The sequence below is a fragment of the Heterodontus francisci genome, unplaced genomic scaffold (genome assembly GCF_036365525.1).
Source record: "Heterodontus francisci isolate sHetFra1 unplaced genomic scaffold, sHetFra1.hap1 HAP1_SCAFFOLD_1681, whole genome shotgun sequence".
NCBI classification, from domain to species: domain Eukaryota; kingdom Metazoa; phylum Chordata; class Chondrichthyes; order Heterodontiformes; family Heterodontidae; genus Heterodontus; species Heterodontus francisci.
The window spans coordinates 1-57,357 of NW_027141691.1; the positions used below are offsets into that span (position 1 = coordinate 1).

At 60.4% G+C, this 57,357-nt stretch overlaps 1 protein-coding gene and 1 pseudogene across 1 annotated transcript; one reads left to right on the top strand and one right to left on the bottom strand.

Moving 5' to 3' along the window:
- Positions 1–17,248: 17,248 nt before the first annotated feature.
- LOC137364388 (chymotrypsin-like elastase family member 2A) lies at positions 17,249–21,099 on the top strand. Its single transcript, XM_068027641.1, has 5 exons — positions 17,249–17,330; positions 17,737–17,935; positions 19,462–19,727; positions 20,202–20,344; positions 20,689–21,099. The coding sequence occupies exons 1-5, from the start codon at positions 17,249–17,251 to the stop codon at positions 20,920–20,922; spliced, it is 924 nt and encodes a 307-aa protein (XP_067883742.1). The 3' UTR covers positions 20,923–21,099.
- On the bottom strand, positions 19,847–54,318 carry LOC137364389 (cyclic AMP-dependent transcription factor ATF-1-like; annotated as a pseudogene).
- Between the last annotated feature and the right edge of the window lie 3,039 nt (positions 54,319–57,357).

Sequence of the window (57,357 nt, forward strand, 5' to 3'; positions counted from 1 at the left end):
TGCAGCCAAACACTTCCCCCTGGTGTGCATGGCAACCGGCATCTGCGCAAAACCTGGCTATAGTTATTCTTGCACGGTGGAGTTGCACCCTCTTTTTAAAAGAACGTCCGTCGCTTTCTGTCCTGGTGGTGGGATTAGATTAACGTTGGGAGGCCCTGTTGTGCGATGATTGCCGGGCATCGGTCGCCGATGTTGTACGAATAAAAGGGGTTTATTCTTCTAGTTGAATCTTCAGTGCAGCAAAAGCTGGCAGTCTGATGCTTTGAATCCTTAGTGTGCAGTTAACTCCTTTCAGCAATTCTTCTCAAATTCTGCCTGACTAAATAAATAACAATTAAAAAAAAAAAACGGCTGTCTTGTGTCTTGCGTGCCCTTTGCCGTCAGCGGCCGTTTTCTCGCCCGGGTCTCCGTTTGTGACTCGAGGCTAACGGGGGGGGGGGGGGGGGGGGGGGGGTTGCAGAGAAAGGGCGAACCAGTGCCTGCTAAAGCACTCGCTGACCAAGCGTCACTGACTTAAAACGTTAAAAGTAAGTCATTGGGCGCGAAGGATTTTTTCCACGTTCCGCCCTTGTGAAAAGACGCACTGTAAATACCGGCTCTGTATTTTGTTTTTCAGAAATTTATACACGAGCCTTCGTAGGTGGCAGGACGGGTTAACAACGCAGGTGATAAAGGCAGATGGGTTCTAGCACTTTTTAGAGAAGCAGAGCACAAAAGCCAGGAAGTTATGCTAAACCTTTATGAAACGCCGGTTTGGCCCCAGCTTGGAGTATTGGTGTCCCAATTCTGGGCGCCGCACTTTAGGAAGGACATGAAGGTTCTGGAGAGGGTAGAGAAAAGATTTACTGGAATGGTTCCAAGGAAGAGTGATCACAGAGGTGTGGGTGAGACTGCAGGGGTATGGGGAAAGAGCACGGTACGTTCAGTTTTCGGCCGACTTGTTTCACTTTTCCCAAATCCGTTGGCAGCGGGCGCATTCTCCTGCCCAATTACCACCCCATCACGGAGCATGGCTACCCGACGGGACCCAATGACGTGGGTCGGGGTCGGGTCGGATCGCTCTTCCGGGTCCGTCATTCGGGCTCGGGTCGGACACAGCGACAGCCAGGACGGTCAAGGTGGGAAACGCTCCGCACTAGTCTGCAGTGAGCTATTCCATCCAAAGTAGAGCACAACCTCTTTTAATATAATCAACTTTGTTCCGGTGGTTGGGTCGGGCACGGGAAAAAATGAAAGGAGTCGGGTCGGGTTTCATTTTTAGACCCGAGCAGGCCTTTACCCCATCATTCTACTCTCAGTCATCAGCAAAGTGCCGTCGACAGTGCTATCAAATGGTGCTTCCTTGCCGATAATCAGTTTGGGTTCCGCCAGGACCACTCCGCTCCAGGCCTCATTACAACTTTGATCAGAGAAAGGACGACCCAGAGCTGGATTCCAGAGGTGAGGTGAAAGTGACTGCCCTTGACATCAAGGCAGCATTTGACCGAGTGTGGCATCAAGGAGCCCCCAGTGAAACTGGAGTCAATGGGAATCGGGGGGTGGGGTGGGGGAACTGTCTACTGGCTGGCGTCATACTGAACACAAAGGAATATGGTTGTCGTTGTTGGAGGTGGCTGCAGGAGTTCCTCAGGGTAGTGTCCTAGGCCCTGGAAGTACAAGGGCAGCAGGCGCATGGGAGCACCGGTCCCGTACGAAGAAGCGTTTAAATGGAAGCTCAAGAGACAGCAACTCATCTTTCGTTGAGGCACTCGTCTCCATGGAGAGAGAAACGAGGTAACATTTCATGTCGAGGACTTTTCCTCTGGACTCGCCTTTTACCTCTTTACCTGCCCTTCCCTCCCCCCACCCCCCCCCCCCCCCCCTCCCTTTGACGTGCACCATCATCCCTTTTGTCATTTAATCTCTCCTGCCTTCCACCCTAGCAACCTTAAAGAATCAACCAACTTTATTGTGGTGAGATATTGACGTAAAAGTCAAGGGCAAGTCGGGTAATACAGAAGAGAGGTGTAATCAATACTTGCAAAAGTCACCCATTTCCCACCCTCCATAAACTTGAGCCCGCATCCTAACTCGCACAAGTCCCGTTCACCCATCACTGTGTTCGCTGACCTACGCCGGTTCCTGATTAAGCAATGCCTCAAATTTAAAATCCTCATTTTCAAATCCCTCCATTGGCTTCCTCGCTCCCCCCCCACCCCCCTCCCCCGCCCCCCCCCCCCATCACTGTAACCTCCTCCAGCCCCTACGACCCTCCGAGATCTCCGTGCTTCTCATATTCCAGCCTCCCGCACAACACCCGATTTCCATTGCTCCACCGTTGGCGGCAATGCCTTCAGCCGCCCGGACCCTAAGCTCGGGAATTCCCTCCCTAAACCTCTCCAACTCTCCCTAGTTTGTGCACTTAACCCCCTTTGTCATCGAGTTTTCACATTTAACCCCCTTTCTTGCCCAGTTTGCACATTTAGCCAACTTTGTTGTCGAGCTTGCACATTTAGCCCCCTTTGTTGGCTAGTTTGCACATTTAACCCCCCCTTCTTATCCAGTTTTCACATTTAACCCCCCTTCTTATCCAGTTTGCACATTTAGCACCCCCTTCCCCCCCCCCCCCCCCCTTTCTTGTCTGGTTGGCATCCCTTTCTTCAAATTCCCACTTTTCGTTGATTTAACCCACCACCACCCGCCCCTGATTGACCAGAAAGTTTCCTTTCCCTCCAATTAAAATCTCTGGTTTCCTTCCAATGAGTGGAAAGTTTTGAGCTTTTCCTCTAACCCACCCACTCCCCATGGCGCCTCCCTTTCCCGCCCAACCGCTCCCGCGGCCGTTGCTTTTCAAATCGAATTTGAATCTCCAACCGCCGTCCCGCCCCGGCCGCGAGCCAACGCGCATGCCCAGAGCGGCCAGGCGGACGCGGCAGGGCGAAGGGAGGTGCCGACCGCCTGGAACCGCGCAGGGCGCTGAGTGAAGGGGCACCGCCGGTGGCCGGATCCGCGCACGCGCAGTCTGAAGCGCGCCAAATGGGAGCTGGGATGTTGTCCATTCCTCTGAGGCAAACGGTTGGCCTCACCTCACCTCAACCCTACCTCACCTCATGGAGGGAAAAATGGGGGTCCTACAATGCCACTATTTACACATCCCTTTCTTTTCTAAACCTCTCTCTCTTCCCCACCTCACCAGGTGACCGCAGCACCCTGTACCATGGCCACTCAGAGGATGGTCAAATGACTAGCTGCGAAGGAAGGTCAAGTGAATGACCACCTCCTCCCCCCCGCTGCCACAAGGACGGTCAAGCAAGTGCCCCCCAATGAACGGTCAAGCCAGTGTTGACAAAGGATGGTCAGGTGAATGGCCGCAAAGGGTGGTCAAGGGGAGTGGCCGCAGAGGACAGTCAGGCGAGTGGCCCCAAAGGATGGTCAAGCGAGTGGCCCCCAAAAGGGCGAATGAGGAGGAGCCACAAAGGATGGACGAGGGAGTAGCCCACAATTACGGTCAAGCGAGTGGCCGCAGAGGACGGTTCCTTCAGCCGAGGCTCAGAGGCAGATCGACGCGTCGTGTACAAGGACCACCACTTTCCAGATTCCCAGCCTTGCCTGTTTTTTTAATTCCCGCATCTCAACGCACCGGACCACTCACCCCCTTGAGCCAAAACAAAAAAAGAGAGACCACGCGAGACCAACAAATTGATGCTTCACTTTTCTACCTCCATAAAGTTTACGCGATACGAATCTATCGGAGACCTGTAAGGACTCGGCCGTCACCCGCTGCAGGCTACATGGCCATGATGCACCTTGTAACTGGAATCATAAACGACGGCTAAGGCTCAGAAAGAGGCCATTCAGCCCGTCACGTCTCGTTGCAGGATCCCTGCAAGAGTGGCTCAACTGCTGCCGCTCCCTCGCCTTTTCTCTGCACTCACAGACACTGAAGTTCTGTCTGAAGTGCGGTCGCGACTGGGCGGAAACGGGACATCAAATGTGTGCACAGCAAGCTCCCGCAAACAGCAATGAGACAATGACCAGATAACCTACTTTTGGTGAAGCTGGTCGAGAGATAAATATTGGTCCATGGACACTGGGGAGAGCTCCAGCGCCCCCCACACCACCCGCCACCACCTGACCCGAGTTCGTCAAAATAGTGGCCGTGGATCTTTTACATCCACTTGGAGAGGGGAGAAGGGGCATCGGTTCAATGTCTCATCCAAAAGACGGCACTCTCCGACAGTGCAGCACTCCCTCAGTACTGACCCTCCGACAGTGCGGCGCTCCCTCAGTACTGACCCTCCGACAGTGCGGCGCTCCCTCAGTACTGACCCTCCGACAGCCCGGCATTCCTCAGTACTGACCCTCCGACAGCGCTTGCGCTCCCTCAGCACTGACCCTTCCGACAGTGCGGTGATCCCTCGACGCTGACCCTCCGACAGTGTGGCACTCCCTCAGTACTGACCCTCCGACAGTGCGGCGCTCCCTCGGTACTGACCCTCCGACAGTGCGGCGCTCCCTCGGTACTGACCCTCCGACAGCGCGGCGATCCCTCGGCGCTGACCCTCCGACAGCGTGGCGATCCCTCGGCGCTGGACCTCCGTCACCTAATCGGACTCCGCAGTCCTGCCAGTCGATCCCTCAGCGCTGACCCCTCCGACAGTGCGGCGCTCCCTCAGTTCTGACCCTCCGACAGTGCGGCGCTCCCTCAGTACTGACCCTCCGACAGTGCGGCAATCCCTCAGCGCTGACCCTCCGACAGTGCGGCACTCCCTCAGTACTAACCCTCCGACAGTGCGGCGCTCCCTCAGTTCTGACCCTCCGACAGTGCGGCACTCCCTCAGTACTAACCCTCCGACAGTGCGGCGCTCCCTCAGTTCTGACCCTCCGACAGCGCGGCGCTCCCTCAGTTCTGACCCTCCGACAGTGCGGCGCTCCCTCAGTTCTGACCCTCCGACAGTGCGGCAATCCACTCAGCGCTGACCCTCCGACAGTGCGGCGCTCCTCAGTTCTGACCCTCCGACAGTGCGGCGATCCGTCGACGCTGACCCTCTGACAGTGTGACACTCCCCTCAGTACTGACCCTCTGACAGTGTGACACTCCCTCAGTACTGACCCTCCGACAGCGCGGCACTCCCTCAGTTCTGACCCTCCGACAGTGTGGCGCTCCCTCGGTACTGACCCTCCGACAGCGCGGGCGCTCCCTCAGTTCTGACCCTCCGACAGCGCGGCGCTCCCTCAATTCTGACCCTCCGACAGCGCGGCGCTCCCTCAATTCTGACCCTCCGACAGCGCGGCGCTCCCTCAATTCTGACCCTCCGACAGCGCGGCGCTCCCTCAGTACTGACCCTCCGACAGCGCGGCGATCCCTCGACGCTGACCCTCCGACAGTGCGGCGCTCCCTCAGCGCTGACCCTCCGACAGCGCGGCGCTCCCTCAGAACTGACCCTCCGACAGCGCGGCGCTCCCTCAGCGCTGACCTCCAACAGCGCGGCGATCCTCGGCGCTGACCCTCCGACAGCGCGGCACTCCCTCAGTTCTGACCCTCCGACAGTGCGGCGATCCCTCGGCGCTGACCCTCCGACAGCGTGGCGATCCCTCGGCACTGACCCTCCGACAGTGCGGCGATCCCTCGGCGCTGACCCTCCGACAGCGTGGCGATCCCTCGGCACTGACCCTCGACAGCGCGGCACTCCCTCAGTTCTGACCCTCCGACAGTGAGGCGATCCCTCAGCACTGACCCTCCGACAGTGCGGCGCTCCCTCGGACGCTGACCCTCCGACAGCGCGGCACTCCCTCAGTTCTGACCCTCCGACAGTGAGGCGATCCCTCAGCACTGACCCTCCGACAGTGAGGCGATCCCTCAGCACTGACCCTCCGACAGTGCGGCGATCCCTCAGTTCTGACCCTCCGACAGCGCGGCACTCCCTCAGTTCTGACCCTCCGACAGTGAGGCGATCCCTCAGCACTGACCCTCCGACAGTGAGGCGATCCCTCGGCACTGACCCTCCGACAGCGCGGCGATCGCTCGACGCTGACCCTTCCGACAGCGGGGCACTCCCTCAGTACTGACCCTCCGACAGTGCGGCGCTCCCTCAGTACTGACCCTCCGACAGTGCGGCGCCTCCCTCAGTTCCGACCCTCCCAACAGTGCGCGATCCCTCGGCGCTGACCCTCCGACAGCGCGGCGCTCCCTCAGTACTGACCCTCCGACAGTGCGGCACTCCCTCAGTACTGACCCTCCGACAGTGCGGCGCTCCCTAAGTACTGACCCTCCGACAGTGCGGCGCTCCCTCAGTACTGACCCTCCGACAGTGCGGCGCTCCCTCAGTTCCGACCCTCCAACAGTGCGGCGATCCCTCGGCGCTGACCCTCCGACAGTGTGGCGCTCCGTCAGTACTGACCCTCCGACAGTGCAGGGCTCCCTCAGCACTGACCCTCCGACAGCGTGGCGATCCCTCAGTTCTGACCCTCCGACAGCGCGGTGCTCGCTCAGCACTGACCCTCCGACAGTGCGACGATCCCTCGGCGCTGACCCTCCGACAGTGCGGCACTCCTTCAGTTCTGACCTCCGGCAGGGCGGCGCTCCCTCAGTACTGACCCTCCGACAGTGCGGCGCTCCCTCAGTACTGACCCTCCGACAGCGCGGCACTCCTCAGTACTGACCCTCCGACAGTGCGGCACTCCCTCAGTACTGACCCTCCGACAGTGCGGCGCTCCCTCAGTACTGACCCTCCGACAGCGCGGGCGCTCCCTCAGTACTGACCCTCCGACAGTGCGGCGCTCCCTCAGTACTGACCCTACCGACAGTGCGGCGCTCCCTCAGTACTGACCCTCCGACAGTGCGGCGCTCCCTCAGTGCTGACCCTCTGACAGTGCGGCACTCCCTCAGTACTGACTCTCCGACAGTGCGGCGCTCCCTCAGTACTGACCCTCCGACAGCTTGGCGCTCCCTCAGTACTGACCCTCCGACAGTGCGGCGCTCCCTCAGTACTGACCCTCCGACAGCGCGGCGCTCCCTCAGTACTGACCCTCCGACAGTGCGGGCGCTCCCTCAGTACTGACCCTCCGACAGCGCGGCACTCCCTCAGTACTGACCCTCCGACAGTGCGGCACTCCCTCAGTACTGACCCTCCGACAGTGCGGCGCTCCTCAGTACTGACCCTCCGACAGCGCGGCGCTCCCTCAGTACTGACCCTCCGACAGTGCGGCGCTCCCTCAGTACTGACCCTCCGACAGTGAGGCGCTCCCTCAGTACTGACCCTCCGACAGCGCGGCGGTCCCTCAGTTCTGACCCTCCGACAGTGCGGCGATCCCTCGACGCTGACCCTCCGACAGCGCGGCGCTCCCTCAGTACTGACCCTCCAACAGCGCGGCGCTCCCTCGGCACTGACCATCCGACAGTGCGGCACTCCCTCAGTTCTGACCCTCCGACAGTGAGGCGCTCCCTTGGCACTGACCCTCCGACAGCGCGGCGATCCTCGACGCTGACCCTCCGACAGCGCGGCGATCCTCGACGCTGACCCTCCGACAGTGCGGCACTCCCTCAGTTCTGACCCTCCGGCAAGTGCGGCGCTCCCTTAGTACTGACCCTCCGACAGTGCGGCGCTCCCTCAGTACTGACCCTCCGACAATGCGGCGCTCCCTCAGTACTGACCCTCCGACAGTGCGGCGCTCCCTCAGTACTGACCCTCCGACAGTGCGGCGCTCCCTCAGTACTGACCCTCCGACAGTGCGGCGCTCCCTCAGTACTGACCCTCCGACAGTGCGGCACTCCCTCAGTTCTGACCCTCCGGCAGTGCGGCGCTCCCTCAGTACTGACCCTCCGACAATGCGGCGCTCCCTCAGTACTGACCCTCCGACAATGCGGCGCTCCCTCAGTACTGACCCTCCGACAGTGCGGCGCTCCCCTCAGTACTGACCCTCCGACAGTGCGGCGCTCCCTCAGTTCTGACCCTCCCAACAGTGCGGCGATCCTCGGCGCTGACCCTCCGACAGCGCGGCGCTCCCTCAGTACTGACCTCCGACAGCGCGGCGCTCCGTCAGTACTGACCCTCCGACAGCGCGGCGCTCCCTCAGTTCTGACCCTCCGACAGCGCGGCGGTCCCTCAGTTCTGACCCTCCAACAGTGCGGCGATCCCTCGGCGCTGACCCTCCGACAGCGCGGCGCTCCTCAGTACTGACCCTCCGACAGCGCGGCGCTCCGTCAGTACTGACCCTCCGTCAGCGCGGCGCTCCCTCAGTTCTGACCCTCCGACAGTGCGGCGCTCGCTCAGTACTGACCCTCCGACAGTGTTGTGCTCCCTCAGTACTGACCCTCCGACAGTGCGGCGATCCCTCGCGCTGACCCTCCGACAGCGTGGCGATCCCTCGGCACTGACCCTCCGACAGTGCGGCGCTCCCTCAGTACTGACCCTCCGACAGTGCGGCGCTCCCTCAGTACTGACCCTCCCGACAGTGCAGCGCTCCCTCAGTACTGACCCTCCGACAGTGCGGCGCTCCCTCAGTACTGACCCTCCGACAGCGTGGCGATCCCTCGGCACTGACCCTCCGACAGTGCGGCGCTCCCTCAGTACTGACCCTCCGACAGTGCGGCGCTCCCTCAGTACTGACCCTCCGACAGTGCGGCGCTCCCTCAGTACTGACCCTCCGACAGTGCGGCGCTCCCTCAGTACTGACCCTCCGACAGTGCGGCGCTCCCTCAGTACTGACCCTCCGACAGTGCGGCGCTCCCTCAGTACTGACCCTCCGACAGTGCGGCGCTCCCTCAGGACTGACTCTCCCGACAGTGCGGCGCTCCCTCAGGACTGACCCTCCGACAGCGCGGCGCTCACTCAGTACTGACTCTCCGACAGTGCGGCGATCCCTCGGCGCTGACCCTCCGACAGTGCGGCGCTCCCTCAGGACTGACCCTCCGACAGCGCGGCGATCCCTCAGTACCGACCCTCCGACAGCGCGGCGATCCCTCGACGCTGACCCTCCGACAGTGCGGCGCTCCCTCAGTACTGACCCTCCGACAGTGCGGCGATCCCTCAGCGCTGACCCTCCAACAGCGCGGCGATCCCTCGGCGCTGACCCTCCGACAGTGCGGCACTCCCTCAGTTCTGACCCTCCGACAGTGCGGCGCTCGCTCAGCACTGACCCTCCGACAGTGCGGCGATCCCTCGGCACTGATCCTCCGACAGCGCAGCACTCCCTCAGTACTGACCCTCCGACAGTGCGGCACTCCCTCAGTTCTGACCCTCCGGCAGTGCGGCGCTCCCTCAGTACTGACCCCTCCGACAGCGCGGCGCTCCCTCAGTACTGACCCTCCGACAGCGCGGCGCTCCCTCATTACTGACCCTCCGACAGCGCGGCGCTCCGTCAGTACTGACCCTCCGACAGCGCGGTGCTCCCTCAGTACTGACCCTCCGACAGTGCGCAGCACTCCCTCAGCACTGACCCTCCGACAGTGCGGCACTCCCTCAGTACTGACCCTCCGACAGTGCGGCGCTCCCTCAGTACTGACCCTCCGACAGTGCGACGCTCCCTCAGTACTGTCCCTCCGACAGCGGCTGGCGCTCCCTCAGTACTGACCCTCCGACAGCGCGGCGCTCCGTCAGTACTGACCCTCCGACAGCGCGGTGCTCCCTCAGTACTGACCCTCCGACAGTGCAGCACTCCCTCAGCACTGACCCTCCGACAGTGCGGCACTCCCTCAGTACTGACCCTCCGACAGTGCGGCGCTCCCTCAGTACTGACCCTCCGACAGCGCGGCACTCCCTCAGTTCTGACCCTCCGGCAGTGCGGCGCTCCCTCAGTACTGACCCTCCGACAGTGCGGCGCTCCCTCAGCGCTGACCCTCCGACAGCGCGGCACTCCCTCAGTTCTGACCCTCCGACAGTGCGGCGATCCCTCAGCGCTGACCCTCCGACAGCGCGGCACTCCCTCAGTTCTGACCCTCCGGCAGTGCGGCGCTCCCTCAGTACTGACCCTCCGACAGTGCGGCGCTCCCTCAGTACTGACCCTCCCGACAGTGCGGCGCTCCCTCAGTACTGACCCTCCGACAGTTGCGGCGCTCCCTCAGTTCCGACCCTCCAACAGTGCGGCGATCCTCGGCGCTGACCCTCCGACAGTGTGGCGCTCCGTCAGTACTGACCCTCCGACAGTGCAGGGCTCCCTCAGCACTGACCCTCCGACAGCGTGGCGATCCCTCAGTTCTGACCCTCCGACAGCGCGGTGCTCGCTCAGCACTGACCCTCCGACAGTGCGACGATCCCTCGGCGCTGACCCTCCGACAGTGCGGCACTCCTTCAGTTCTGACCCTCCGGCAGGGCGGCGCTCCCTCAGTACTGACCCTCCGACAGTGCGGCGCTCCCTCAGTACTGACCCTCCGACAGCGCGGCCACTCCCTCAGTACTGACCCTCCGACAGTGCGGCACTCCCTCAGTACTGACCCTCCGACAGTGCGGCGCTCCCTCAGTACTGACCCTCCGACAGCGCGGCGCTCCCTCAGTACTGACCCTCCGACAGTGCGGCGCTCCCTCAGTACTGACCCCTCCGACAGTGCGGCGCTCCCTCAGTACTGACCCTCCGACAGTGCGGCGCTCCCTCAGTGCTGACCCTCTGACAGTGCGGCACTCCCTCAGTACTGACTCTCCGGACAGTGCGGCGCTCCCTCAGTACTGACCCTCCGACAGCTTGGCGCTCCCTCAGTACTGACCCTCCGACAGTGCGGCGCTCCCTCAGTACTGACCCTCCGACAGCGCGGCGCTCTCTCAGTACTGACCCTCCGACAGTGCGGCGCTCCCTCAGTACTGACCCTCCGACAGCGCGGCACTCCCTCAGTACTGACCCTCCGACAGTGCGGCACTCCCTCAGTACTGACCCTCCGACAGTGCGGCGCTCCCTCAGTACTGACCCTCCGACAGCGCGGCGCTCCCTCAGTACTGACCCTCCGACAGTGCGGCGCTCCCTCAGTACTGACCCTCCGACAGTGAGGCGCTCCCTCAGTACTGACCCTCCGACAGCGCGGCGGTCCCTCAGTTCTGACCCTCCGACAGTGCGGCGATCCCTCGACGCTGACCCTCCGACAGCGCGGCGCTCCCTCAGTACTGACCCTCCAACAGCGCGGCGCTCCCTCGGCACTGACCATCCGACAGTGCGGCACTCCCTCAGTTCTGACCCTCCGACAGTGAGGCGCTCCCTTGGCACTGACCCTCCGACAGCGCGGCGATCCCTCGACGCTGACCCTCCGACAGCGCGGCGATCCCTCGACGCTGACCCTCCGACAGTGCGGCACTCCCTCAGTTCTGACCCTCCGGCAGTGCGGCGCTCCCTCAGTACTGACCCTCCGACAGTGCGGCGCTCCCTCAGTACTGACCCTCCGACAATGCGGCGCTCCCTCAGTACTGACCCTCCGACAGTGCGGCGCTCCCTCAGTACTGACCCTCCGACAGTGCGGCGCTCCCTCAGTACTGACCCTCCGACAGTGCGGCGCTCCCTCAGTACTGACCCTCCGACAGTGCGGCACTCCCCTCAGTTCTGACCCTCCGGCAGTGCGGCGCTCCCTCAGTACTGACCCTCCGACAGTGCGGCGCTCCCTCAGTACTGACCCTCCGACAATGCGGCGCTCCCTCAGTACTGACCCTCCGACAGTGCGGCGCTCCCTCAGTACTGACCCTCCGACAGTGCGGCGATCCCTCGGCGCTGACCCTCCGACAGCGTGGCGATCCCTCGGCACTGACCCTCCGACAGTGTTGTGCTCCCTCAGTACTGACCCTCCGTCAGCGCGGCGCTCCCTCAGTTCTGACCCTCCGACAGTGCGGCGCTCGCTCAGTACTGACCCTCCGACAGTGTTGTGCTCCCTCAGTACTGACCCTCCGACAGTGCGGCGATCCCTCGGCGCTGACCCTCCGACAGCGTGGCGATCCCTCGGCACTGACCCTCCGACAGTGTTGTGCTCCCTCAGTACTGACCCTCCGACAGTGCGGCCGATCCCTCAGTACTGACCCTCCGACAGTGCGGCGCTCCCTCAGTACTGACCCTCCGACAGTGCGGCGCTCCCCTCAGTACTGACCCTCCGACAGTGCGGCGCTCCTCAGTACTGACCCTCCGACAGTGCGGCGCTCCTCAGTACTGACCCTCCGACAGTGCGGCGCTCCCTCAGTACTGACCCTCCGACAGTGCGGCGCTCCCTCAGTACTGACCCTCCGACAGTGCGGCGCTCCCTCAGTACTGACCCTCCGACAGTGCGGCGCTCCCTCAGGACTGACTCTCCGACAGTGCGGCGCTCCCTCAGGACTGACCCTCCGACAGCGCGGCGCTCACTCAGTACTGACTCTCCGACAGTGCGGCGATCCCTCGGCGCTGACCCTCCGACAGTGCGGCGCTCCCTCAGGACTGACCCTCCGACAGCGCGGCGATCCCTCAGTACCGACCCTCCGACAGCGCGGCGATCCCTCGACGCTGACCCTCCGACAGTGCGGCGCTCCCTCAGTACTGACCCTCCGACAGTGCGGCGATCCCTCAGCGCTGACCCTCCAACAGCGCGGCGATCCCTCGGCGCTGACCCTCCGACAGTGCGGCACTCCCTCAGTTCTGACCCTCCGACAGTGCGGCGCTCGCTCAGCACTGACCCTCCGACAGTGCGGCGATCCCTCGGCACTGATCCTCCGACAGCGCAGCACTCCTCAGTACTGACCCTCCGACAGTGCGGCACTCCCTCAGTTCTGACCCTCCGGCAGTGCGGCGCTCCCTCAGTACTGACCCCTCCGACAGCGCGGCGCTCCCTCAGTACTGACCCTCCGACAGCGCGGCGCTCCCTCAGTACTGACCCTCCGACAGCGCGGCGCTCCGTCAGTACTGACCCTCCGACAGCGCGGTGCTCCCTCAGTACTGACCCTCCGACAGTGCAGCACTCCCTCAGCACTGACCCTCCGACAGTGCGGCACTCCCTCAGTACTGACCCTCCGACAGTGCGGCGCTCCCTCAGTACTGACCCTCCGACAGTGCGACGCTCCCTCAGTACTGTCCCTCCGACAGCGCGGCGCTCCCTCAGTACTGACCCTCCGACAGCGCGGCGCTCCGTCAGTACTGACCCTCCGACAGCGCGGTGCTCCCTCAGTACTGACCCTCCGACAGTGCAGCACTCCCTCAGCACTGACCCTCCGACAGTGCGGCACTCCCTCAGTACTGACCCTCCGACAGTGCGGCGCTCCCTCAGTACTGACCCTCCGACAGCGCGGCACTCCCTCAGTTCTGACCCTCCGGCAGTGCGGCGCTCCCTCAGTACTGACCCTCCGACAGTGCGGCGCTCCCTCAGCGCTGACCCTCCGACAGCGCGGCACTCCCTCAGTTCTGACCCTCCGACAGTGCGGCGATCCCTCAGCGCTGACCCTCCGACAGCGCGGCACTCCCTCAGTTCTGACCCTCCGGCAGTGCGGCGCTCCCTCAGTACTGACCCTCCGACAGTGCGGCGCTCCCTCAGTACTGACCCTCCGACAGTGCGGCGCTTCCCTCAGTACTGACCCTCCGACAGTGCGGCGCTCCCCCAGTACTGACTCTCCGACAGTGCAGCGCTCCCTCAGTACTGACCCTCCGACAGTGCGGCACTCCCTCAGCACTGACCCTCCGACAGTGCGGCGCTCCCTCAGTACTGACCCTCCGACAGTGCGGCGCTCCCTCAGTTCTGACCCTCCGACAATGCGGCGCTCTCTCAGTACTGACCCTCCGACAGTGCGCCGCTCCCTCAGTACTGACCCTCCGACAGTGCGGTGCTCCCTCAGTTCTGACCCTCCGGCAGTGCGGCGCTCCCTCAGTACTGACCCTCCGACAGTGCGGCGCTCCCTCAGCACTGACCCTCCGACAGTGCGGCGATCCCTCGGCGCTGACCCTCCGACAGCGTGGCGATCCCTCGGCACTGACCCTCTGACAGCGCGGCACTCCCTCAGTGCTGACCCTCCGACAGTGCGGCGCCCCCTCAGTTCTGACCCTCTGACAGTGTGGCGCTCCCTCAGCACTGACCCTCCGACAGTGTGGCGATCCCTCGGCGCTGACCCTCCGACAGCGTGGCGATCCCTCGGCACTGACCCTCTGACAGCGCGGCCCTCCCTCAGTTCTGACCCTCCGACAGTGCGGCGATCCCTCGGCACTGACCCTCCGACAGCGCGGCGATCCCTCGACGCTGACCCTCCGACAGCGCGGCACTCCCTCAGCACTGACCCTCCGACAGCGCGGCGATCCCTCGACGCTGACCCTCCAACAGTGCGGCGCTCCCTCAGTACTGACCCTCCGACAGCGCGGCGCTCCCTCAGCACTGACCCTCCGACAGTGCGGCGCTCCCTCAGCACTGACCCTCCGACAGTGCGGCACTCCCTCAGTACTGACCCTCCGACAGTGCGGCGATCCCTCAGTACTGACTCTCCGACAGTGCGGCACTCCCTCAGTACTGACCCTCCGACAGTGCGGCGCTCCCTCAGCACTGACCCTCCGACAGTGCGGCACTCCCTCAGTACTGACCCTCCGACAGTGCGGCGCTCCCTCAGCACTGACCCTCCGACAGTGCGGCACTCCCTCAGTACTGACCCTCCGACAGTGCGGCGCTCCCTCAGCACTGACCCTCCGACAGTGCGGCGCTCCCTCAGTACTGACCCTCCGACAGTGCGGCGATCTCTCAGTACTGACTCTCCGACAGTGCGGCACTCCCTCAGTACTGACCCTCCGACAGTGCGGCGCTCCCTCAGCACTGACCCTCCGACAGTGCGGCACTCCCTCAGTACTGACCCTCCGACAGTGCGGCGCTCCCTCAGTACTGACCCTCCGACAGTGCGGGCGATCCCTCAGTACTGACTCTCCGACAGTGTGGCACTCCCTCAGTACTGACCCTCCGACAGTGCGGCACTCCCTCAGTACTGACCCTCCGACAGTGCGGCACTCCCTCAGTACTGACCCTCCGACAGTGCGGCGATCCCTCAGTACTGACTCTCCGACAGTGCGGCGCTCCCTCAGTACTGACCCTCCGACAGTGCGGCGATCCCTCAGTACTGACTCTCCGACAGTGCGGCACTCCCTCAGTACTGACCCTCCGACAGTGCGGCACTCCCTCAGTACTGACCCTCCGACAGTGCGGCACTCCCTCAGTACTGACCCTCCGACAGTGCGGCGATCCCTCGGCGCTGACCCTGCGACAGCGTGGCGCTCCCTCAGCACTGACCCTCCGACAGTGCGGCACTCCCTCAGCACTGACCCTCCGACAGTGCGGCGCTCCCTCAGCACTGACCCTCCGACAGTGCGGCGATCCCTCAGTACTGACCCTCCGACAGTGCGGCGCTCCCTCAGTACTGACCCTCCGACAGTGCGGCGCTCCCTTGGCGCTGACCCTCCGACAGCGCGGCGATCCCTCAGTTCTGACCCTCCGACAGTGCGGCGCTCCCTCAGTTCTGACCCTCCGACAGTGCGGCGATCCCTCGGCACTGACCCTCCGACAGCGCGGCGATCCCTCGACGCTGACCCTCCGACAGCGCGGCACTCCCTCAGCACTGACCCTCCGACAGCGCGGCGATCCCTCGACGCTGACCCTCCGACAGTGCGGCGCTCCCTCAGTACTGACCCTCCGACAGCGCGGCGCTCCCTCAGCACTGACCCTCCGACAGTGCGGCGCTCCCTCTGCACTGACCCTCCGACAGTGCGGCACTCCCTCAGCACTGACCCTCCAACAGTGCGGCGCTCCCTCAGCACTGACCCTCCGACAGTGCGGCGCTCCCTCAGCACTGACCCTCCGACAGTGCGGCACTCCCTCAGCACTGACCCTCCGACAGTGCGGCGCTCCCTCAGCACTGACCCTCCGACAGTGCGGCGCTCCCTCAGCACTGACCCTCCGACAGCGCGGCGCTCCCTCAGCACTGACCCTCCGACAGTGCGGCACTCCCTCAGCACTGACCCTCCGACAGTGCGGCGATCCCTCAGTACTGACTCTCCGACAGTGCGGCGCTCCCTCAGTACTGACCCTCCGACAGTGCGGCGATCCCTCAGTACTGACTCTCCGACAGTGCGGCACTCCCTCAGTACTGACCCTCCGACAGTGCGGCGCTCCCTCAGCACTGACCCTCCGACAGTGCGGCACTCCCTCAGTACTGACCCTCCGACAGTGCGGCGATCCCTCAGTACTGACTCTCCGACAGTGCGGCGCTCCCTCAGTACTGACCCTCCGACAGTGCGGCGATCCCTCAGTACTGACTCTCCGACAGTGCGGCACTCCCTCAGTACTGACCCTCCGACAGTGCGGCACTCCCTCAGTACTGACCCTCCGACAGTGCGGCACTCCCTCAGTACTGACCCTCCGACAGTGCGGCGATCCCTCAGTACTGACTCTCCGACAGTGCGGCACTCCCTCAGTACTGACCCTCCGACAGTGCGGCACTCCCTCAGTACTGACCCTCCGACAGTGCGGCACTCCCTCAGTACTGACCCTCCGACAGTGCGGCGCTCCCTCAGTACTGACCCTCCGACAGTGCGGCGATCCCTCGGCGCTGACCCTGCGACAGCGTGGCGCTCCCTCAGTACTGACCCTCCGACAGTGCGGCACTCCCTCAGTACTGACCCTCCGACAGTGCGGCGATCCCTCGGCGCTGACCCTGCGACAGCGCGGCACTCCCTCAGCACTGACCCTCCGACAGCGTGGCGCTCCCTCAGCGCTGACCCTCCGACAGTGCGGCGCTCCCTCAGCACTGACTCTCCGACAGTGCGGCACTCCCTCAGTACTGACCCTCCGACAGTGCGGCGATCCCTCGGCGCTGACCCTGCGACAGCGCGGCACTCCCTCAGCACTGACCCTCCGACAGCGTGGCGCTCCCTCAGCACTGACCCTCCGACAGTGCGGCGTTCCCTCGGCGCTGACCCTCCGAAAACGAAAAACTGCTAACGCACAAGCCTGGTCGCGGCGGTGATCCGACCAGCTGGTGAGGTGCTGAGGGTGCGGGCCGAGGCCCCGAGACCGGCTGTGTGTGGCCAGCCCTGATCCCCCTGGCCTCAGGATGATATGATGGGATGATATCATCAGCTGCCCCTTGTGTCTAATAAAGATTCTTTGTGAGACACTGGGCAAAATGTGCCTGCGGTGGCCCAGGCCTTTGGGCTGCAGCCTCGCCGCCTGCTGACGGATCGGCACTTGGCTCGGACGGCCCTGGCGATGGCCCAGGGTTTCGCCTAGACTCTGTGCTGTGTGCGCCCGAGCTCCCCGGGGGACGCTGGGTGTAACGGAGGCGAGGGGAGGCGGGCGAGGGTCTCCAGAGTAATGGATCTGGGGAGGGTGCTGCTGCTCCTGCTGCTGTTAGCCTGCGGTAGCCTGGCACCGGTGCCTGCAAACAGGAATGCAGGTAACGCCCGGGGAAGGCGGCCATCCTGACCCCGCCGCCCGAATGGTGCACGCGCGCGGCCGGTGGGGGGGGGGCTCGCCCTGCCCCTGCGCCTTTAAGAGACTGGGGGGGGGGGGGGGGGGGGGGGGTGCGAAGAGGTTTGGGGATTGGAGGAGCGCGGAGATGTCAGGGAGGTTAGGGGTGGGGGTGGGAGGTGGGTGTTGGACGACAGGATGATCATTTTAAATTGCAGGCAGTCAGTGTCGGAGAGAGGCCGAGCAATGCAAGGCGCAACCTCGGGAAAGAAGGATAATACTATTGGCGGCGTGGGGGTGGGGGGCGGGGGAAGAACATAAAAGGCGAAGAGCCGAGGGACAAGGTTAAACGGTTCGCCCTTTCTCAAGCGATTCCTCTGGTGTCTCCTCAGAGTGTGGACTGCGGCCGCTGGTGGGTACTCCGGTCCCGTCTCGTGTGGTCGGTGGCCAGGATGCCTTGCCGGGTGCCTGGCCGTGGCAGGCCAGCGTTCAGTTCAAGCAGTACGGGCTGTACTGGCACGTGTGTGGTGGAATAATTGTCGACAGCCGCTGGGTCCTCACCGCTGCACATTGTTTCGTCGACAGTACGAGGTGTGTACCACGCCGAGGCGCCAGACACCCGACGTCCGGTCGTCGGGCGAAAGCTCCCAGCGCTGTACGAACAGGGAGCGCCGCGCTGTCGGAGGGTCAGTGCTGAGGGAACGCCGCGCTGTCGGAGGGTCAGTACTGAGGGAGCGCCGCACTGTCGGAGGGTCAGTACTGAGGGAGCGCCGCACTGTCGGAGGGTCAGTACTGAGGGAGCGCCGCGCTGTCGGAGGGTCAGTACTGAGGGAGCGCCGCACTGTCGGAGGGTCAGTACTGAGGGAGCGCCGCACTGTCGGAGGGTCAGTACTGAGGGAGTGCTGCACTGTCGGAGGGTCAGTGCTGAGGGAGCGCCGCACTGTCGGAGGGTCAGTACTGAGGGAGCGCCGCACTGTCGGAGGGTCAGTGCTGAGGGAGCACCGCACTGTCGGAGGGAGAGTACTGAGGGAGCGCCGCACTGTCGGAAGGTCAGTACTGAGGGAGTGCCGCACTGTCGGAAGGTCAGTACTGAGGGAGTGCCGCACTGTCGGAAGGTCAGTACTGAGGGAGTGCCGCACTGTCGGAGGGTCAGTACTGAGGGAGTGCCGCGCTGTCGGAGGGTCAGTACTGAGGGAGTGCCACGCTGTCGGAAGGTCAGTACTGAGGGAGTGCCCACGCTGTCGGAAGGTCAGTACTGAGGGAGTGCCGCACTGTCGGAAGGTCAGTACTGAGGGAGTGCCACGCTGTCGGAAGGTCAGTACTGAGGGAGCACCGCACTGTTGGAGGGAGAGTACTGAGGGAGTGCCGCGCTGTCGGATGGTCAGTACTGAGGGAGCGCCGCGCTGTCGGATGGTCAGTACTGAGGGAGCGCCGCGCTGTCGGATGGTCAGTACTGAGGGAGCGCCGCGCTGTCGGATGGTCAGTACTGAGGGGAGCGCCGCGCTGTCGGATGGTCAGTACTGAGGGAGCGCCGCGCTGTCGGATGGTCAGTACTGAGGGAGCACCGCGCTGTCGGATGGTCAGTACTGAGGGAGCGCCGCGCTGTCGGAGGGTCAGTACTGAGGGAGTGCCGCACTGTCGGATGGTCAGTACTGAGGGAGCACCGCGCTGTCGGATGGTCAGTACTGAGGGAGCACCGCGCTGTCGGATGGTCAGTACTGAGGGAGCGCCATCTTTCGGCTGAGACATTAAACCGAGGCGCCATCCTGCCCCCTGTTCATGAGATGGGCCAGTGGTGTAGGGTCAGTACTGAGCCAGTGGGGGCGGGGTGGGGCCTTGATTTCACCTGGTGCCCTGGGGCCGACATTTATCCCTCAACCAACCTCATGAATCAGCAGGCTATCCGGTCGCTCGCCCACCCCCCCCCTATTCTCTCTTCCTCCGACAGGCTGGTGACCCCACCCGACGGACCCCGTTCCCCCCCCCCTCCCCACCCCCACCAGCCTTGATAACAGAAAGTAAATTTGCTGATTTCAGCTCCCCTCTTCCCCCCCCCCCCACCCCCCCCGCGCCACAACCGTTAATTCTCAGTTTGACTTCCACCCCCCACGCCACAGGAAAGCGCAATTTTGGGCAGTCGTGACCGGCCTGCACCAGAGGTCCGCCTTCAGCGTTCACACCCGCGTGACGAACGTGGTCAGGATCATCAGTCACTACGCCTATGACCACCGGACCCTCAACAACGACATCGCCCTGCTGCTGCTGGAGGAAGAGATTGCGTACAGCGGCCACGTCCGGCCCATCTGCCTGCCGGCCCAGAGCTCCAAGCTGTCCAACGCCGACCTCTGCTTCATCAGCGGCTGGGGCGCCCTGGAAGCCAACGGTAGGCGACCTGGCGCGAGGGGAAGCCCGCGTTTCCGACATCGCCACGGCCCCTGCACGGCGTGGAGCGCTCCGCTGGCTGTAAACCCCTTTATTCCTCGGGCCCCCTTTATGTACATATTTACATTTTTAAGATAACTTTATTAAAAACAGATAAATAAAACAAAAAACTCAGATTAAAATGCCACTCTCGGCGCCGACGATGCACTCCAGTCCCTGCGGCACCCAGCTGTCGCGGAAGGCCTCAGGCGCACTGACGGAAACCGCGTGCTCCCTCTCCAGGGACACCACGGGCGCAGACGTAACCGCGGAAGAGGGGCAGGCAATTGGGGGGGATGGACCCCCCCCCCCGCTTCTCCCCCAGTCCCTTTGCGGACGATGCCCAGCAGCGCTGGACCAGGCCACGCCAGCTTTATGGAAAGCAAAGAGAGAGAAAAAGGAACGGGCGTTTCTGATTATTTATATTTCCCCTCAGGGCCAACAGCAGACGTCTTGCAGGAGGCAGAAGTGAAGCTGATCCCGACCACGGTCTGCAATCGGCAAGACTGGTACAACGGGATAATTACGGAGACCATGCAATGCGCCGGATACGAGGACGGAGCCATCGACGGCTGTCAGGTAGTGTGCGTGTAAGAAAGCGGTGCGGTACAGCTAGGGCAGGGGCAGCTACTCGACACACAGGCCGTGCGGTCCAACACCCTCCCCTCCATCGCCTCTGTTCTAAAGGAGAACAACCCCAGCGTCTCCAACCCAACGATCCCCTTTCCCACCAGCGGGTCAGCCAACGTTTGGGAGATGAACGGACGGGGCTCACCCGTGTATGGGGCAGCGTGGGTTGGTGTGCAGTTCCACTGTGCCCCTGCCCTGCAGAGAGGCAGGGGGTGGAGGGGGGGTGGGAGCGCTTGGTAGAACAGTAAGAGGATGCGAAATGCTGAATGCTTCTTTTCAAAAACCCCTTCCAGGGAGACAGCGGGGGACCTCTGCAGTGTTTCAGCTACCAGGACGAGCTGTTTTACCTGATAGGGGTGTCGAGCTTCGGGGCCTTCTGCGCGCTGCCCCACAAGGTGGGGGTGTACACCCGCGCGCAGAACTACCAAGACTGGATCAGCACAATCAAGGCCGTCAATGCAGGCAGTGCCCGGAGCCCGCTGTACTGCCTTCCCCTCGCCCTGGCGCTGGCGGCTGCTCACTGCTGACCGGTGGCTGTACGGCCAAGAGCGCCCGCCGAGGAAAACCAGCCTTAGGAGATGACATGGGCCGAGCGTTATCTTTACAGGCACTTACCTGCTCCATTCTGGTCCAGCCAGGCAGAACGCCACAGTCTGAGCCGGGGAAGCAGGCGGCCGGAGTGAGTGACCGACACGTACATGTATCTCTGGACCTTATTAAAAATTTAATACAAAGTACTGCCGCGTGCATCCAGGGCTAGACCAATGAAAAAGCAAAGTACGAAATCCCAAGAGTGGGGTCAGTCTCCCGCAGAGAAACGCTCCCACCGAACAGTAACATCCGATTCCATTGTTACAAAAACAAGTGGAAGGTCCCGTACAGCATTGTGGAGATATATATATATATATACACGTATATAAAAAAAGGAAACACGCACACAGGCAGGCACGCACGCGTCTAGAGGCGAGCTAGGAATGTATATCAAAGCCACAGTTTGTCCTCAGTGTCCACCTCAATTCCCAGCTCTGGGTCTCATCACAATCCCAAGCTTCATTCCACCCATGCTACCACCAAGACAGAAAGGACACTGGATCCGGGTAACTGGGGCAGCGGCAGCAGAGGTGGGTCGTCGACCGAGGGTGCACTCATCCAAAATACAAGAAAGGTAAAATGTTAGCAGGTCCTCCCAGTTGCAACGTGGAGGGACCTGCCGGTTAGGCACTGAAAGTTTCGACAAGACGTGACGGGTGGCGGCACGCTGGCAACGCCCGGCGCAAGCTGTCGCCCGGACGGGTGGCATCCGATTCCGAATCCATGCCCATTTCAAGCCGGCTGCCCGGGGACCGGCCCCGTCAGGGTGGGTTCACAACAGACCCTCGCGTTCGGGGCGGGTTCTTGCCGCCAGACTGAAGTCAGGATCCCAGTTTCTCTCTCTCGCGGCCATCAGTCAGTCACAGACTTCTAACGACCCCTCACTCACTCATTCCTCATGGTGTGATAAACTCATCAAATTAATGTAAAAAAAAGTTACAGAAGTTATATCCGCTGCTCCCACCCTCCCCCGCTGTCCAACAGCCATCGCATATTAAATTACAGGTCAAAATTCTTCGCCCCTCCACACCTCAGTCTAATAGTCCACAGGACTCATGTTTCAAAGAGTTTATGACAGTGTTAGACTGTTTTGTGACAGTACAGGTCCTTTAGGGTCTTCAGTTCCTCTATTAATGTCTTGTTCTGATTTTCCAGCACAGCGACCCGATTCTCCAGGCATTTGACATACTCTTTCTTCTTCCTACGACACTCCCTTGCCGCTTCCCTGAAAACAGACACAAAGATTTAGCTGTGATGGGACACACATCTATCAGGCCAGGCCCCTCGGTGTCCAACCTGCCAGGCTGAAGCTCTCTGAAGGTTTGGGAGATGTGGAGAGAGGATATTTTGCCATTTTGGTACAGGGCCATCACTGGACAGGTCTTTTACATCAATTTCTGTTGCAGGCGGTTCCTGGCGAGCTCAGCCCAATCGACAAGTGCTCTCCAGGAACGTGCCAATATTAACAGGGGGGGTCCCTGAGGAGTGAGTTAGTATTAACAGGGGGGTCTCCAGGGAGAGTGTCAGTATTAACAGGGGGGTCTCTGGGGAGTGGGTCAGTAGTAACAGGGGGGTCTCTGGGAAGTGGGTCAGTATTTACAGGGGGGTCCCCGGGGAGTGTGTCAGTATTTACAGGGAGTCCTCGGGGAGTGGGTCAGTATTTACAGGGGGGGTCCTCGGGGAGTGGGTCAGTATTTACAGGGGGGTCCCCGGGGAGTGTGTCAGTATTTACAGGGAGTCCTCGGGGAGTGGGTCAGTATTTACAGGGGAGTCTTCGGGGAGTGGGTCAGTATTTACAGGGGAGTCCCGGGGAGTGGGTCAGTATTAACAGACAGTCCCCGGGGAGTGGGTCAGTATTTACAGGGGAGTCCCGGGGAGTGGGTCAGTATTAACAGACAGTCCCCGGGGAGTGGGTCAGTATTCACAGGGGAGTCCCGGGGAGTGGGTCAGTATTTACAGGGGGGGGGTCCCCGGGGAGTGAGTCAGTATTTACAGGGGGGTCCCCGGGGAGTGGGTCAGTATTTACAGGGGGGGGGGGGGGGGGGTCCCCGGGGAGTGGGTCAGTATTCACAGGGGAGTCCCGGGGAGTGGGTCAGTATTTACAGGGGAGTCCCGGGGAGTGGGTCAGTATTTACAGGGGGGTCCCCGGGGAGTGGGTCAGTATTTACAGGGGGGGGGGGGGTCCCCGGGGAGTGGGTCAGTATTCACAGGGGAGTCCCGGGGAGTGGGTCAGTATTTACAGAGGGGGGGTCCCCGGGGAGTAAGTCAGTATTTACAGGGGGGTCCCCGGGGAGTGAGTCAGTATTTACAGGGGGGGTCCCCGGGGAGTGAGTCAGTATTTACATGGGGGTCCGCGGGGAGTGGGTCAGTATTTACAGGGGGGGTGGGGGGGGGTCCCCGGGGAGTGAGTCAGTATTTACAGGGGGGTCCCCGGGGAGTGGGTCAGTATTAACCGGGGGTCCCCAGGGAGTAGGTATTAAGGGGGGGGGGGTCCCCGGGGAGTGAGTCAGTATTTACAGGGGGGTCCCCGGGGAGTGAGTCAGTATTTACAGGGGGGTCCCCGGGGAGTGGGTCAGTATTTACAGGGGGGTCCCCGGGGAGTGGGTCAGTATTTACAGGGGGGGGGGGGTCCCCGGGGAGTGAGTCAGTATTTACAGGGGGGTCCCCGGGGAGTGGGTCAGTATTTACAGGGGGGGGGGGGGGGGTCCCCGGGGAGTGAGTCAGTATTTACAGGGGGGTCCCCGGGGAGTGAGTCAGTATTTACAGGGGGGGGGGGGGGGGTCCCCGGGGAGTGAGTCAGTATTTACAGGGGGGTCCCCGGGGAGTGAGTCAGTATTTACAGGGGGGTCCCCGGGGAGTGAGTCAGTATTTACAGGGGGGGGGGGGGGGGTCCCCGGGGAGTGAGTCAGTATTAACAGGGGGGTCCCCGGGGAGTGGGTCAGTATTTACAGGGGGGGTCCCGGGGAGTGGGTCAGTATTTACAGGGGGGTCCTGGGGAGTGGGTCAGTATTTACAGGGGGGTCCCGGGGAGTGGGTCAGTATTTACAGGGGGGTCCCGGGGAGTGGGTCAGTATTTACAGGGGGGTCCCGGGGAGTGGGTCAGTATTTACAGGGGGATACCTGGGGAGTGGGTCAGTATTTACAGGGGGGTCCCGGGGAGTGGGTCAGTATTTACAGGGGGGTCCCCGGGGAGTGGGTCAGTATTAACAGGGGGGTCCCCGGGGAGTGGGTCAGTATTAACAGGGGGGTCCCCGGGGAGTGGGTCAGTATTTACAGGGGGGGTCCCGGGGAGTGGGTCAGTATTTACAGGGGGGTCCCGGGGAGTGGGTCAGTATTTACAGGGGGGTCCCGGGGAGTGGGTCAGTATTTACAGGGGGATACCTGGGGAGTGGGTCAGTATTTACAGGGGGGTCCCGGGGAGTGGGTCAGTATTTACAGGGGGGTCCCCGGGGAGTGGGTCAGTATTAACAGGGGGGTCCCCGGGGAGTGGGTCAGTATTAACAGGGGGGTCCCCGGGGAGTGGGTCAGTATTTACAGGGGGGGTCCCGGGGAGTGGGTCAGTATTTACAGGGGGGTCCTGGGGAGTGGGTCAATATTTACAGGTGGGTCCCGGGGAGTGGGCCAGTATTTACAGGGGGGTCCCGGGGAGTGGGTCAGTATTTACAGGGGGGTCCCGGGGAGTGGGTCAGTATTTACAGGGGGATACCTGGGGAGTGGGTCAGTATTTACAGGGGGGTCCCCGGGGAGTGGGTCAGTATTTACAGGGGGGTCCCCGGGGAGTGGGTCAGTATTTACAGGGGGTCCCCGGGGAGTGGGTCAGTATTAAGGCAGGGGGGGGGGGGGGGCCCCGAGGAGCGGGTCAGTATTAAGGGGGGGGGGGGGTTCCCGGGGAGTGAGTCGGTATTAAGGGGGTGGGTCCCCGGGGAGTGAGTCAGTATTAAGGGGGGGGGGGGTTCCCGGGGAGTGAGTCGGTATTAAGGGGGTGGGTCTCCGGGGAGTGAGTCAGTATTAAGGGGGTGGGTTCTCCGGGGAGTGAGTCAGTATTAAGGGGGTGGGTTCCCCGGGGAGTGAGTCAGTATTAAGGGGGTGGGTCTCCGGGGAGTGAGTCAGTATTAAGGGGGTGGGTCCCTGGGGAGTGAGTCAGTATTAAGGGGGTGGGTCCCCGGGGAGTGAGTCAGTATTAAGGGGGGGGGTCCCCGGGGAGTGAGTCAGTATTAAGGGGGTGGGTCTCCGGGGAGTGAGTCAGTATTAAGGCGGGGTTCCCCGGGGAGTGTGTCAGTATCAAGGGGGTGGGTTCCCCGGGGAGTGAGTCTGTATTAAGGGGGTCGGTCCCCGGGGAGTGAGTCAGTATCAAGGGGGTGGGTTCCCCGGGGAGTGAGTCAGTATTAAGGGGGTGGGTTCCCCGGGGAGTGAGTCAGTATTAAGGGTGTTGGTCCCCGGGGAGTGAGTCAGTATTAAGGGGGTGGGTTCCCCGGGGAGTGTGTCAGTATTAAGGGGGTGGGTTCCCCGGGGAGTGAGTCAGTATTAAGGGGGTGGGTCTCCGGGGAGTGAGTCAGTATTAAGGGGGTGGGTCTCCGGGGAGTGAGTCAGTATTAAGGGGGTGGGTCCCCCGGGGAGTGAGTCTGTATTAAGGGGGTGGGTCCCCGGGGAGTGAGTCTGTATTAAGGGGGTCGGTCCCCAGGGAGTGAGTCAGTATTAAGGGGGTGGGTTCCCCGGGGAGTGAGTCGGTATTAAGGGGGTCGGTCCCCGGGGAGTGAGTCAGTATTAAGGGGGTCGATCCCCGGGGAGTGAGTCTGTATTAAGGGGGTGGGTCCCCGGGGAGTGAGTCTGTATTAAGGGGGTCGGTCCCCAGGGAGTGAGTCAGTATTAAGGGGGTGGGTTCCCCGGGGAGTGAGTCAGTATTAAGGGGGTGGGTCCTCGGGGAGTGAGTCAGTATTAAGGGGGTGGGTTCCCCGGGGAGTGAGTCGGTATTAAGGGGGTCGGTCCCCGGGGAGTGAGTCAGTATTAAGGGGGTGGGTCCCTGGGGAGTGAGTCAGTATTAAGGGGGTGGTTCCCCGGGGAGTGAGTCGGTATTAAGGGGGTCGGTCCCCGGGGAGTGAGTCAGTATTAAGGGGGTGGGTTCCCGGGGAGTGAGTCAGTATTAAGGGGGTGGGTTCCCGGGGAGTGAGTCAGTATTAAGGGGGTGGGTTCCCGGGGAGTGAGTCAGTATTAAGGGGGTGGGTCTCCGGGGAGTGAGTCAGTATTAAGGCGGGGTTCCCCGGGGAGTGTGTCAGTATCAAGGGGGTGGGTTCCCCGGGGAGTGAGTCTGTATTAAGGGGGTCGGTCCCCGGGGAGTGAGTCAGTATTAAGGGGGTGGGTTTCCCGGGGAGTGAGTCAGTATTAAGGGGGTGGGTCTCCGGGGAGTGAGTCAGTATTAAGGCGGGGTTCCCCGGGGAGTGTGTCAGTATCAAGGGGGTGGGTTCCCCGGGGAGTGAGTCTGTATTAAGGGGGTCGGTCCCCGGGGCTTGAGTCAGTATCAAGGGGGTGGGTTCCCCGGGGAGTGAGTCAGTATCAAGGGGGTGGGTTCCCCGGGGAGTGAGTCAGTATTAAGGGGGTCGGTCCCCGGGGAGTGAGTCAGTATTAAGGGGGTGGGTTCCCGGGGAGTGAGTCAGTATTAAGGGGGTGGGTTCCCCGGGGAGTGAGTCTGTATTAAGGGGGTGGGTTCCCCGGGGAGTGAGTCAGTATTAAGGGGGTGGGTTCCCCGGGGAGTGAGTCAGTATTAAGGGGGGGTTCCCCGGGGAGTGTGTCAGTATCAAGGGGGTGGGTTCCCCGGGGAGTGAGTCTGTATTAAGGGGGTCGGTCCCCGGGGCTTGAGTCAGTATCAAGGGGGTGGGTTCCCCGGGGAGTGAGTCAGTATTAAGGGGGTGGGTCCCGGGGAGTGAGTCAGTATTAAGGGGGTGGGTCTCCGGGGAGTGAGTCAGTATTAAGGCGGGGTTCCCCGGGGAGTGTGTCAGTATCAAGGGGGTGGGTTCCCCGGGGAGTGAGTCTGTATTAAGGGGGTCGGTCCCCGGGGCTTGAGTCAGTATCAAGGGGGTGGGTTCCCCGGGGAGTGAGTCAGTATTAAGGGGGTGGGTTCCCCGGGGAGTGAGTCAGTATTAAGGGGGTCGGTCCCCGGGGAGTGAGTCAGTATTAAGGGGGTGGGTTCCCGGGGAGTGAGTCAGTATTAAGGGGGTGGGTTCCCCGGGGAGTGAGTCTGTATTAAGGGGGTGGGTTCCCCGGGGAGTGAGTCAGTATTAAGGGGGTGGGTTCCCCGGGGAGTGAGTCAGTATTAAGGGGGGGTTCCCCGGGGAGTGTGTCAGTATCAAGGGGGTGGGTTCCCCGGGGAGTGAGTCTGTATTAAGGGGGTCGGTCCCCGGGGCTTGAGTCAGTATCAAGGGGGTGGGTTCCCCGGGGAGTGAGTCAGTATTAAGGGGGTGGGTCCCGGGGAGTGAGTCAGTATTAAGGGGGTGGGTCTCCGGGGAGTGAGTCAGTATTAAGGCGGGGTTCCCCGGGGAGTGTGTCAGTATCAAGGGGGTGGGTTCCCCGGGGAGTGAGTCTGTATTAAGGGGGTCGGTCCCCGGGGCTTGAGTCAGTATCAAGGGGGTGGGTTCCCCGGGGAGTGAGTCAGTATTAAGGGGGTGGGTTCCCCGGGGAGTGAGTCAGTATTAAGGGTGTTGGTCCCCGGGGAGTGAGTCAGTATTAAGGGGGTGGGTCTCCGGGGAGTGAGTCAGTATTAAAGGGGTGGGTTCCCCGGGGAGTGAGTCAGTATTAAGGGGGTGGGTTCCCCGGGGAGTGAGTCAGTATTAAGGGGGTGGGTCTCCGGGGAGTGAGTCAGTATTAAGGGGGTGGGTCTCCGGGGAGTGAGTCAGTATTAAAGGGGTGGGTTCCCCGGGGAGTGAGTCAGTATTAAGGGGGTGGGTCTCCGGGGAGTGAGTCAGTATTAAGGGGGTGGGTCTCCGGGGAGTGAGTCAGTATTAAGGGGGTGGGTCTCCGGGGAGTGAGTCAGTATTAAGGGGGTGGGTCTCCGGGGAGTGAGTCAGTATTAAGGGGGTGGGTCCCCGGGGAGTGAGTCAGTATTAAGGGGGTGGGTCTCCGGGGAGTGAGTCAGTATTAAGGGGGTGGGTCTCCGGGGAGTGAGTCAGTATTAAGGGGGTGGGTTCCCCGGGGAGTGAGTCTGTATTAAGGGGGTCGGTCCCCGGGGCTTGAGTCAGTATCAAGGGGGTGGGTTCCCCGGGGAGTGAGTCAGTATTAAGGGGGTGGGTCCCGGGGAGTGAGTCAGTATTAAGGGGGTGGGTCTCCGGGGAGTGAGTCAGTATTAAGGCGGGGTTCCCCGGGGAGTGTGTCAGTATCAAGGGGGTGGGTTCCCCGGGGAGTGAGTCTGTATTAAGGGGGTCGCTCCCCGGGGCTTGAGTCAGTATCAAGGGGGTGGGTTCCCCGGGGAGTGAGTCAGTATTAAGGGGGTCGGTCCCCGGGGAGTGAGTCAGTATTAAGGGGGTGGGTCCCCGGGGAGTGAGTCAGTATTAAGGGGGTGGGTTCCCCGGGGAGTGAGTCAGTATTAAGGGGGTCGGTCCCCGGGGAGTGAGTCAGTATTAAGGGGGTGGGTTCCCGGGGAGTGAGTCAGTATTAAGGGGGTGGGTTCCCCGGGGAGTGAGTCTGTATTAAGGGGGTGGGTTCCCCGGGGAGTGAGTCAGTATTAAGGGGGTGGGTTCCCCGGGGAGTGAGTCAGTATTAAGGGGGGGTTCCCCGGGGAGTGTGTCAGTATCAAGGGGGTGGGTTCCCCGGGGAGTGAGTCTGTATTAAGGGGGTCGGTCCCCGGGGCTTGAGTCAGTATCAAGGGGGTGGGTTCCCCGGGGAGTGAGTCAGTATTAAGGGGGTGGGTCCCGGGGAGTGAGTCAGTATTAAGGGGGTGGGTCTCCGGGGAGTGAGTCAGTATTAAGGCGGGGTTCCCCGGGGAGTGTGTCAGTATCAAGGGGGTGGGTTCCCCGGGGAGTGAGTCTGTATTAAGGGGGTCGGTCCCCGGGGCTTGAGTCAGTATTAAGGGGGTGGGTCTCCGGGGAGTGAGTCAGTATTAAAGGGGTGGGTTCCCCGGGGAGTGAGTCAGTATTAAGGGGGTGGGTTCCCCGGGGAGTGAGTCAGTATTAAGGGGGTGGGTCTCCGGGGAGTGAGTCAGTATTAAGGGGGTGGGTCTCCGGGGAGTGAGTCAGTATTAAGGCGGGGTTCCCCGGGGAGTGTGTCAGTATCAAGGGGGTGGGTTCCCCGGGGAGTGAGTCAGTATTAAGGGGGTGGGTTCCCCGGGGAGTGAGTCAGTATTAAGGGTGTTGGTCCCCGGGGAGTGAGTCAGTATTAAGGGGGTGGGTCCCCGGGGAGTGAGTCAGTATTAAGGGGGTGGGTCTCCGGGGAGTGAGTCAGTATTAAAGGGGTGGGTTCCCCGGGGAGTGAGTCAGTATTAAGGGGGTGGGTTCCCCGGGGAGTGAGTCAGTATTAAGGGGGTGGGTCTCCGGGGAGTGAGTCAGTATTAAGGGGGTGGGTCTCCGGGGAGTGAGTCAGTATTAAAGGGGTGGGTTCCCCGGGGAGTGAGTCAGTATTAAGGGGGTGGGTCTCCGGGGAGTGAGTCAGTATTAAGGGGGTGGGTCTCCGGGGAGTGAGTCAGTATTAAGGGGGTGGGTTCCCCGGGGAGTGAGTCAGTATTAAGGGGGTGGGTCCCCGGGGAGTGAGTCAGTATTAAGGGGGTGGGTCTCCGGGGAGTGAGTCAGTATTAAGGGGGTGGGTCTCCGGGGAGTGAGTCAGTATTAAGGGGGTGGGTCTCCGGGGAGTGAGTCAGTATTAAGGGGGTGGGTCTCCGGGGAGTGAGTCAGTATTAAGGGGGTGGGTCTCCGGGGAGTGAGTCAGTATTAAGGGGGTGGGTCCCCCGGGGAGTGAGTCTGTATTAAGGGGGTGGGTCCCCGGGGAGTGAGTCAGTATTAAGGGGGTCGGTCCCCGGGGAGTGAGTCAGTATGAAGGGGGTCGGTCCCCGGGGAGTGAGTCAGTATTAAGGGGGTGGGTCTCCGGGGAGTGAGTCAGTATTAAGGGGGTGGGTCTCCGGGGAGTGAGTCAGTATTAAGGGGGTGGGTCTCCGGGGAGTGAGTCAGTATTAAGGGGGTGGTTCCCTGGGGAGTGAGTCAGTATTAAGGGGGTCGGTCCCCGGGGAGTGAGTCAGTATTAAGGGGGTGGATCCCCGGGGAGTGAGTCTGTATTAAGGGGGTGGGTCCCCGGGGAGTGAATCAGTATTAAGGGGGTGGGGTCCCCGGGGAGTGAGTCAGTATTAAGGGGGTCGGTCCCCAGGGAGTGAGTCAGTATTAAGGGGGTGGGTTCCCCGGGGAGTGAGTCAGTATTAAGGGGGTGGGTTCCCCGGGGAGTGAGTCGGTATTAAGGGGGTCGGTCCCCGGGGAGTGAGTCAGTATTAACGGGGTGGGTTCCCCGGGGAGTGAGTCAGTATTAAGGGGGTGGGTTCCCCGGGGAGTGAGTCAGTATTAACGGGGTCGGTCTCCGGGGAGTGAGTCAGTATTAAGGGGGTGGGTTCCCCGGGGAGTGAGTCAGTATTAAGGGGGTGGGTTCCCCGGGGAGTGAGTCGGTATTAAGGGGGTCGGTCCCCGGGGAGTGAGTCGGTATTAAGGGGGTCGGTCCCCGGGGAGTGAGTCAGTATTAAGGGGGTGGTTCCCCGGGGAGTGAGTCAGGATTAAGGGGGTGGGTCCCCGGGGAGTGAGTCAGTATTAAGGGGGTGGTTCCCCGGGGAGTGAGTCAGGATTAAGGGGGTGGGTCCCCGGGGAGTGAGTCAGTATTAAGGGGGTGGTTCCCCGGGGAGTGAGTCAGTATTAAGGGGGTGGGTCCTCGGGGAGTGAGTCGGTATTAAGGGGGTGGGTCCCCGGGGAGTGAGTCAGTATTAAGGCGGGGTTCCCCGGGGAGTGTGTCAGTATCAAGGGGGTGGGTTCCCCGGGGAGTGAGTCTGTATTAAGGGGGTCGGTCCCCGGGGCTTGAGTCAGTATCAAGGGGGTGGGTTCCCCGGGGAGTGAGTCAGTATTAAGGGGGTGGGTTCCCCGGGGAGTGAGTCAGTATTAAGGGTGTTGGTCCCCGGGGAGTGAGTCAGTATTAAGGGGGTGGGTTCCCCGGGGAGTGAGTCAGTATTAAGGGGGTGGGTCCCCGGGGAGTGAGTCAGTATTAAGGGGGTGGGTCTCCGGGGAGTGAGTCAGTATTAAGGGGGTGGGTCTCCGGGGAGTGAGTCAGTATTAAGGGGGTGGGTCTCCGGGGAGTGAGTCAGTATTAAGGGGGTGGGTCCCCCGGGGAGTGAGTCATTATTAAGGGGGTGGGTTCCCCGGGGAGTGAGTCAGTATTAAGGGGGTGGGTCTCCGGGGAGTGAGTCAGTATTAAGGGGGTCGGTCTCCGGGGAGTGAGTCAGTATTAAGGGGGTGGGTCCCCCGGGGAGTGAGTCAGTATTAAGGGGGTCGGTCCCCGGGGAGTGAGTCAGTATTAAGGGGGTAGGTTCCCCGGGGAGTGAGTCAGTATTAAGGGGGTGGGTCTCCGGGGAGTGAGTCAGTATTAAGGGGGTGGGTCCCCCGGGGAGTGAGTCTGTATTAAGGGGGTGGGTCCCCGGGGAGTGAGTCAGTATTAAGGGGGTCGGTCCCCGGGGAGTGAGTCAGTATGAAGGGGGTCGGTCCCCGGGGAGTGAGTCAGTATTAAGGGGGTGGGTCTCCGGGGAGTGAGTCAGTATTAAGGGGGTGGGTCTCCGGGGAGTGAGTCAGTATTAAGGGGGTGGGTCTCCGGGGAGTGAGTCAGTATTAAGGGGGTGGTTCCCTGGGGAGTGAGTCAGTATTAAGGGGGTCGGTCCCCGGGGAGTGAGTCAGTATTAAGGGGGTGGATCCCCGGGGAGTGAGTCTGTATTAAGGGGGTGGGTCCCCGGGGAGTGAGTCAGTATTAAGGGGGTCGGTCCCCAGGGAGTGAGTCAGTATTAAGGGGGTGGGTTCCCCGGGGAGTGAGTCAGTATTAAGGGGGTCGGTCCCCAGGGAGTGAGTCAGTATTAAGGGGGTGGGTTCCCCGGGGAGTGAGTCAGTATTAAGGGGGTGGGTTCCCCGGGGAGTGAGTCGGTATTAAGGGGGTCGGTCCCCGGGGAGTGAGTCAGTATTAACGGGGTGGGTTCCCCGGGGAGTGAGTCAGTATTAAGGGGGTGGGTTCCCCGGGGAGTGAGTCAGTATTAACGGGGTCGGTCCCCGGGGAGTGAGTCAGTATTAAGGGGGTGGGTTCCCCGGGGAGTGAGTCAGTATTAAGGGGGTGGGTTCCCCGGGGAGTGAGTCAGTATTAAGGGGGTGGGTTCCCCGGGGAGTGAGTCAGTATTAAGGGGGTGGGTTCCCCGGGGAGTGAGTCGGTATTAAGGGGGTCGGTCCCCGGGGAGTGAGTCGGTATTAAGGGGGTCGGTCCCCGGGGAGTGAGTCAGTATTAAGGGGGTGGTTCCCCGGGGAGTGAGTCAGGATTAAGGGGGTGGGTCCCCGGGGAGTGAGTCAGTATTAAGGGGGTGGTTCCCCGGGGAGTGAGTCAGGATTAAGGGGGTGGGTCCCCGGGGAGTGAGTCAGTATTAAGGGGGTGGTTCCCCGGGGAGTGAGTCAGTATTAAGGGGGTGGGTCCTCGGGGAGTGAGTCGGTATTAAGGGGGTCGGTCCCCGGGGAGTGAGTCGGTATTAAGGGGGTCGGTCCCCGGGGAGTGAGTCAGTATCAAGGGGGTGGGTTCCCCGGGGCTTGAGTCAGTATCAAGGGGGTGGGTTCCCCGGGGAGTGAGTCAGTATTAAGGGGGTCGGTCCCCGGGGCTTGAGTCAGTATCAAGGGGGTGGGTTCCCCTGGGAGTGAGTCAGTATTAAGGGTGTTGGTCCCCGGGGAGTGAGTCAGTATTAAGGGGGTGGGTTCCCCGGGGAGTGAGTCAGTATTAAGGGGGTGGGTTCCCCGGGGAGTGAGTCGGTATTAAGGGGGTCGGTCCCCAGGGAGTGAATCAGTATTAAGGGGGTGGGTTCCCCGGGGAGTGAGTCTGTATTAAGGGGGTCGGTCCCCAGGGAGTGAGTCAGTATTAAGGGGGTGGGTTCCCCGGGGAGTGAGTCAGTATTAAGGGGGTGGGTTCCCCGGGGAGTGAGTCGGTATTAAGGGGGTCGGTCCCCGGGGAGTGAGTCAGTATTAACGGGGTGGGTTCCCCGGGGAGTGAGTCAGTATTAAGGGGGTGGGTTCCCCGGGGAGTGAGTCAGTATTAACGGGGTCGGTCCCCGGGGAGTGAGTCAGTATTAAGGGGGTGGGTTCCCCGGGGAGTGAGTCAGTATTAAGGGGGTGGGTTCCCCGGGGAGTGAGTCAGTATTAAGGGGGTGGGTTCCCCGGGGAGTGAGTCAGTATTAAGGGGGTGGGTTCCCCGGGGAGTGAGTCGGTATTAAGGGGGTCGGTCCCCGGGGAGTGAGTCGGTATTAAGGGGGTCGGTCCCCGGGGAGTGAGTCAGTATTAAGGGGGTGGTTCCCCGGGGAGTGAGTCAGGATTAAGGGGGTGGGTCCCCGGGGAGTGAGTCAGTATTAAGGGGGTGGTTCCCCGGGGAGTGAGTCAGGATTAAGGGGGTGGGTCCCCGGGGAGTGAGTCAGTATTAAGGGGGTGGTTCCCCGGGGAGTGAGTCAGTATTAAGGGGGTGGGTCCTCGGGGAGTGAGTCGGTATTAAGGGGGTCGGTCCCCGGGGAGTGAGTCGGTATTAAGGGGGTCGGTCCCCGGGGAGTGAGTCAGTATCAAGGGGGTGGGTTCCCCGGGGAGTGAGTCTGTATTAAGGGGGTCGGTCCCCGGGGCTTGAGTCAGTATCAAGGGGGTGGGTTCCCCGGGGAGTGAGTCAGTATTAAGGGGGTCGGTCCCCGGGGCTTGAGTCAGTATCAAGGGGGTGGGTTCCCCTGGGAGTGAGTCAGTATTAAGGGTGTTGGTCCCCGGGGAGTGAGTCAGTATTAAGGGGGTGGGTTCCCCGGGGAGTGAGTCAGTATTAAGGGGGTGGGTTCCCCGGGGAGTGAGTCAGTATTAAGGGGGTGGTCCCCGGGGAGTGAGTCAGTATTAAGGGGGTCGGTCCCCGGGGAGTGAGTCAGTATTAAGGGGGTGGTTCCCCGGGGAGTGAGTCAGTATTAAGGGGGTGGTTCCCCGGGGAGTGAGTCAGTATTAAGGGGGTGGGTCTCCGGGGAGTGAGTCAGTATTAAGGCAGGGTTCCCCGGGGAGTGTGTCAGTATCAAGGGGGTGGGTTCCCCGGGGAGTGAGTCTGTATTAAGGGGGTGGGTTCCCTGGGGAGTGAGTCAGTATTAAGGGGGTGGTTCCCCGGGGAGTGAGTCAGTATTAAGGGGGTCGGTCCCCGGGGAGTGAGTCAGTATTAAGGGGGTGGGTTCCCTGGGGAGTGAGTCAGTATTAAGGGGGTGGGTTCCCTGGGGAGTGAGTCAGTATTAAGGGGGTGGTTCCCCGGGGAGTGAGTCAGTATTAAGGGGGGGGTCCCCGGGGAGTGAGTCAGTATTAAGGGGGTGGGTCTCCGGGGAGTGAGTCAGTATTAAGGGGGTGGGTTCCCCGGGGAGTGTGTCAGTATCAAGGGGGTGGGTTCCCCGGGGAGTGAGTCTGTATTAAGGGGGTCGGTCCCCGGGGCTTGAGTCAGTATCAAGGGGGTGGTTCCCCGGGGAGTGAGTCAGTATTAAGGGGGTGGGTCCCCGTGGAGTGAGTCAGTATTAAGGGGGTGGGTCCCCGGGGAGTGAGTCAGTATTAAGGGGGTGGGTCTCCGGGGAGTGAGTCAGTATTAAGGGGGTGGGTCTCCGGGGAGTGAGTCAGTATTAAGGGGGTCGGTCCCCGGGGAGTGAGTCAGTATTAAGGGGGTGGGGTCCCCGGGGAGTGAGTCAGTATTAAGGGGGTCGGTCCCCAGGGAGTGAGTCAGTATTAAGGGGGTGGGTTCCCCGGGGAGTGAGTCGGTATTAAGGGGGTGGGTTCCCCGGGGAGTGAGTCGGTATTAAGGGGGTCGGTCCCCGGGGAGTGAGTCGGTATTAAGGGGGTGGGTTCCCGGGGAGTGAGTCAGTATTAAGGGGGTGGGTTCCCGGGGAGTGAGTCAGTATTAAGGGGGTGGGTTCCCCGGGGAGTGAGTCAGTATTAAGGGTGTTGGTCCCCGGGGAGTGAGTCAGTATTAAGGGGGTCGGTCCCCGGGGCTTGAGTCAGTATTAAGGGGGTGGGTTCCCGGGGAGTGAGTCAGTATTAAGGGGGTGGGTTCCCCGGGGAGTGAGTCAGTATTAAGGGGGTGGGTCCCCGGGGAGTGAGTCAGTATTAAGGGGGTGGGTTACCCGGGGAGTGAGTCAGTATTAAGGGGGTCGGTCCCCGGGGAGTGAGTCGGTATTAAGGGGGTGGGTTCCCCGGGGAGTGAGTCAGTATTAAGGGGGTGGGTTCCCCGGGGAGTGAGTCAGTATTAAGTGGGGGGGGGTTCCCCGGGGAGTGAGTCTGTATTAAGGGGGTCGGTCTCCGGGGAGTGAGTCAGTATTAAGGGGGTGGTTCCCCGGGGAGTGAGTCGGTATTAAGGGGGTCGGTCCCCGGGGAGTGAGTCGGTATTAAGGGGGTGGTTCCCCGGGGAGTGAGTCGGTATTAAGGGGGTCGGTCCCCGGGGAGTGAGTCAGTATTAAGGGGGTGGGTTCCCCGGGGAGTGAGTCAGTATTAAGGGGGTGGGTTCCCCGGGGAGTGAGTCAGTATTAAGGGGGTCGGTCCCCGGGGAGTGAGTCAGTATTAAGGGGGTGGGTTCCCCGGGGAGTGAGTCAGTATTAAGGGGGTCGGTCCCCGGGGAGTGAGTCAGTATTAAGGGGGTGGTTCCCTGGGGAGTGAGTCAGTATTAAGGGGGTGGGTTCCCCGGGGAGTGAGTCAGTATTAAGGGGGTGGGTTCCCAGGGGAGTGAGTCAGTATTAAGGGGGTCGGTCCCCGGGGAGTGAGCCGGTATTAAGGGGGTGGGTTCCCAGGGGAGTGAGTCAGTATTAAGGGGGTCGGTCCCCGGGGAGTGAGTCAGTATTAAGGGGGTGTGTTCCCCGGGGAGTGAGTCAGTATTAAGGGGGTCGGTCCCCGGGGAGTGAGTCAGTATTAAGGGGGTGGTTCCCCGGGGAGTGAGTCGGTATTAAGGGGGTCGGTCCCCGGGGAGTGAGTCAGTATTAAGGGGGGGGTTCCCCGGGGAGTGAGTCGGTATTAAGGGGGACGGTCCCCGGGGAGTGAGTCAGTATTAAGGGGGTCGGTCCCCGGGGAGTGAGTCAGTATTAAGGGGGACGGTCCCCGGGGAGTGAGTCAGTATTAAGGGGGTCGGTCCCCGGGGAGTGAGTCTGTATTAAGGGGGTGGGTTCCCAGGGGAGTGAGTCAGTATTAAGGGGGTCGGTCCCCGGGGAGTGAGTCAGTATTAAGGGGGTGGGTTCCCCGGGGAGTGAGTCAGTATTAAGGGGGTCGGTCCCCGGGGAGTGAGTCAGTATTAAGGGGGTGGTTCCCCGGGGAGTGAGTCGGTATTAAGGGGGTCGGTCCCCAGGGAGTGAGTCAGTATTAAGGGGGGGGTTCCCCGGGGAGTGAGTCGGTATTAAGGGGGACGGTCCCCGGGGAGTGAGTCAGTATTAAGGGGGTCGGTCCCCGGGGAGTGAGTCAGTATTAAGGGGGACGGTCCCCGGGGAGTGAGTCAGTATTAAGGGGGTGGGTTCCCCGGGGAGTGAGTCAGTATTAAGGGGGTGGGTCCCCGGGGAGTGAGTCAGTATTAAGGGGGTGGTTCCCTGGGGAGTGAGTCAGTATTAAGGGAGTGGTTCCCCGGGGAGTGAGTCAGTATTAAGGGGGTGGGTTCCCCGGGGAGTGAGTCGGTATTAAGGGGGTCGGTCCCCGGGGAGTGAGTCAGTATTAAGGGGGTGGGTTCCCCGGGGAGTGTCGGTATTAAGGGGGTGGGTTCCCCGGGGAGTGAGTCGGTATTCAGGGGGTCGGTCCCCGGGGAGTGAGTCGGTATTAAGGGGGTGGGTTCCCTGGGGAGTGAGTCAGTATTAAGGGGGTGGGTTCCCCGGGGAGTGAGTCAGTATTAAGGGGGAGGGTTCCCCGGGGAGTGAGTCAGTATTAAGGGGGTGGGTTCCCCGGGGAGTGAGTCGGTATTCAGGGGGTCGGTCCCCGGGGAGTGAGTCGGTATTAAGGGGGTGGGTTCCCTGGGGAGTGAGTCAGTATTAAGGGGGTGGTTCCCCGGGGGTGAGTCAGTATTAAGGGGGTCGGTCCCCGGGGAGTGAGTCAGTATTAAGGGGGTCGGTCCCCGGGGAGTGAGTCAGTATTAAGGGGGTGGTTCCCCGGGGAGTGAGTCAGTATTAAGGGGGTCGGTCCCCGGGGAGTGAGTCAGTATTAAGGGGTTGGTTCCCCGGGGAGTGAGTCAGTATTAAGGGGGTGGTTCCCCGGGGAGTGAGTCGGTATTAAGGGGGTCGGTCCCCGGGGAGTGAGTCAGTATTAAGGGGGTGGGTTCCCGGGGAGTGAGTCAGTATTAAGGGGGTGGGTCTCCGGGGAGTGAGTCGGTATTAAGGGGGTCGGGCCCCGGGGAGTGAGTCAGTATTAAGGGGGTGGGTCTCCGGGGAGTGAGTCGGTATTAAGGGGGTCGGGCCCCGGGGAGTGAGTCAGTATTAAGGGGGTGGGTTCCCCGGGGAGTGAGTCGGTATTAAGGGGGTCGGTCCCCGGGGCTTGAGTCAGTATCAAGGGGGTGGGTTCCCCGGGGAGTGAGTCAGTATTAAGGGGGTGGGTTCCCCGGGGAGTGAGTCAGTATTAAGGGTGTTGGTCCCCGGGGAGTGAGTCAGTATTAAGGGGGTGGGTCCCCGGGGAGTGAGTCGGTATTAAGGGGGTGGGTCTCCGGGGAGTGAGTCAGTATTAAGGGGGTGGGTTCCCCGGGGAGTGAGTCAGTATTAAGGCGGGGTTCCCCGGGGTGTGTGTCAGTATCAAGGGGGTGGGTTCCCCGGGGAGTGAGTCTGTATTAAGGGGGTCGGTCCCCGGGGCTTGAGTCAGTATCAAGGGGGTGGGTTCCCCGGGGAGTGAGTCAGTATCAAGGGGGTGGGTTCCCCGGGGAGTGAGTCAGTATTAAGGGGGTCGGTCCCCGGGGAGTGAGTCAGTATTAAGGGGGTGGGTTCCCGGGGAGTGAGTCAGTATTAAGGGGGTGGGTTCCCCGGGGAGTGAGTCTGTATTAAGGGGATGGGTTCCCCGGGGAGTGAGTCAGTATTAAGGGGGTGGGTTCCCCGGGGAGTGAGTCAGTATTAAGGCGGGGTTCCCCGGGGAGTGTGTCAGTATCAAGGGGGTGGGTTCCCCGGGGAGTGAGTCTGTATTAAGGGGGTCGGTCCCCGGGGCTTGAGTCAGTATCAAGGGGGTGGGTTCCCCGGGGAGTGAGTCAGTATTAAGGGGGTGGGTCCCGGGGAGTGAGTCAGTATTAAGGGGGTGGGTCTCCGGGGAGTGAGTCAGTATTAAGGCGGGGTTCCCCGGGGAGTGTGTCAGTATCAAGGGGGTGGGTTCCCCGGGGAGTGAGTCTGTATTAAGGGGGTCGGTCCCCGGGGCTTGAGTCAGTATCAAGGGGGTGGGTTCCCCGGGGAGTGAGTCAGTATTAAGGGGGTGGGTTCCCCGGGGAGTGAGTCAGTATTAAGGGGGTCGGTCCCCGGGGAGTGAGTCAGTATTAAGGGGGTGGGTTCCCGGGGAGTGAGTCAGTATTAAGGGGGTGGGTTCCCCGGGGAGTGAGTCTGTATTAAGGGGGTGGGTTCCCCGGGGAGTGAGTCAGTATTAAGGGGGTGGGTTCCCCGGGGAGTGAGTCAGTATTAAGGGGGGGTTCCCCGGGGAGTGTGTCAGTATCAAGGGGGTGGGTTCCCCGGGGAGTGAGTCTGTATTAAGGGGGTCGGTCCCCGGGGCTTGAGTCAGTATCAAGGGGGTGGGTTCCCCGGGGAGTGAGTCAGTATTAAGGGGGTGGGTCCCGGGGAGTGAGTCAGTATTAAGGGGGTGGGTCTCCGGGGAGTGAGTCAGTATTAAGGCGGGGTTCCCCGGGGAGTGTGTCAGTATCAAGGGGGTGGGTTCCCCGGGGAGTGAGTCTGTATTAAGGGGGTCGGTCCCCGGGGCTTGAGTCAGTATCAAGGGGGTGGGTTCCCCGGGGAGTGAGTCAGTATTAAGGGGGTGGGTTCCCCGGGGAGTGAGTCAGTATTAAGGGTGTTGGTCCCCGGGGAGTGAGTCAGTATTAAGGGGGTGGGTCTCCGGGGAGTGAGTCAGTATTAAAGGGGTGGGTTCCCCGGGGAGTGAGTCAGTATTAAGGGGGTGGGTTCCCCGGGGAGTGAGTCAGTATTAAGGGGGTGGGTCTCCGGGGAGTGAGTCAGTATTAAGGGGGTGGGTCTCCGGGGAGTGAGTCAGTATTAAGGGGGTGGGTCTCCGGGGAGTGAGTCAGTATTAAGGGGGTGGGTCTCCGGGGAGTGAGTCAGTATTAAGGGGGTGGGTCTCCGGGGAGTGAGTCAGTATTAAGGGGGTGGGTCTCCGGGGAGTGAGTCAGTATTAAGGGGGTGGGTCCCCGGGGAGTGAGTCAGTATTAAGGGGGTGGGTCTCCGGGGAGTGAGTCAGTATTAAGGGGGTGGGTCTCCGGGGAGTGAGTCAGTATTAAGGGGGTGGGTTCCCCGGGGAGTGAGTCTGTATTAAGGGGGTCGGTCCCCGGGGCTTGAGTCAGTATCAAGGGGGTGGGTTCCCCGGGGAGTGAGTCAGTATTAAGGGGGTGGGTCCCGGGGAGTGAGTCAGTATTAAGGGGGTGGGTCTCCGGGGAGTGAGTCAGTATTAAGGCGGGGTTCCCCGGGGAGTGTGTCAGTATCAAGGGGGTGGGTTCCCCGGGGAGTGAGTCTGTATTAAGGGGGTCGGTCCCCGGGGCTTGAGTCAGTATCAAGGGGGTGGGTTCCCCGGGGAGTGAGTCAGTATTAAGGGGGTCGGTCCCCGGGGAGTGAGTCAGTATTAAGGGGGTGGGTCCCCGGGGAGTGAGTCAGTATTAAGGGGGTGGGTTCCCCGGGGAGTGAGTCAGTATTAAGGGGGTCGGTCCCCGGGGAGTGAGTCAGTATTAAGGGGGTGGGTTCCCGGGGAGTGAGTCAGTATTAAGGGGGTGGGTTCCCCGGGGAGTGAGTCTGTATTAAGGGGGTGGGTTCCCCGGGGAGTGAGTCAGTATTAAGGGGGTGGGTTCCCCGGGGAGTGAGTCAGTATTAAGGGGGGGTTCCCCGGGGAGTGAGTCAGTATTAAGGGGGTGGGTCTCCGGGGAGTGAGTCAGTATTAAGGCGGGGTTCCCCGGGGAGTGTGTCAGTATCAAGGGGGTGGGTTCCCCGGGGAGTGAGTCTGTATTAAGGGGGTCGGTCCCCGGGGCTTGAGTCAGTATCAAGGGGGTGGGTTCCCCGGGGAGTGAGTCAGTATTAAGGGGGTGGGTTCCCCGGGGAGTGAGTCAGTATTAAGGGTGTTGGTCCCCGGGGAGTGAGTCAGTATTAAGGGGGTGGGTCCCCGGGGAGTGAGTCAGTATTAAGGGGGTGGGTCTCCGGGGAGTGAGTCAGTATTAAAGGGGTGGGTTCCCCGGGGAGTGAGTCAGTATTAAGGGGGTGGGTTCCCCGGGGAGTGAGTCAGTATTAAGGGGGTGGGTCTCCGGGGAGTGAGTCAGTATTAAGGGGGTGGGTCTCCGGGGAGTGAGTCAGTATTAAAGGGGTGGGTTCCCCGGGGAGTGAGTCAGTATTAAGGGGGTGGGTCTCCGGGGAGTGAGTCAGTATTAAGGGGGTGGGTCTCCGGGGAGTGAGTCAGTATTAAGGGGGTGGGTTCCCCGGGGAGTGAGTCAGTATTAAGGGGGTGGGTCCCCGGGGAGTGAGTCAGTATTAAGGGGGTGGGTCTCCGGGGAGTGAGTCAGTATTAAGGGGGTGGGTCTCCGGGGAGTGAGTCAGTATTAAGGGGGTGGGTCTCCGGGGAGTGAGTCAGTATTAAGGGGGTGGGTCTCCGGGGAGTGAGTCAGTATTAAGGGGGTGGGTCTCCGGGGAGTGAGTCAGTATTAAGGGGGTGGGTCCCCCGGGGAGTGAGTCTGTATTAAGGGGGTGGGTCCCCGGGGAGTGAGTCAGTATTAAGGGGGTCGGTCCCCGGGGAGTGAGTCAGTATGAAGGGGGTCGGTCCCCGGGGAGTGAGTCAGTATTAAGGGGGTGGGTCTCCGGGGAGTGAGTCAGTATTAAGGGGGTGGGTCTCCGGGGAGTGAGTCAGTATTAAGGGGGTGGGTCTCCGGGGAGTGAGTCAGTATTAAGGGGGTCGGTCCCCGGGGAGTGAGTCAGTATTAAGGGGGTGGATCCCCGGGGAGTGAGTCTGTATTAAGGGGGTGGGTCCCCGGGGAGTGAATCAGTATTAAGGGGGTGGGGTCCCCGGGGAGTGAGTCAGTATTAAGGGGGTCGGTCCCCAGGGAGTGAGTCAGTATTAAGGGGGTGGGTTCCCCGGGGAGTGAGTCAGTATTAAGGGGGTGGGTTCCCCGGGGAGTGAGTCAGTATTAAGGGGGTCGGTCCCCGGGGAGTGAGTCAGTATTAACGGGGTGGGTTCCCCGGGGAGTGAGTCAGTATTAAGGGGGTGGGTTCCCCGGGGAGTGAGTCAGTATTAACGGGGTCGGTCTCCGGGGAGTGAGTCAGTATTAAGGGGGTGGGTTCCCCGGGGAGTGAGTCAGTATTAAGGGGGTGGGTTCCCCGGGGAGTGAGTCGGTATTAAGGGGGTCGGTCCCCGGGGAGTGAGTCGGTATTAAGGGGGTCGGTCCCCGGGGAGTGAGTCAGTATTAAGGGGGTGGTTCCCCGGGGAGTGAGTCAGGATTAAGGGGGTGGGTCCCCGGGGAGTGAGTCAGTATTAAGGGGGTGGTTCCCCGGGGAGTGAGTCAGGATTAAGGGGGTGGGTCCCCGGGGAGTGAGTCAGTATTAAGGGGGTGGTTCCCCGGGGAGTGAGTCAGTATTAAGGGGGTGGGTCCTCGGGGAGTGAGTCGGTATTAAGGGGGTGGGTCCCCGGGGAGTGAGTCAGTATTAAGGCGGGGTTCCCCGGGGAGTGTGTCAGTATCAAGGGGGTGGGTTCCCCGGGGAGTGAGTCTGTATTAAGGGGGTCGGTCCCCGGGGCTTGAGTCAGTATCAAGGGGGTGGGTTCCCCGGGGAGTGAGTCAGTATTAAGGGGGTGGGTTCCCCGGGGAGTGAGTCAGTATTAAGGGTGTTGGTCCCCGGGGAGTGAGTCAGTATTAAGGGGGTGGGTTCCCCGGGGAGTGAGTCAGTATTAAGGGGGTGGGTCCCCGGGGAGTGAGTCAGTATTAAGGGGGTGGGTCTCCGGGGAGTGAGTCAGTATTAAGGGGGTGGGTCTCCGGGGAGTGAGTCAGTATTAAGGGGGTGGGTCTCCGGGGAGTGAGTCAGTATTAAGGGGGTGGGTCCCCCGGGGAGTGAGTCATTATTAAGGGGGTGGGTTCCCCGGGGAGTGAGTCAGTATTAAGGGGGTGGGTCTCCGGGGAGTGAGTCAGTATTAAGGGGGTCGGTCTCCGGGGAGTGAGTCAGTATTAAGGGGGTGGATCCCCCGGGGAGTGAGTCTGTATTAAGGGGGTGGGTCCCCGGGGAGTGAGTCAGTATTAAGGGGGTCGGTCCCCGGGGAGTGAGTCAGTATTAAGGGGGTAGGTTCCCCGGGGAGTGAGTCAGTATTAAGGGGGTGGGTCTCCGGGGAGTGAGTCAGTATTAAGGGGGTGGGTCCCCCGGGGAGTGAGTCTGTATTAAGGGGGTGGGTCCCCGGGGAGTGAGTCAGTATTAAGGGGGTCGGTCCCCGGGGAGTGAGTCAGTATGAAGGGGGTCGGTCCCCGGGGAGTGAGTCAGTATTAAGGGGGTGGGTCTCCGGGGAGTGAGTCAGTATTAAGGGGGTGGGTCTCCGGGGAGTGAGTCAGTATTAAGGGGGTGGGTCTCCGGGGAGTGAGTCAGTATTAAGGGGGTGGTTCCCTGGGGAGTGAGTCAGTATTAAGGGGGTCGGTCCCCGGGGAGTGAGTCAGTATTAAGGGGGTGGATCCCCGGGGAGTGAGTCTGTATTAAGGGGGTGGGTCCCCGGGGAGTGAGTCAGTATTAAGGGGGTGGGGTCCCCGGGGAGTGAGTCAGTATTAAGGGGGGGGGTCCCCGGGGAGTGAGTCAGTATTAAGGGGGTCGGTCCCCGGGGAGTGAGTCAGTATTAAGGGGGTGGGTTCCCTGGGGAGTGAGTCAGTATTAAGGGGGGGGGTCCCCGGGGAGTGAGTCAGTATTAAGGGGGTCGGTCCCCGGGGAGTGAGTCGGTATTAAGGGGGTGGTTCCCCGGGGAGTGAGTCAGTATTAAGGGGGTGGTTCCCCGGGGAGTGAGTCGGTATTAAGGGGGTCGGTCCCCGGGGAGTGAGTCGGTATTAAGGGGGTCGGTCCCCGGGGAGTGAGTCGGTATTAAGGGGGTGGTTCCCCGGGGAGTGAGTCAGTATTAAGGGGGTCGGTCTCCGGGGAGTGAGTCAGTATTAAGGGGGTGGTTCCCCGGGGAGTGAGTCTGTATTAAGGGGGTCGGTCCCCGGGGAGTGAGTCAGTATTAAGGGGGTCGGTCTCCGGGGAGTGAGTCAGTATTAAGGGGGTGGTTCCCCGGGGAGTGAGTCTGTATTAAGGGGGTCGGTCCCCGGGGAGTGAGTCAGTATTAAGGGGGTGGGTCCCCGGGGAGTGAGTCAGTATTAAGGGGGTGGGTCCTCGGGGAGTGAGTCAGTATTAAGGGGGTGGGTCCCCGGGGAGTGAGTCAGTATTAAGGGGGTGGGTTCCCCGGGGAGTGAGTCAGTATTAAGGGGGTCGGTTCCCCGGGGAGTGAGTCGGTATTAAGGGGGTGGGTTCCCCGGGGAGTGAGTCAGTATTAAGGGGGTGGGTTCCCGGGGAGTGAGTCAGTATTAAGGGGGTGGGTCCCCGGGGAGTGAGTCAGTATTAAGGGGGTCGGTCCCCGGGGAGTGAGTCAGTATTAAGGGGGTGGTTCCCCGGGGAGTGAGTCAGTATTAAGGGGGGGGTCCCCGGGGAGTGAGTCAGTATTAAGGGGGTGGGTTCCCCGGGGTGTGAGTCAGTATTAAGGGGGTGGGTTCCCGGGGAGTGAGTCAGTATTAAGGGGGTGGGTCCCCGGGGAGTGAGTCAGTATTAAGGGGGTCGGTCCCCGGGGAGTGAGTCAGTATTAAGGGGGTAGGTTCCCCGGGGAGTGAGTCGGTATTCAGGGGGTCGGTCCCCGGGGAGTGAGTCAGTATTAAGGGGGTGGGTTTCCCGGGGAGTGAGTCGGTATTCAGGGGGTCGGTCCCCGGGGAGTGAGTCAGTATTAAGGGGGTGGGTTTCCCGGGGAGTGAGTCGGTATTCAGGGGGTCGGTCCCCGGGGAGTGAGTCGGTATTCAGGGGGTCGGTGCCCGGGGAGTGAGTCGGTATTCAGGGGGTCGGTCCCCGGGGAGTGAGTCGGTATTCAGGGGGTCGGTCCCCGGGGAGTGAGTCGGTATTCAGGGGGTCGGTCCCCGGGGAGTGAGTCAGTATTAAGGGGGTGGGTCCCCGGGGAGTGAGTCAGTATTAAGGGGGTCGGTCCCCGGGGAGTGAGTCAGTATTAAGGGGGTGGGTCTCCGGGGAGTGAGTCAGTATTAAGGGGGTGGGTTCCCCGGGGAGTGAGTCAGTATTAAGGGGGTGGGTTCCCCGGGGAGTGAGTCGGTATTCAGGGGGTCGGTCCCCGGGGAGTGAGTCGGTATTCAGGGGGTCGGTCCCCGGGGAGTGAGTCAGTATTAAGGGGGTCGGTCCCCGGGGAGTGAGTCAGTATTAAGGGGGTGGGTTCCCTGGGGAGTGAGTCAGTATTAAGGGGGTCGGTCCCCGGGGAGTGAGTCGGTATTCAGGGGGTCGGTCCCCGGGGAGTGAGTCAGTATTAAGGGGGTAGGTTCCCCGGGGAGTGAGTCGGTATTAAGGGGGTGGGTCCCCGGGGAGTGAGTCGGTATTAAGGGGGTCGGTCCCCGGGGAGTGAGTCAGTATTAAGGGGGTGGGTCCCCGGGGAGTGAGTCAGTATTAAGGGGGTAGGTTCCCCGGGGAGTGAGTCAGTATTAAGGGGGTGGGTCCCCGGGGAGTGAGTCAGTATTAAGGGGGTAGGTTCCCCGGGGAGTGAGTCGGTATTAAGGGGGTCGGTCCCCGGGGAGTGAGTCAGTATTAAGGGGGTGGGTCCCCGGGGAGTGAGTCAGTATTAAGGGGGTAGGTTCCCCGGGGAGTGAGTCGGTATTCAGGGGGTCGGTCCCCGGGGAGTGAGTCAGTATTAAGGGGGTGGGTTCCCCGGGGTGTGAGTCGGTATTAAGGGGGTCGGTCCCCGGGGAGTGAGTCAGTATTAAGGGGGTAGGTTCCCCGGGGAGTGAGTCAGTATTAAGGGGGTGGTTCCCCGGGGAGTGAGTCGGTATTAAGGGGGTCGGTCCCCGGGGAGTGAGTCAGTATTAAGGGGGTAGGTTCCCCGGGGAGTGAGTCAGTATTAAGGGGGTCGGTCCCCGGGGAGTGAGTCGGTATTAAGGGGGTGGTTCCCCGGGGAGTGAGTCGGTATTCAGGGGGTCGGTCCCCGGGGAGTGAGTCAGTATTAAGGGGGTGGGTTCCCCGGGGAGTGAGTCAGTATTAAGGGGGTGGGTTCCCCGGGGAGTGAGTCGGTATTCAGGGGGTTGGTCCCCGGGGAGTGAGTCAGTATTAAGGGGGTGGGTTCCCCGGGGTGTGAGTCGGTATTAAGGGGGTCGGTCCCCGGGGAGTGAGTCAGTATTAAGGGGGTCGGTCCCCGGGGAGTGAGTCAGTATTAAGGGGGTGGGTTCCCCGGGGAGTGAGTCGGTGTTCAGGGGGTCGGTCCCCGGGGAGTGAGTCGGTATTCAGGGGGTCGGTCCCCGGGGAGCAGGTCTTTATTTACAGGCGATACCGGGATTCCGGATTGCCCCTGATCCACAGCCGTAGTCAGACACAGAGGTTACTCACCTATTTTTCATTAGTCTGATCTCCCGTTTCAAGGTTGCATCTTCTGTCTTGGTCGATTGTGGTTGTAGGGTGACCGGCGATGTCATCATCACAGTCTGCGGCAGTGAGTTGGTGGTGGGAGTGGTTCGAATCTGGTAGGTCTGCATTTCACCTGAAGCAGCTGGTCAGCACAAAAACACAAAGCGAGGACAAATGTATTAACCAGAGTCTGCTGCTGCCTGTTTACAACACGGGTACAACCTCCATCACCTCAGGACATCCCAAATCACTTCACAGTCAACTCAGGACATTTTTCCAGGTGTTGTAGGAAACGTGGCAGTCAATTTGCGCACAGCAAGATCCCACAAACAGCAATGTGATAAAAGAGCAGATCAATAGTTTTCGGGATGTTGGCGCCTGCTCTTCTTTGAAATTGTGGCCATGGGATTGTTTTTGTCCACCTTCGAGGGAGACTTCAATTAACAGTCTCATTCAAAGATGGCACCTCCGATAGCGCGGCACTCCCTCGGCACTGACCCTTCGACAGTGCGATGCTCCCTCAGTACTGACCCTCCGATAGCGCGGCACTCCCTCGGCACTGACCCTTCGACAGTGCGATGCTCCCTCGGCACTGACCCTCCGAAAGTGCGACGCTCCCTCGGCACTGACCCTCCGACAGTGCGACGCTCCCTCGGCACTGACCCTCCGACAGCGCGGCACTCCCTCGGCACTGACCCTCCGACAGTGCGACGCTCCCTCGGCACTGACCCTCCGACAGTGCGACGCTCCCTCGGCACTGACCAGACAGTGCGACACTCCCTCGGCACTGACCAGACAGTGCGACGCTCCCTCGGCACTGACCAGACAGTGCGACGCTCCCTCGGCACTGACCAGACAGTGCGACGCTCCCTCGGCACTGACCAGACAGTGCGACGCTCCCTCCGCACTGACCAGACAGTGCGACGCTCCCTCCGCACTGACCAGACAGAGCGACGCTCCCTCGGCACTGACCAGACAGTGCGACGCTCCCTCGGCACTGACCAGACAGTGCGACGCTCCCTCGGCACTGACCAGACAGTGCGACGCTCCCTCGGCACTGACCAGACAGTGCGACGCTCCCTCAGCACTGACCAGACAGTGCGACGCTCCCTCCGCACTGACCAGACAGTGCGACACTCCCTCCGCACTGACCAGACAGTGCGACACTCCCTCCGCACTGACCAGACAGTGCGACACTCCCTCCGCACTGACCAGACAGTGCGACACTCCCTCCGCACTGACCAGACAGTGCGACACTCCCTCCGCACTGACCAGACAGTGCGACACTCCCTCCGCACTGACCAGACAGTGCGACACTCCCTCCGCACTGACCCTCCGACAGTGTGCTCCCTCAGTACCAACCCTCCGAGAGTGCGCCACTCCCTCAGCACTGACCCTCCAACAGCGCGGCGCTCCCTCAGCGCTGGGCTCCCTCAGTACCGACCCTCCGACAGCGCGGCGCTCCCTCAGCACTGACTCTCCGACAGTGCAGCGCTCCCTCAGTACTGACCCTCCGACAGTGCGGCGCTCCCTCAGTACTGACCCTCCGACAGTGCGGCGCTCCCTCAGTACTGACCCTCCAACAGCGCGGCGCTCCCTCAGCACTGGGCTCCCTCAGTACTAACCCTCCGACAGTGCGGCGCTCCCTCAGCACTGACCCTCCGACAGTGCGGCGCTCCCTCAGTACTGACCCTCCGACAGTGTGGTGCTCTCTCAGTCCTGACCCTCCGACAGTGCGGCGCTCCCTCAGTACTGACCCTCCGACAGTGTGCTCCCTCAGTACCAACCCTCCGAGAGTGCGCCACTCCCTCAGCACTGACCCTCCAACAGCGCGGCGCTCCCTCAGCGCTGGGCTCCCTCAGTACCGACCCTCCGACAGCGCGGCGCTCCCTCAGCACTGACTCTCCGACAGTGCAGCGCTCCCTCAGTACTGACCCTCCGACAGTGCGGCGCTCCCTCAGTACTGACCCTCCAACAGCGCGGCGCTCCCTCAGCACTGGGCTCCCTCAGTACTAACCCTCCGACAGCGCGGCGCTCCCTCAGTACTGACCCTCCGACAGTGCGGTGTTCCGTCAGTACTGAAATTTAATCCTGAGAAGTGTGAGGTTATGCATTTTGGGAGGACTAACAAGGCAAGGGAATATACAATGGATAGTAGGACCCTAGGAAGTACAGAGGGTCAGAGGGACCTTGGTGTACTTGTCCATAGATCACTGAAGGCAGCAGCACAGGTAGATAAGGTGGTTAGGAAGGCATATGGGATACTTGCCTTTATTAACCGAGGCATAGAATATAAGAGCAGGGATGTTATGACGGAGCTGTATAAAACACTAGTTAGGCCACAGCTGGAGTACTGTGTACAGTTCTGGTCACCACACTATAGAAAGGATGAGATTGCACTGGAGAGGGTGCAGAGGAGATTCACCAGGATGTTGCCTGGGCTGGAGCATTTCAGCTATGAAGAGAGACTGGGATAGGTGAGGGTTGTTTTCCTTCGAGCAGAGAAGGCTGAGGAGGGACCTGATTGAGGTTTACAAAATTATGAGGGGCATTGATTGGTTAGATAGGAATAAACTTTTTCCCTGAGCGGAGGGGTCAATAACCAGGGGGCATAGCTTTAAGTTAAGTGACAGGAGGTTTAGAGGGGATTTGAGGAAAGATCTTTTCACCCAGAGGGTGGTTGGAATCTGGAACACACTGCCTGAAGGGGGTGGTAGCGGCAGGAACCCTCACAACATTTAAGAAGTATTTAGATGAGTACTTGGAACATCATAGCATACAAGGCTACGGGCCAATTGCTGGAAAATGGGATGAGAATAGATAGGTGCTTGATGGCCGCCACTGACACGATGGGCCGAAGGGCCTGTTTCTGTGCTGTATAACTCGATGACACTGACCCTCCAACAGTGCGGCACGCCCTCGGTACCGACCGTCCGACAGTGCGGAGCTCCCGCAGTACTGCACAGGAAGCGTCAGCCTGGGTTACAGGCTCAGGTTTCTGGATTTGCTGCAGGTACAACATCAGCCCCCCCACGCTCTCTCTTTCATACTCACTCGCCACACGTGTGCGGAGCAAGCATGACTTTCCTTACTCACTCTGCACGACCACCTGGTTGCTCGGGACGAGTATCTGCTGCCCGTCTGCGGTCTGTGCGTACTGTAGGATGGTGGTTCCCTGCTGACCGCCCGCGGTGTTGGTCATGGTGAGCGTTTGGAGTCCCTGGACCCCCTCAGAGCCTGGACTCGCAAGCTGTATTGTCCCACCGGGCGCTATGGCAACTGCGTGAGTGGAATGGTGAACAGCGGGTTAGGAATTTGGCATGGCCACTATCATTAAAACAATATCAGCTGCATGTGGTACCAGGCCACCTAGATGCTCCAGAGAAAAGGTTACAACAAAGGACAAACGGTCTGCCTCCTGTGCTGCAGATCGACTGCAGTCACGAGGAGAGGGGGAGCTGCACAGACTGTGGCAGCTCCCTCAACCCCCTTGTGACTCAACTCAGGCTTGGCTTCTGCGCACGGCCAGAAATCCAACACTCAGACCCAGGATGATCGACCAATCATTTCAGTAACGTCACCCCTGGCAGAATGGGAGATACTTCAATATCCTGCCAGGGCCGGGTCAGTCGGTGTGATGCTCCGCCTGGGCCGAGGTGCCCAGTTAATGCTCTGCCTCCCCAACATAGCCCTGTATCAATCCCCAAACTAATCCCACTGCCCCGCTCTCTCCCCACAGCCCTGTATCAATCCCCAAACTAATCCCACTGTCACGCTCTCTCCCCATAGCCCTGTATCAATCCCCAAACTAATCCCACTGCCCCGCTCTCTCCCCATAGCCCAGTATCAATCCCCAAACTAATCCCACTGTCACGCTCTCTCCCCATAGCCCTGTATCAATCCCCAAACTAATCCCACTGCCCCGCTCTCTCCCCATAGCCCAGTATCAATCCCCAAACTAATCCCACTGCCCCGCTCTCTCCCCACAGCCCTGTATCAATCCCCAAACTAATCCCACTGCCCCGCTCTCTCCCCATCGCCCTGTATCAATCCCCAAACTAATCCCACTGCCCCGCTCTCTCCCCATCGCCCTGTATCAATCCCCACACTAATCCCACTGCCCCACTCTCTCCCCATAGCCCTGTATCAATCCCCAAACTAATCCCACTGCCCCACTCTCTCCCCATGGCCCTGTATCAATCCCCAAACTAATCCCACTGCCCCACTCTCTCCCCACAGCCCTGTATCAATCCCCAAACTAATCCCACTGCCCCGCTCTCTCCCCATAGCCCAGTATCAATCCCCACACTAATCCCACTGCCCCCCTCTCTCCCCATAGCCCTGTATCAATCCCCAAACTAATCCCACTGCCCCACTCTCTCCCCATGGCCCTGTATCAATCCCCAAACTAATCCCACTGCCCCACTCTCTCCCCACAGCCCTGTATCAATCCCCAAACTAATCCCACTGCCCCACTCTCTCCCCATAGCCCTGTATCAATCCCCAAACTAATCCCACTGCCCCACTCTCTCCCCATGGCCCTGTATCAATCCCCAAACTAATCCCACTGCCACACTCTCTCCCCATCGCCCTGTATCAATCCCCAAACTAATTCCACTGCCCCACTCTCCCCATAGCCCTGTATCAATCCCCAAACTAATCCCACTGCCCCGCTCTCTCCCCATAGCCCTGTATCAATCCCCAAACTAATCCCACTGCCCCACTCTCTCCCCATAGCCCCGCATCAATCCCCAAACTAATCCCACTGCCCCTGCTCTCTCCCCATAGCCCTGTATCAATCCCCAAACTAATCTCACTGCCCCTGCTCTCTCCCCATAGCCCTGTATCAATCCCCAAACTAATCTCACTGCCCCCGCTCTCTCCCCATAGCCCTGTATTTGCCTGTGCTTGAAATACTTTCCCGATTTTCCCTTCAGAGATGCAGGTCTCTGCGTCAGCCATTCAACCATTTCATGTAATCGGTTCTCCCCCAACCTCTTCCCCCTTATCATACTGAGCACCCGACACCACCCCCCAAACACAACTTCCTGTTGCTCAGCAATCGAAATTCATCACACCTCGTCTTCTACTCTTAAACTTGTGCTCTCACCCAGGACGTATAAAAAACTGTCCCATTCCTTCCCTCAGACAGACCTTGAAAATGCCAATCTTGGCATCACCTAACTAGGGTTTGCTGAGATGGCAGCACGGGATGCCCCACTTACTGTACTGTCCAGTGCTGGTTTGGTAGATGGGCGTCGGCATGGTCATTGTGGTGAGAGGCATGGTGCCAACGTCTTCATCGCCTTTCCCCTCGGTCTTTGTGGCCGCAGAGTCTCCTGACGATAGCTCATTGAGGATTTTCCTTCCAATTCAAACACAGAACGAGACGGCGTTAGAGACAGTACTCCAGAATCCAAACAAAAGACTTGCATCTTTATCGCGTCTATCACCACGTCCCAAAGCGCTTCACAACCTACGGAGTACTTTAGAAGTGTATTCACTGTTGCAATCGAGGAAACGTGGCAGTCAGTCTGTGCACAGGAAGCTCCCAAATACAGCAATGTAGTAATGACCTGATAAATTGTTCTTGAAAATGGTACAGCCGACAGTACTGACCCTCCGTCAGCGCGGCGCTCCCTCGGGACTGACCCTCTGACAGCGCGGCGCTCCCTCAGTACTGACCCTCCGACAGCGCGGCGCTCCCTCAGCACTGACCCTCCGACAGTGCGGCGCTCCCTCAGTACTGACCCTCCGACAGTGCGACGCTCCCTCGGTACTGACCCTCCGACAGTGCGGCGCTCCCTCGGCACTGACCCTCCGACAGTGCGGCGCTCCCTCGGCACTGACCCTCCGACAGTGCGGCGCTCCCTCGGCACTGACCCTCCGACAGTGCGGCGCTCCCTCGGCACTGACCCTCCGACAGCGCGGCGCTCCCTCAGTACTGACCCTCCGACAGCGCGGCACTCCCTCAGTACTGACCCTCCGACAGCGCGGCACTCCCTCAGTACTGACCCTCCGACAGCGCGGCACTCCCTCAGTACTGACCCTCCGACAGCGCGGCACTCCCTCAGTACTGACCCTCCGACAGCGCGGCACTCCCTCAGTACTGACCCTCCGACAGCGCGGCACTCCCTCAGTACTGACCCTCCGACAGCGCGGCACTCCCTCAGTACTGACCCTCCGACAGCGCGGCACTCCCTCAGTACTGACCCTCCGACAGCGCGGCACTCCCTCAGTACTGACCCTCCGACAGCGCGGCGCTCCCTCAGTACTGACCCTCCGACAGCGCGGCGCTCCCTCAGTACTGACCCTCCGACAGCGCGGCGCTCCCTCAGTACTGACCCTCCGACAGCGCGGCGCTCCCTCAGTACTGACCCTCCGACAGCGCGGCGCTCCCTCAGTACTGACCCTCCGACAGCGCGGCGCTCCCTCAGTACTGACCCTCCGACAGCGCGGCACTCCCTCAGTACTGACCCTCCGACAGCGCGGCACTCCCTCAGTACTGACCCTCCGACAGTGCGGCGCTCCCTCGGGACTGACCCTCCGACAGTGCGGCACTCCCTCGGGACTGACCCTCCGACAGTGCGGCGCTCCCTCAGTACTGACCCTCCGACAGTGCGGCGCTCCCTCGGCACTGACCCTCCGACAGTGTGGCGCTCCCTCAGTACTGACCCTCCGACAGTGCGGCACTCCCTCGGCACTGACCCTCCGACAGTGCGGCACTCCTACAGTACTGACCCTCCGACAGTGCGGCACTCCCTCAGTACTGACCCTCCGACAGTGCGGCACTCCCTCAGTACTGACCCTCCGACAGTGCGGCACTCCCTCAGTACTGACCCTCCGACAGTGCGGCACTCCCTCAGTACTGACCCTCCGACAGCGCGGCACTCCCTCAGTACTGACCCTCCGACAGTGCGGCACTCCCTCAGTACTGACCCTCCGACAGTGCGGCGCTCCCTCGGCACTGACCCTCCGACAGTGCGGCACTCCCTCGGCACTGACCCTCCGACAGTGCGGCGCTCCCTCGGCACTGACCCTCTGACAGCGCGGCACTCCCTCAGTACTGACCCTCCGACAGCGCGGCACTCCCTCGGCACTGACCCTCCGACAGTACGGCGCTCCCTCGGGACTGACCCTCTGACAGCGCGGCACTCCCTCAGTACTGACCCTCCGACAGTGCGGCACTCCCTCAGTACTGACCCTCCGACAGTGCGGCACTCCCTCAGCACTGACCCTCCGACAGTGTGGCACTCCCTCAGCACTGACCCTCCAACAGCGCGGCGCTCCCTCAGTAGTGACCCTCCGACAGTGCGGCACTCCCTCAGTACTGACCCTCCGACAGCACGGCCCTCCCTCGGCAATGACCCTCCGACATCACGGCGCTCCCTCTGAAATGACCCTCCGATTGTGCGGCGCTCCCTCAGCACTGCACTGCAGTGCAGTGTCAAGCTGGATTTTGTGCTCAGGTTACCGTGGTGGGACCTGAACCCACACCTTCTGATTCAGTGGCCACAGTGACACCAACTGTGCAAGAACCTGTCAGGTCTCACTCTGTCGCGAGAACCTGTTCAACACCTTCGTAGATGATCTGGAGCCAGGAGTCACGAGCACCATGGCTAAATTTACAGGTAATCAAAGTGGTAAGGCTGTTTCTCCCTGGGTCGAGAGCCTAGGACTAGGGGGCTGGGGTGGTCACAATCTCAGGATCAGGGGTTGGCCGTTTGGGTTGTTAATAAAAGCTCAACACTTTATCCTGCCACTTTACGAACAGGTCGATGCTGCTATGCTTGGAACCTGTTCGGCTGTCACTCCAGTTACCAAGGGGAATGGATCACGAAAGAATAACGAATGACCAGTTTGTGAGCAGGGCCCCCTGACCCTGGTAAATGGCGAGCAGGCGATTACGGACTGACTGACACTCTGCTAAAAACGGCGGCCGCTGGATGAGAGGCTGTAGCGCTGTCGGGCGGCGGCATCCTAACTGTTACCGCACCGAGTCTCGCACCAATGCACTCAGCTGTGGGCAGTACCTGTAAGATGGCCGCCTGGAAAGTATCTCTCTGGATTTCTGCGAGGATGACACACTGTCGGATGACTCCTGGGAATCATCGCTCTCCGATAACGCCGACACCTATCGAAAGGTAAAAAGAAGACGGGGAGAGTGTAAATGGCATTGCAGCAGAGCATGGATTCTCCAACAGCTGCACCATCTCCTCAGGTACCCGGTGGCCGGCCGGTTGTGACCAGACGTTTCGATGCCGCCAGTGTGCCGAGACCCTCCGTGCTCTGAGTTGCGGTGCCCGTCATGCTGCATCCCAGGGCTCCGTAAGCCTGCAGTAGGAAAACCCTTCTATTTTCGGTTCTGTAGCGTGGCCAGGCCGCTGCACTTTCCACAACTGAATCCGCAGCTCCTCTAACTCTGGCCCACTCTGCAGCGGAAAACTCCACGCTGCCTCTGTCAATCCGTCACCCCAGCTTTCACTCAACTGCGCCGCGGGTCACTGATTTCACAACCCTTCTCTACCCATCCCTGATAAAAATCATGTATTTCACCTGCTACACTGCCTGTGTAGCAGCACAACTCACAACAGTCCAACCCAATAACCCTGGCAATGTAACCTCTTACTCTTCTAACCTCCAGCGGATACAAGCCTAGCCTGTCCAACCTTTCCTCGTAGGACAGCCCGCCCATTCCAGGTATTAGTCTAGTAAACCTTCTCTGTACTGCCTCCAACACATTTACATCCTTCCTTAAATAAGACCAGTGGTGTACACAGTACTCCAGATGTGGTCTCACCAATGCCCTGTATAGCTGAAGCATAACCTCCCTGCTCTTGTATTCAATTCCCCTCGCGATGAACAACAACATAATGCAGGGGGTATGATCAAGAAGTTTGCAGACGACACAAAGATTGGCCGTGTGGTAGATAGCGAGGAAGATGGCTGCAGGAAGATATTGATGGTCTGGTCAGATGGGCAGAAAAGTGGCAAATGGAATTCAACCTGGAGAAGTGTGAGGTGATGCATTTGGGGAGGTTAAACAAGGCAAAGGAATACACGATTAATGGGAAAATACTGAGAAGTGTAGAGGAAGTGATGGACCTTGGAGTAAATGTCCACAGATCCCTGAAGGTAGCAGGACAGGTCGATAAGGTGGTTAAGAAGGCATATGGAATCCTTTCCTTTATTAGCTGAGGTATAGAATATAAGAGCAGGGAGGTTATGCTGGAACTGTATAACTCATTGGTTAGGCCACAACTTGAGTACTGTGTGCAGTTCTGGTCACCTCATTACAGAAAGGATGTAATTGCACTAGAGAGGGTACAGAGGAGATTTACGAGGATGTTGCCAGGACTGGAAAAATGCAGTTATTTATTTATTTAGAGATACAGCACTGAAACAGGCCCTTCGGCCCACCGAGTCTGTGCCGACCAACAACCACCCATTTATACTAACCCGACAGTAATCCCATATTCCTACCACCTACCTACACTCGGGGCAATTTACAACGGCCAATTTACCCATCACCTGCAAGTCTTTTGGATGTGGGAGGAAACCGGAGCACCCGGCGAAAACCCACGCAGACACAGGGAGAACTTGCAAACTCCGCACAGGCAGTACCCAGAATCGAACCCGGAGCTGTGAGGCTGCGGTGCTAACCACTGCACCGCACATATGAGGAAATTATCTAAATGGAGTTATGAGGAAAGATTGGACAGGCTGGGGTTGTTCTCCTTGGAACAGAGAAGGCTGAGGGGAGATCTGACTGAAATGGACAAAATTGAGGGGCCTGGATAGAGTGGAGGTGAAGGGTCTATTCACCTTAGCAGAGAGGTCAGTGATGAGGGGGCATAGATTTAAAGTGATTGGTAGAAATATTGGAGGGGAGATGTGGAAAAACGTTTTCACCCAGAGGTGGCCCTTATTCAAAAAGGGAGGGCGGCAGAAAGTAGGAAACTACAGATCAGTTAGTTTAACATCTGTTGTTGGGAAATTGTTAGAATCTATTATTAAGGAAGTCAAAACACAATCCATCAGAGTCAGCATGGTTTTATGAAGGGTGACTAATTTGCTAGAGTTCTTCGAAGCTCTAACAAGTAAAGTGGATAGTGGGGATCCTGTAGATGTAGTATATCTGGACTTCCAGAAGGCATTTGATAAGGTGCCGCACAAAAGGTTAATACACAAGGTAAGTTCACATGGGGTTAGGGGCAATTTATTAGCTTGGATAGAGGATTGGCTAACCAACTGAAAACAGTCAGGAGAAATGGGTCTTTTTCTGGTTGGCAGGACGTAGCTAGCGGGGTGCATGAAGAGAGATTGAGCAGTTTAGGCCTTTACTCTCTGGAGTTTAGAAGAATGAGAGGAGATCTAATTGAGGTATATAAGATGATTAAGAGGATTGACAAAGTAGACGTAGAGAGGATGTTTCCTCTTGTGGGGCAATCTAGAACGAGAGGTCATAGCTTTAGGATAGGGGGAAACAGATTTAAAACAGATGAGGAGAAATTACTTCTCTCAAAGGGTCGGGAGTCTGTGGAATTCACTACCCCAGAGTGCGGTGGATGCCGGGACATTGAGTAAATTTGAGGAGATAGACAGATTTTTAATTTAAAATAGGTTGAAGGGTTATGGAGAACAGGCAGGAAAGTGTAGTTGAGGCCAAGATGAGATCAGCCATGATCGTATTGAATGGCGGAGCAGGTTCGAGGGGCTTTATTGCCCACACCTGCTCCTAGTTCTTATTGGGCTAATATCATAATTAATTAACAGAGCCACGCCTCCACCTTTTCCTAGCTTCCTGTTCTTCCTAAATCTCATGCATCCTTCAATATTCAGGTCCCAATCGATGTCATCCTGCAGCCAGGTTGATGTAATTTATCAGATCATACTTATTTATTTCTATTTGCACTCTCAGCTCATCTGTTTGTTTTGAATACTACGTGCATTCAGATACAGAGCCTTTAGTTTTGTCCTTTTATTATTTTTGTAACCTCCAGCCTTGACTGATTAACTCTTAGATTTCTACGCTCTGTCCCTTCCTGTCACAGTCTGTTTATCATCTCCCATATTAATATCCTTCTCTCTACTCTTCGATTTACCACACCTTCCCAAATTTGATCCCCTGCCCCCACTACTGCTAGCACACTCACCATTTCCAAAACCAAAGACTAGCTAGATGGAGCACGTGGACAGTGACATAGCACCAAGTGACACAGTGCAGGGCAACACAAGGGAATGGTGGGTGACACAGCGCCAGGCGATGCCAGGGGACAGTGGGTGACGCAAGGGAGCAGTGGGTGATAGCGATGGGTGACGCCAGGGAGCGGCAGGTGACACAGCACTGGGTGAC

Excerpts from the sequence above, each read along its gene's own strand:
- LOC137364388 (XM_068027641.1), top strand. The coding sequence starts at position 17,249 with ATGGATCTGGGGAGGGTGCTGCTGCTCCTGCTGCTGTTAGCCTGCGGT. Across the intron at positions 17,936-19,461 it reads TGTTTCGTCGACAGTACGAG|GAAAGCGCAATTTTGGGCAG; the intron begins GTGTGTACCACG and ends CCCACGCCACAG. Across the intron at positions 19,728-20,201 it reads GGGCGCCCTGGAAGCCAACG|GGCCAACAGCAGACGTCTTG; the intron begins GTAGGCGACCTG and ends ATTTCCCCTCAG.